This window comes from Nicotiana sylvestris, chromosome 10, assembly GCF_000393655.2.
Source record: "Nicotiana sylvestris chromosome 10, ASM39365v2, whole genome shotgun sequence".
Lineage (NCBI taxonomy): Eukaryota > Viridiplantae > Streptophyta > Magnoliopsida > Solanales > Solanaceae > Nicotiana > Nicotiana sylvestris.
This window is the reverse complement of record NC_091066.1, coordinates 90,065,360-90,136,807: the sequence shown is the minus strand read 5'-3', so window position 1 is coordinate 90,136,807 and position 71,448 is coordinate 90,065,360. Positions and strand designations below refer to the sequence as shown.

Here is a 71,448-nt window from a genome sequence, read left to right as displayed (position 1 = left end):
ATCTCACTCTCTTTCATTGGGGGATCTACCCTTGCTGCTTGCTCCCTCCACCGGAAACCATATTCTCTAAAGCTTTCACTGTGCTTCTTATCTTGTTTAGTCAAAGATAGTCGGTCTGGAATGATCTCAAGATTATACTGAAAGTGACAAGCGAATGCTTGTGCCAGATCATCCCATGTGTACCATCTTCCGTGATCTTGGCGGGTGTACCACTCCAATGCTGATCCTCTCAAACTCTGACTAAAGTAAGCCATTAGCAATTCATCCTTTCCTCCGGCTCCCCTCATCTTACTGCAAAACCCTCTCAAACGAGCCACTGAATTACCGTGTCCGTTGTACAAGTCGAATTTGGGCATTTTGAACCCTGCCGGTAGTTGTACATTTGGGAATAAACACAGGTCTTTGTAAGCCACACTTACCTGACCTCCTAGCCCTCTCATATCCCTGAAGGATTGTTCTATGCTTTTCATTATTCTAAACATCTCTTCATGTTCGGGATTTTTGGCTGGTCTTTTGGCTTCTCTTGGGAGATCAGAACGTGGATCATAGGGGTAGGTTTCGGGAGCTTTGAAAGTGGGCTCCGGGGTATAATACTGGTTGTCCTGAGCTTGGAACACAGGTTCACTCGGGGATTTATGGAGTGCAGCTGGTGGAGATGCCACAAAGACAGGGGTGATTGGCGGAGGAGGGTATGGAATTGATTTTGGTGGTGGAGCTTGTGGCGTATGAGAAGTAGTGCCATGGTAGTGTTGATAAATGGGAAAACCTGGATCGGTGGTGGGATGATCCTGAGACTGAGCTAATGGTGGGGTAAAAGCCGGGTTGGCTGGGTAAGGCGGCGGTGATTGCCCTTTGGACCAGGCTTGGTACATTTCGACCATCTATTGCTTAAGTTTGAGCATCTCCTCCTTCATTTTATTGATGTCCAACTCTTCCACCTCAACACTAGTATCGACATCTGGGATAGACATGATTTCTGGTATTGGTCCCTTTGATCTGGTTTGGTAATGATAATGTGTCAGTATCCTCTAAATAAACTAACTGCTTGAATTCTCTGAAAAACAACAAACTTGTTAGTTTTTTTAGAGTTTAACACATATGCAATCACACGTATGGATGCAATGCTCCTAGGCAATTAATCATTTTCTATCATGCATTTGCTTCGGTTGCGTGCGTCATTCCGGCCTCTCATAATTATGCCCCTTATTTTAAGCTTCTTTTATTCTATCCTTCTTTATTTACCCTTTTCCTTTTTAGTGGTAGTCGAATCCTATAGATATTGCCTATGTATCATGTCCCCGCATGAATCAGACTGTGCGTAGTTCTATCAGATAAGTGTGAAAGTAAATAAAACATTTTTGGGATTTTCAGCTTTTATAAAAACAGATGCTTCGATCACAAAGACTCAATATTAACAAATTTGAAAAGACTAACAGACTCTGATGCAAAAGACAAAAATACAGACTCCGAAATTAAGCTATCATACTTTAAAGAAATACAGACTAACAGAAACAAAATATAAACCCAACATGACTTACGGACTCCGACAGAAAAGAAAATACAAACTCAAATGGAAAATCATGAGTACATCAATGCTCCTGGTGCCCGCGGGACATCATTCGGTCTCGTCGCGGGCCTATGTGCAAGATCCCTTTGAAGTCGGTCCAAGTTGTTCATTATTTGTTTAACAAAGGTCATCACCGCTACAAAGAACGTAGTGCAAGTCATATCCTCACAAATGTGGCACTTCATAACGATGTAGTCTGCGATGTTTCTAATTCTCTCTCTTATGACGCCCTTTTCTTGTAAAAAAACGCCCAATCTGCTGGGCCCTGGCCTCCAAAGTTTGCTTGGCTGCATAATTTTGTTCCTGAAGTTGTTGCAAGTCTATTTATAACTGCGCCAATGTCGTATAACAACGTTCCCTTTCTACCTTGAAGTCTTTTGCCTGCTTGATCATTTTGTTCTCCGTGGCGATGACCCTTTTCTTCAACCCCGCGACCTCATCGTCGTACCTTTCTCTTAACTGCTTAACCAGGCATACCCGTTCATCTGCATTTTTAGCCAATTGTTTTTGAGCCCTGGCCAGTTCACTTTCTGCTTTGTTCAAATAGAAACTATAGTTACTCACTTTCTGCCTTAGGTTAGCTACGAGCTTTTTATCTCTGTTACTTCGGACTGGATTTTCTGCCGCTACTTTCAATTTCTGAATTTGAACTCGAAGGGCCTCATTTTCTTTGGCTAACTTTTTCTTTTCTCCTTCATCTACCGTCATTTGCAAGCTATTCTCGAATTGAAGTTCTCTGACTTGCTTTTCCAAATTGCTTATGTTAGCCCTGTACTCATTTTCTTTGGTCAGCCAGTCCCATTGCACTTGAGCTCCGTCGGTGAATTGCTGGACATGGGGTCTCTTTGCGGGTCTGTCGGGCTCATGTTGAACTCAGGATCTTTTAGCATACCAGGAAGTGTAACTGGGCTCCACCTCGCCTTTGGATAGGTCTCGTACTTGAGTGTTAGGCCCTAAGAATCTGCACTGATGCCAAACCCGACGCACTTTCTCCTCTGGGAAGGCAACTTTTGGCATTAACTCAATGACCTGCCGACTCAAATATTCATTGTGTAGGATGGTCTGGTATCGGCATAACTAACGTAAGACTCTGTGCGGAGCATAAGGCTAAATACTCCGAAGACCCATCAACAGTAAAAAAAAACACTTCAGCTAACATATAGACTACTTCGTCGACTGAAAGCCATCCAAATGTCCATTCGATCATATTTGCAGTCAAAGATCTCAAATGAGCGTGCCATGCTTTCGTACCATCTAGAAATTCATAACCCACTACTCACTTTTCATGTTTTTTGATGCACTCGAGGCCAGTCAAACCACAATTCAAGTATCCGGGATGGTGGCAAATGTGTTCCTCCATCCATATTTGTAACAGTACATTGCACCCTTCAAAGAACTTCGCTCCTTCTCGACAACTAGTGAGAGCTCGGTAAATTTCTGCCAATATAAGTGGCACTATAGTCCCATTTTCCTTTTTCATCACAAAGTCAGCTATCCCTACTAGCCCCAACTCTATGTTCCCATCTTTTCTCGGGCAAACCAAAATACCCAGGAACGCCACTATGAAAGCTAATCCTCTCTGAGCTTCCCACTTGTCTTGATTTCCAGCGTGAGTAAGACCAGTGTCTGGCATTTCGAAGCGACGGTGATTCCCGTAACGTCGATACAGAAAGTAGAAGGTACAAAATCCTTTGGCCAAAATTCCATCTCGGATGTCCCGACTGATGCTTAATAGGTCCAAACATTTGTGAGGGGTCACTGTTCTTGGTGCTACCGGGTATTGGCTTCTGAGATTCCCTTCGAACCTGGCATAGCCTGCTATCTCCTCCAACGTAGGAGTTAACTCGAAATCCACAAAGTGGAACACATTATGTGTCGGGTCCCAAAATGGTATCAAGGCCTCAATCACATCTTTTCTGGGTTTATCCTTTAAGAGCCCAATAAGACCGCCTAATGCTTTTGTCACAACTTTCCTGTTGTCGTCCCCCAAATCATGCCACCACATATGTAGCTCCAAAGGGATCTCTTCACGGACTGAGAAAGGTTCATTTTGATTTGTGCTCATCCTGCACATTTATTAAGGTGATTCTAATTAAAAGAAAACTATGACCCATCTTGACTTAAGAGAAAAGACCATTTTCAAAATTTTCCACAAAACATCCGGCCTTGCCAACATGGCCTTTCAGCACTTTGAAAACGAAGATTTTAAGGTTGTGTCGGCTAACTAGTCAAAACCTTAAAAAGTGAACAAAAGTGGCTATCCTTGCAAAAATAGCCTTCCGGCGCCCTTTTTAAGGACATTCTGCTATTTCTGACAAGAACGACATCACCCTAATTATTTTTCAAATTAAAGTAAAATTGTTTTTTTTTGGAGTTTCGGATTATTTTTGCAAAAAGGAAGTTGGACCCGATTGGGGTTGCCTACGTATCTCACACCCTGTGAAAATCAAACTGGCGTAGTTCGGGCAGCTAAAACAAAACTTTTTTTTTTAAAAACAAGCCTCCTTTTTTTCATTTTCTCAAAATTTCGGCAGAGTTTAGGCACTATTTGTACATTTTTTTTAGATCAGGCGATTAACTCTCTTTATCCCTCATACTGCTATTTCTTTTTCCTCAACTTTTCCCAATATTCATAAGTCGGTCAGCATGCAGGTACGAAGCAAATAAATGCACCAATAGCAGTAGGGTGCATCAGGATGGTCTTTTTGTTTCGGGTGCACCTGTCTAGACAGACCCAACCCCTGTGTTGAGTCTCCAAAGTCAAAATGCACATGATGCAATCAAACGTTCCTACTAGGGATCCGGCATGAGGCATTGTTATACTAGGTTTAAACCTGGGTTTATTGTTCTAGCTTACCCGAGCGGACAGCTCAAGCCGAGGGGGGGGGGTAGCGTACCGAGAATACAGAAGCTTCACCGGCTTTGCAACTTGCCTGAACCTCGTTCTAAATTTGGGATATGACTCTAATAGAAAATAAGTCACACGAAGTGCACACTTCCCAGATGATTTAGAAGACTCAGAGAGAGGATGGTTTCGTAACAATTTATATACAGTCCAACCAAATATCAAAGCGGTAAAAGCAGCATTTAGCACATTAGGTCCAACCATGTAAATAAAATCAGACAATAAATAAAGCCAAATATAACAATTATTCTAAGCTCGGATTCTTGAACCCTGAACCTGTTACACCCCACAATATTACATCAATATTACGTCCCACGGTATTATTTTACGTCAATATTATGCTCTGGAGTAATATATTACGATTGATGTTACGTTCTGCAGTATTAAGTTACAATAGTGTTGTACCCAACAGTATTACAATACGGTGGTGTTACGCTTCGCAGTAATAAGTTACGACGATGTTGCACCCTGCAGTATTTTACGTTGAATTTGTCGTAAGGAATTGACATCAGTCCAAGGAAAATATTATTTAGGGATTATAAGGATTATGCTATTTCACAAGTCATTAGTAAATTCATGAAGGTGAAAGGGGGAGCAAGTCAAAGAAAACGAATTTTGTCGAAGTTTGGCATTTTGGAATAAAATGCGGCCCAAGCTAAAATACTCGATATTTATGGACTAATACCATACAAGGTCCCACATGACCACAATATAAAGGTGTATAAGGTATGTGAAAAGTGAGTAATATTTTAAGTAAGTGGGAATAATTCTCAAGTTTTCGGGTAATTGGTTAATTACCGGGTAACGGAACATTACCCGATTACCTAAAAAGTAGATAAGATTAAATCCCTTCCCCCAATAAAACGTGGCAGAATGCCACTATTTGAGAAAGTGACTCTTACTAATTTTAGGATTAGGTGGCAAAACCATGTTAGTTACATAATACTTCACTTTGAATATATCCAATACAAATCAAAGGCAACAATCCCATTTTTTTAAGTTAAGGTTGATGGGTTAAGAGAAGTTCTGGCAAGATTGTTCATTTGGTTGCCCCTCTCGGTCACTCTTCGCAGCCAACGCTCAATAATTGTTTACAAATTTCAATTATTCTTTAGCTAAGTTCACTACGGCAGTGACGATTTTCATCCTTCAACCAAAAATCCAACAAGATTTCTTAGCACACTACCAACGTGAGATTTTGCGGTTCTAAAGGAGTATGGTACAACTTTTTCCCAGAATATCACACGAATTTTTCCCTGCTCCAGGTATATTAAGGCGATCCCTTCTTTCTTTTGGCATGATCCATACGATATGAATGAAACGTGCAAATGTACAAATTCCATAAGTGACTCTATTCATAGAAGTATTAGAAATATCTATGTTCTTGAATTTTCATGTGTCATAATATTTTATCATCTGTTCATGGGTCTCAGAAAAATATGAAAGTTGAAAAGATGTTACTTTATGATATTGCTCAAGAGGCAAAGTGGTCGTATGACCTTCGAATGATTTTATTGACGTACTTTTCATGCATTGCATTCATGTGCATTGACCCATGACCAGATGGCATTATATACGCGTATATATGTAAATATATGTATATGGGATATGGGAAAAGGTTATGGCATTATATATGCACCACCACCTGATCAGCTGGTATATGATGATGATGTTGCCCATAGTGGCTGAAATACGATTCAAACGGCGTTATATATGCATATATGGGTATGTATTCAAATGGCGTTATATACGCATATATATGTATGTATTCAAACGGTGTTATATGCGCGTATATATGTATGTATATATATATATGTATGTATATATATATATATATATATATATATATATATATATGTATGTATGTATATGGAATATGGGAAAGGTTATGGCGTTATATACGCGTCACCACCTGATCAGTTGGTATACGATGATGATTTTGCCCACAGTGACCGATATGATATAATGGGATGCCCTCAGAGGCTGATGATGTTATGAAACATGTACCTAAAAGTATATGCATGACGCTAAAAGTAATTTATGATTTACAAAGTTATTCAGACTTGCAGGATGAGTCATATACTCTATATTTCTTACATGTCTCTTATGTACTTATTTATATGCCTTACATACTCGATACATTATTCGTACTGACGTCCTTTTTGCTTGGGGACGCTGTGTTTCATGCCCACAGGTCCGATAGACAGGTCGAGAGCCCTCCAAGTAGGCTATCAGCTCAGCAGAAGATGTTGGTGCGCTCTATTTGCTTTGGAGTTGCTTGTTTGGTTAGGATGATTTGGATGTGTATTGTTTGGTATGGCGGGACTCTATCCCGACCTTTATGATATTTATGTATTCTTAGAGGCTTGTAGACATATGTCGTATACGTGAAAGATTGTACGGCCTTGTCGGCCTATGTTTGAGTTATAAATAATTATGTTGGCCTATTAGGTCTGTATATCACGTGTATATAATGATGTAATACGAAAGATACGTTACGTTGGTACTCGGTCGAGTAAGGTACGGGGTTGCCTGTCGCGGCCCATCGGTTTGGGTCGTGACAAAAGTGGTATCATAGCAGTTCTGTCCTAGGGAGTCTACAAGCCGTGTCTAGTAGGGTCTTGTTTATGGGTGTGTCGTGCACCACACTTATAAGCAGGAGGCTACATGGCATTTAAGATTGTCACTCTTTCTTCTTACTTTAGATCGTGTGGTAGAGCTCACTTATAAGAATTCAAGTCCCGAGCTTCTATTTTTATTTGTAATAAGACAATGCCTATGTTCAGAAAGATGATTGATAAGAGATATAGCTGTGGAAGTGTTGAATTAGAGAAACTCGACTTCGTATCATGCTTATGATAAGTAAATATGAGGTCTTCAGCAGATCATGTACGTACTAAAAGGGTGTAAGCCTCTTGATAAGGAGCCTTAAAGCAAGAATGCCTATCCACCTTTATGGTGAAAGACAATGAGAGATTAAAAAGATAAATACAAGTTACAACAAGCAAAATAAGCAATATGAAGAAGGGTACGAGGCGCCCAGTTAATGAAGGTTAACAACGTTTATAATTGAGGCAACTCTAGCGCGATTACCAAGAGGAAAAGTTAGACCCCAGAATAATAAAACCAGTATGGACTGGTAAACAAGATAAACTAAACATGAATTAGGGACTGAGTGATTCTATAACGGTCGGCGTCATGAGAATTTCAGATCGCGTTTCGACGATAATAGAATGGATAATAAAAGAAGATTCATGGGAAATTCAGAGAATGGTCATTTAGGAAGACGTTTCTCTAGCAAGCAAGGGGAACAAAGTTCAGCTTAAGGGAATATATGTGCCAGTTACACTAAGTATCACCATTGTGAGTAAGGAAATTTGTATCCTTGGTACATAAGGATTACCGCAAGGCGAGTAAGGGCCATCAATGATGTAAAAGAACGACAAAGATGAAAAGGTGAAACATCTATAGCCAGGTCGTCGTAGCTCCAACTCTTAGTACTCCCCTAAAGGGGGGAATATGAAATAATAAAAGGAAGAATGCGATAAAAAATAAGAAAGGGATGATATTGCACTTATCCAAATGCTACAGATATGCTATAACTCCAAAACATTATGTAAACGCAATGTCAAGGAGAAGAAGTAAGGGTTCTTGCCCGAGATGTTGTTGATAATTAAGGAGCCAATGCGAGACGTAAGTTAAGACCAAGGAAATAACCCAAGAAAGATTTCGCGGAATATTGACATGAGAATGGGACAACGAATAGTTAGTAGTTGATTCAGAAAGAGCCTAGTCATGGCTAGTCAAGAGAATACAATACAAGACAGCAGGTTGTGCAAGATAAAGATAGTAAAACCCAATATAGTAAATTTAGCCCCACAATTATGACATTGTAATACTTAAGAAATATTCAAATAGGAGTTAGAGTAGTTAAAGGTACCGTATGAGTGTTACGGAAATAAAAGATAGTTCCACTGGGAAGATAGTCAAAACTTCAGTTCAGAAGAAGCTGTACGAGCAGATGAGTATGGAAGTAAGTAACTAAGGATAATTACAAGTGAGCACGAACATCAAAAATTCAATCGGGAATATAGGATAATAAGCTCGCATCTTTACAAGAGTCAGAGGGTCTTCCCTAAGTACTACGACGAAAGACTAGCTGAGGAAATAAGGAAGAAGGCTTCAACCTCAGTACAACGATATAAAGAGGAAATGGTCATGTGACAACAGTCTCAAAACAACATTGTAAGCACTCCAAAGGAAAGTGGCCCCTACCGTGGATAACGAACGGGAAGAAAAAGTAAAAGTAATATTTGAAGGTCATATGAGTTGCACGAAAACTCTAGCATGCGTGGGAACTAAGATAAGCTAAGTATGCATGCAACAAGGGGGCGAAAAGACCAGGAAAGATAATAGCTTACATTGAAGAAAGCTAAGAAGGAACAAAAGAAATTATTTAATCAATGATCCCGAGTTGGTGACGTTATGAACGCACTTAAGAGTTTGGAGTTTTATACCTGCATCATATACAACCGTAGAAGATTCTGGTATATGTTAAAAGAAAGAATTGAGCCCAGGTCATAGATGAAGGATTAAATTGTTAAAGGATTTTATCATAAATATCCCTCAACGCCTATGAAAGGTTAAAGTAATAAGTAATACTAGGAGCCACAGGTCTACATAGAGGCTTATCAGAAAAAAGAGGAGACTAAAAAATTACATCGACTAAGCAAAACAGGAGGGACCAAGAGAATTATAGACCTCAGGATCACTCTTAAGTAGCAGAGGTTTAAGAATGATAGAACAGTAACCATATTTTATAATAGCTCTATGATGAAGCCAACTAAAGAGTACTAGCCTCATAAAAAGTCAGTACGAAGCTCCCACCGGATTGTGTATGCACCAGAGGTGTAAGAATTATAATAGAGCTTCAAGTTATGGACGTGAATTATACCTATGTGGAAGGGAGGTCATGAAAAAGATAGAAGATACGATGCGAGATTTTAAGGTAAGTAAGGTAAAGGTGAACGGCGTACGAGATACTCAAAGGCAGAATATGTGAATAGTCCATACTTCGGATAGAAGGTTAGAAGTCCTGGGATTCAATATCCAGGAATGATAGTGGCATACTCAGTAGCATATCTCATAGCCTATGGTTTCTAGGTATAGAGGAGGATAATTAAGACAGTAAAGAAGCGTTAGAGACGATGTGATGTCTCGCTTGATGTCCCATAATGACATAAGGAAATCTATAATGCAAGCAAGTTGAAAGGTTGCAAGTAATATAAATAGAGTTGTGTAGGTATCAAGCCATTGTATGGTGAAGAGATAAGGTTCTAGAAGACAAGAGTAAGGATAAGAAGGGGCGAGTGAGAAGGTAATGAAAATGGATAAGTCCTCAGGATTAAGCCTATGAAAATAAGAAGAGCAGATGGTTTCTCTAAATTATACAAAGCTCACTATAGCCTAAATGAACTCAAAGGAGTCTAAAGCTAATAGCATTTAGAATGACACCCTGGTAATAAATAAAAGATGACGTTTGGGCCTTCGATTGAATAATGATTCAACTAAGAAAAGAAATGGATCTTATGAATTGGACAGGATTAAAGTACCCACGCAAGGTGAATCGCATTGGGATGCTGTGAGGTACGGTTATGAAAGTAGGGTATCGCCCCAGGTGGATCAATCTAATCATTTCAGACGTTCCCCAGTGAAACGTGAATCCTAACAGCAATATTACATAAAAGGTTAAGTTATCAGTGGTATATTGTAGATCAATATTGAGGTGAATCAACAATGGATGGACAAAAGTTACAAGGTATGAGATAAGATTAGGCTGTCATTCTAAAGACGAACAGTAATGAGGAATCATTAAAGGACTTAAATTTATACATATGGAATAAGCAATGAGAGCAAGCTGAGATTTGGTAGCAGACCTCAGCAACGATAAATTAAAGTAAAAGTTATGGCAGTAAATTCATACGGATGGTTAAACGGACCTATGCAATGAGATATAACAATATTCGTGAATTCAAACAGGTACCGAGCGATGAACTTTAGTATACTCATAAATGCCCAAAGGGACATCTTATCAAGCTCTACATGTGAAGCCTAAAGATTGGGCATACTTACAAGATCAAAACTATACAGGCTGCATGATGAAAGGTGGCAACAGTTACGAGATTGGAAGGATTCCGACTACAAGTTGTGGTGTGAGAAGGAGGCCTAAGGGGGGATGCCCTAGACTTTGGACTTATTCATAGAACAGTCGCCTAGATGGCAAAGAAAGTTCTAAAGTATTCGGAAGATATAAGTTAAGAAAATGATAAGAGCATTAGTCAACATTCGAGGACGAATTTTCCAAAGGGGGAATGATGTTACACCCCACAATATTACGTCAATATTACGTCCCACAGTATTATTTTACGTCGATATTATGCTCTGGAGTAATATATTACGATTGATGTTACGTTCTGCAGTATTAAGTTACAACAGCGTTGTACCCAACAGTATTACAGTACAGTGGTGTTACGCTTCGCAATAATAAGTTACAACGATGTTGCACCCTGCAGTATTTTATGTTGAATTTGTCGTAAGGTAATTGACATCAGTCCAAGGAAAAGACTATTTAGGGATTATAAGGATTATGCTATTTCACAAGTCATTAGTAAATTCATGAAGGTGAAAGGGGGAGCAAGTCAAAGAAAACGAATTTTGTCGAAGTTTGGCATTTTGGAATAAAATGCGGCCCAAGCTAAAATACTCGATATTTATGGACTAATACCATACAAGGTACCACATGACCACGATATAAAGGTGTATAAGGTATGTGAAAAGTGAGTAATATTTTAAGTAAGTGGGAATAATTCTCAAGTTTTCGGGTAATTGGTTAATTACCGGGTAACGGAACATTACCCGATTACCTAAAAAGTAGATAAGATTAAATCCCTTCCCCCAATAAAACGTGGCAGAATGCCACTATTTGAAAAAGTGACTCTTACTAATTTTAGGATTAGGTGGCAAAACCATGTTAGTTACATAATACTTCACTTTGAATATATCCAATACAAACCAAAGGCAACAATCCCATTTTTTTAAGTTAAGGTTGATGGGTCAAGAGAAGTTTTGGAAAGATTGTTCATTTGGTTGCCCCTCTCGGTCACTCTTAGCAGTCAACGCTCAATAATTGTTTACCAATTTCAATTATTCTTTAGCTAAGTTCACTACGGCAGTGACGATTTTCATCCTTCAACCAAAAATCCAACAAGATTTCTTAGCACACTACCAACGTGAGATTTTGCGGTTCTAAAGGAGTATGGTACAACTTTTTCCACGAATATCACACGAATTTTTCTCTGCTCCAGGTATGTTAAGGTGATCCCTTCTTTTTTTTGGCATGATCCATACGCTATGAACGAAACGTGCAAATGCACAAATTCTATAAGTGACTCTATTCATAGAAGTATTAGAAATATCTATGTTCTTGAATTTTCATGTGTCATAATATTTTATCATTTGTTCATGGGTCTCAGAAAAATACGAAAGTTGAAAAGATGTTACTTTATGATATTGCTCAAGAGGCAAAGTGGTCGTATGACCTTCGAATGATTTTATTGACGTACTTTTCATGCATTGCATCCATGTGCATTGACCTATGACCAGATGGCATTATATATGCGTATATATGTAAATATATGTATATGCGATATGGAAAAAGGTTATGGCGTTATATACGCACCACCACCTGATCAGCTGGTATATGATGATGATGTTGCCCACAATGGCTGAAATACGATTCAAACGGCGTTATATACGCATATATGGGTATGTATTCAAATGGCGCTATATACGCATATATATGTATGTATTCAAATGGTGATATATACGCGTATATATGTATGTATATATATATATATATATGGAATATGGGAAAGGTTATGGCGTTATATACGCATCACTACCTGATCAGCTGGTATACGATGATGATTTTGCCCACAGTGGCCGATATGATATGATGGGATGCCCTCAGAGGCTGATGATGTTATGAAACATGTACCTATGCACGACATGACATTCATACGCATATGCATGACGCTAAAAGTAATTTATGATTTACAAAGTTATTCAGACTTGCAGGATGAGTCATGTACTCTATATTTCTTCCATGTCTCTTATGTACTTATTTATATGCCTTACATACTCGGTACATTATTCGTATTGACGTCCCTTTTGCCTGGGGACACTGCGTTTCATGCCCGCAGGTCCGATAGACAGGTCGAGAGCCCTCCAAGTAGGCTATTAGCTCAGCGGAAGATGTTGGTACGCTCCATTTGCTTTGGAGTTGCTTGTTTGGTTAGTATGATTTGGATGTGTATTGTTTGGTATGGCGGGACTCTATCCCTACCTTTATGATATTTATGTACTCTTAGAGGCTTGTAGACATATGTCGTATACGTGAAAGATTGTACGGCATTGTCGGCCTATGTTTGAGTTATAAATAATTATGTTGGCCTATTAGGTCTGTATGTCACGTGTATATAATGATGTAATACGAAATATACGTTATGTTGGTACTCGGTCGAGTAAGGTACCGAATTGCCCGTCACGGCCCATCGGTTTGGGTCGTGACAGAACCAGAGATTCTGGGTTCGATCCCCAGTAGAGTCGCCAGAGCTATCACACCTCTTATTTACCTATACCCCCGAAAAGGGTGTATAAGGGAGTTTTTCCACTTGAAGTGACAATCGAAACGGGATTATTTTATTAAAATTCAGAGTCGCCACTTGGGATAATTTATGGTATCCCAAGTCACCGGTTTAGAATCCCGAATCGAGGAAAAGATTGACTCTGTATTACAGTTCGCGAACTAGAAATCCGAGTAAGGAATTCTGTTAACCCGGGAGAAGGTGTTAGGCATTCCCGAGTTCCGTGGTTCTAGCACGGTCGCTCAACTGTTATAATTGGCTTATTATCTGATTTTAGTACATGTTCTAGCCTATGGTGCGATTTCAACTTTATAACCGATTTTATTTAATTATTTTTCAGAGAGATTCAACGCCATCTAAAACATATCTTGAACCACGTCACATAAATGCACCCGCGGTCCACGATATATTTTATTTAACGTTGTTGAGATTTGGATTTGGGTCACATAAATGCGCACCCGAGTTTATGAAGATAAATTATTAAGTAGCGCACCTAAAGCAACTACGTGTTTGCAACTTTGCAAGGGCCATGAAATTTACTAGACGGCGCTCCTCAAGTTCTAGGGTAAATAAGATTAACTAAAGCGAGGACCATGTAATTTGAGATTATTATCCGGCACGGTGCACCTCATTTCTAATTTTAAAAGGGAGCTTAAACTAAATTTTGAAGGCCATGATTGTATTTTTGCTTAATACGGCATTCCTCAAATAATTGAAGGGATCTAATTACTTGAACATTAAAAGGACTGAATTCCGTTTTATATGGCACCCAAACTAATTAATAGGGAAATTTTCTAAAGAGAGACAATGCCGATTATTTAGGAAAAAAGAACACGTTTTGGGTCATCAACCCCATTTGCCTAAAGCCTTTCATCCGGGGTCCAAGATGAGGCCCATTTTGGACTCAGAACGTACCATGGATTCGAGGAAGGATATTCCTTTGCTGGGCCCATTTTAAGCCCAGATTTTAGAGCCCAATCGTTGGTACAAGCTCATTCAAAAATGCAAATTCAAACAAAACTAATGAAACATGCCATTGAGCTAACATGATACTTCTGCATTTTTCTACAAATTGAATCCTAAATAAACTATCTGAGCATTCTGAAATTCGGATACCAGTTTTAACTAAAAACATGCTCATATGCCAATCAAAGTAAATCACTGCAGGCTCTTAAAAAAATTCTCAACCATTTTCTCTTTCTCCTCACATGCGCTTTATACTAACTACTGCTTAAGAAAAACCTGAACTTCGATTAAACTATCCTCAATGCCATCAGAACCCCCAAAAAATCAACATATAAAGTACTTGGACTTCAAGATCACACTCAGATTCTCAACCACGCAGACTTGTTCTTTAGTAAGTGAGTACAGAAAGACGAAATAGAATCAGCAAATACCAAACAAGGGTCCAATTATAAATTTTCAAGGCAAGCCTCAAAGTTCACAGCATGGCCTTGTTTTAAACATGTTATAACAGGAAAATTAGACCAACATATCATGTGGAATAAAGCAAATGAACAAAGAAACAGCTAATAAGAAGGGAGGCCTTCATTTCAAGATCACATCAACCACATTTACATGCCTAGAGTCAAAGATATGTACCTGGAATTCGAAAACAACACAGAGGATGAGGAGACAGCAGCAGAACAGTAACAAGAATAGTGGTCAGCAACAGTTTTCAATCAGTTTCCAACCCGGAAAAGTGAAATACCAGCCCAGGAAAACAGTTTCAATCCAAACAAATGAGCAAAAAGACCTTAACCTGACTTGACTTCAACTTATTTCAACTATCAGCTAACCAGAAATTGTTTCAGCCTTAAGGAAACTTTAGAAATCACCAATCACTCAATGGAACAGTGTTACTCCTTAGAGTTCTCAGAATGTTCTCCTTTCAATCTCCTAAGCTCTTAGGTCTGTCTCATGTATCTCAATGCCCGTGTCCATTTTTAAAGACTAGGATCAACTCCCTTTCATTCACATCTTTTCCCTTTCCAGCTTGTGTATCCCTTACTATGTGTACCCCTTTAACTTTTTATCATTACCCCCCATGTTATCTACTTTCCAACTCCTAAAAGCATTTAACTATTAAGAAAATATTTCCTCCCATCACCCCCTCTGATTTTCCCACTCAAAAAAACCAAGACAAAAGTGTCAGTTACCCCATTACATCCCAATTTCATTATTTTATTCCCCTAGTTATGGGCAGCATGATTTTCTAAATTAAAAAGTGCCCTGACAACCCATGTTGTCATGTTACCCTCAATTCAACTTTTCAAATTAAAGCCCCCTTGAATCTCTACCTTAAGTTTCGATTGATTGTAACTCAATTCAAAAACGAATATGAATTAAAAAACCTACTGATTCAGGTAGAAAAACTCAAAACTAACAATGAACCCCTGAAGCTGAGAATATACGGATCAGAAAATAAAACAACCAATGTCAAATAACTTGAAGAGAACAACTAACTACAAACATGAATTAGCTACAAGAAAACGGACTAATGGACGAAACTATTTAATTGATTCAACAGTTTATAACATATGCTAATCAACAAAGCAAACTGGACCAAGAAAAGGGTCCGAAAGAGGAGGAAGAAAATAATTGACAAAAGACGAATTACAACGAAAATTAATCAGAAGACAACAAACGAAAAAGAATAAATGAAAAGAAATACCTCGGAATTTCAGACCATTCGAATCTATCCTACTCAAAGCTTCAACTTGATTTTGAAGCCGAAATAGACCTTAATCGAGTGTTCTCGACTAAGAACACACGACTAAGGTCGATTACGACCTTAGTTTTTTACTGCGTATCGATCCCCTGGCTTGGTTATTTTAGGGTTCGTCCAATCGATTTCAAATTCGAAGGAATCCAACTTGATTCGAAGGAAAATGGTGTTGGATTAGGGACGAAGGAGGTCTAGTGGTGGTATGGTGTTAATTTGGGACTGATTGGATAGGTTTAAGGTTTGAGGTCTTGTCTTCGATCTAAGATTCGAAGCAGTCGGCCATGATTCGAGGGTGATGGTTAGAGGGGTTAGGTTGGGGAGGTCGAGGGGAAGCTGGGGTGTGAATTTGGTGGCCATTGGAGTACCGGCTGCCGGGTTTTGGGCGGTGGAGCAGGCCGGCGGCGGCTAGGGTTTTGGGGGAGGGATTTCCGGTCTTTGAAGAGATGATTGGAATGGGGGGCGGGATTTGGGAATGGAGACGGGTTTAAGGGTATGGGGGTGTGACATATTAAAATCAAAGACTTAATCTGGACCGTTGGATGGATGGAAACCAACGGTCCCGATTGAGTCGCTTAACAAAACGGGGCCGTTTGGTTTAGGGCTGGGGACTGGGTCGGGTTGGACCGGGTACAGGGGTGTTTGAATTGGGCTGTAAGGATTTGGGCCTTGAGGATTTAATTAATTTGGCCCAATTCCGATTTCCTTTTCTTTTATTAATTATTTTCTTCCTAAATTGTCTAAAAAAATTAAAACCAAAATCCCAACTCAAATTGTAAAACCAAAATTGACTTAAAATACTAATCCACTTCAAATAATATTTATCACAAGTAATTAAATACTAAAAATAAAACAATCACACAATTTGACATTAAACACTTTAAAAATGTAAAGTACGTTATTTTTTGTGCATTTTTCATTTTTGTAAAAATAACATTTTACTAAATTAACCAAAAATGTAAAATCAAATCCTAAGTGCAGATATTATATTTTGGTATTTTTAATTTAAAATTAAATATGCAAACAATCAAGAAAATTGCACAGTAATTCCTAGAATAACACATAATTAAAGAAAAGGCCTAATTTGAGAATTCTTTTGGAGTAATTCATGTGAGGCAAAAATCACGTGCTCATAGTAACTGTGTTAAGGTTCTGTCTTAGTATGCTCTGTGGTTGCAGCTTAGTCTGATCTTCCACACCAGAAAGGAAATAATCTTGATTTGTGTCGTCATCTATTAAATAATATTCGTGTCAAAATGGGAGACAATAAACAAGAAGAATCTACATCAAGTGTCAATAATACGTCATCGTTGGCATCTTCGCTTATGACAAGAATTGTGTCAAATGTAAAATTTGCGATAGAAATTTTTGACGGATCAGGACATTTTGGGATGTGGCAAGGTGAGGTTCTAGATGTCCTTTTTCAACAAGGGCTAGATCTTGCCATTGAATAAAAAAGACCAGACTTATTGGAGAAGAAGATTGGAGAATTATCAACTGTGTTGCTTGCGGTACCATTCGATCCTACCTTGCTAGAGAGCAGAAATATCCATACACAAAGGAAACTTCTGCAAGTAAATTATGGAAAGCACTGGAGGATAAATTTTTGAAGAAAAACAGTCAAAATAAATTGTACATGAAGAAGAGACTGTTTCACTTCACCTATGTTCCTGGTACCACGATGAATGAACATATCACCAGTTTCAATAAGTTGGTCACAGATTTGCAAAATATGGATACAACTTATGATGATGGTGACTTGGCCTTAATGTTGTTGGCGTCACTTCCTGATGAGTACGAGCACCTTGAAACTACTCTACTCCATGGAAATGACGAAATTTCTCTCAGAGAAGTTTGTTCGGCTTTGTACAGCTATGAACAAAGAAAGCGAGAAAAACAGAAGGGCGGAGAAGGAGAAGCACTGTTTGTGAGGGGTCGTCCTCAAAATCAAACGAGGACAAAGAAGGGAAGATCCAAGTCAAGATCCAGACCCAGCAAAGATGAATGTGCCTTTTGTCGAGAAAAAGGGCACTGGAAGAAAGACTGTCCGAAGTTGAAGAATAAGGCCAAACATAACAATGGAAAGGCCATTATGGATTCAAATGTAGCTGATTGTGATGATTCAGACTTCTCATTAGTTACAACAGAGTCATCAACATCATCAGACATATGGTTGATGGACTCGGCTTGTAGCTATCATATGTGTCCCAACAGGGACTGGTTCGTGGAATTTCAAGAAGGAGAATATGGAGTCATCCACACAGCGGATAACAGCCCTCTTACCTCATATGGCATTGGTTCAATACGATTAAGGAACCATGATGGAATGATCAGAACATTGATAGATGTTCGATATGTACCGGATTTGAAGAAGAATCTCATCTCTGTGGGAGCCCTAGAATCAAAAGGGTTCAAAATCATTGCAGAAAATGGAGTGATGAGAGTATGCTCCGGTGCACTAGTGGTAATGAAGGCTAATCGGAAGAATAATAATATGTACCGCTATCGTGGCAGTACAGTTATTGGGACAGCGACAGTGACATCCAGTGACGACAAAGAGGCAGAAGCAACCAAGCTATGGCACATGCGCTTGGGACATGCTGGAGGAAAATCCTTGAAAACTCTATCAGATCAAGGATTGTTAAAAGGAGTAAAGGCTTGCAACTTGGAGTTTTGTGAGCATTGTGTCAAAGGGAAACAGACAAGGGTTAAATTTGGTACAGCGATCCATAATACTAAAGGCATTTTGGATTATGTACACTCTGATGTTTGGGGTCCTTCCAAAACACCTTCATTGGGTGGGAAGCACTATTTTGTAACCTTTGTTGATGATTTTTCTCGAAGAGTGTGGGTGTATACAATGAAAAACAAAGATGAAGTGCTGGGAATTTTTCTCAAATGGAAGACGATGGTGGAGAATCAAACAGGCAGGAGGATCAAGTGTATTCGCACAGACAATGGAGGTGAATACAAAAATGATCATTTCAATAAGGTCTGTGAAAATGATGGCATCGTCCGACACTTCACTGTTAGACATACACCACAACAGAATGGAGTGGCAGAACGTATGAACCGGACCTTGCTGGAGAAGGTACGGTGTATGTTGTCCAATGCTGGCTTGGGCAAAGAATTTTGGGCTGAGGCAATTACATATGCATGTCACCTCATTAATCGTCTACCATCTGCTGCTATTGATGGCAAAACACCATTTGAAAAATGGTACGGAAAACCTGCTGTAGATTATAACTCTTTGCACGTGTTTGGCTCAACTGCATATTATCATGTGACGGAGTCAAAATTGGATCCAAGGGCAAAGAAGGCTATTTTTATGGGAATTACTTCTGGAGTCAAAGGATATCGCTTATGGTGTCCTATGACAAAGAAAGTAATATTCAGCAGAGATGTTACCTTTGATGAATTTGCTATGGTAAATAAGGTAACAGAAGATACCAAACAAAATGAAGGTGCTTCTAAGCAGGTGGAGTTTGAGGGAAAATTTATTTTTCCTACACAAGAAGCAGAGGAGGAAACAAATGAAGATTACCCTCTGGAAGGAGAGCCAGTAGAGGAGATTCCAACTCAGGAATCTCAACAACAACTTGAATCAATAGCAACCAGCAGGCCAAAAAGAACAATAACGAAACCTGTTCGTCTCATAGAGACGGTTGCTTGTGCAACCTCAATTGTAGCTGATGATGTTCCTACTACTTATAAAGACGCTGTCCAAAGTTCAGAAGAAGATAAGTGGAGGATTGCCATGAATGATGAAATACAGTCCCTTCATCAGAATCATACATGGAGATTGGCCAATCTCCCGAAGGGAAAGAAAGCAATTGGGTGCAAATGGGTATTTGCAAAGAAAGAAGGATTTCCTAACCAAGAAGATGTTCGCTACAAAGCAAGATTGGTGGCCAAAGGATATGCTCAAAAGGAGGGAATTGATTACAATGAAGTGTTTTCTCCAGTTGTAAAACATTCCTCCATTAGAATTATGTTGGCTTTGGTAGCACAGTTGGATTTGGAACTAGTTCAGATGGATGTAAAAACTGCGTTTTTACATGGAAACTTGGAGGAGGAAATCTACATGACTCAGCCAGAAGGATTCAAAGTTGCTGGAAAAGAAAATATGGTGTGCAAACTTGAAAAATCGTTGTACGGATTGAAACAATCTTCTAGACAATGGTACAAGCGATTTGACGAGTTTATGTTGCGGCAAGGGTACAAGAGAAGCAAATACGATCATTGTGTGTATTTGCGCAAGCTTAAAGATGGTTCCTTTGTATATCTTCTCCTATATGTTGATGATATGTTGATAGCTTCCAAGAATTCGGAAGAAATTGATAAGTTGAAGATTCAACTGAAGAAGGAGTTCGAGATGAAGGATCTGGGTGAGGCAAAGAAAATTCTTGGCATGGAGATAATAAGAGATAAACGTTCAAAGAAACTCTGTTTATCTCAGAAAGAATATTGAAAAGAGTACTACAACGTTTTGGCATAGATGAAAATACTAAGCGAGTTATTACTCCACTTGCTCCCCATTTTAAGCTAAGTACTACTATGTCGCCAATGGATGAAGCTGAACGAGAGTATATGTCAAAGGTACCATACGCAAATGTTGTTGGTAGCTTGATGTATGCAATGGTTTGCACAAGGCCTGACATTTCACAAGCTGTTGGAGTTATTAGCAGATATATGCACAATCCAGGGAAGGAGCATTGGCAAGCTGTGAAGTGGATTCTACGGTATATTCATAATACTGTAGATGTCGGGTTAGTTTTTGAGCAGGAAGACAATCAGTCTGTAGTTGGATATTGTGACTCAGATTTTGCGGGTGATCTGGACAAACGAAGATCAACTACTGGTTATGTGTTTACTTTTGCAAAGGCACCAGTTAGTTGGAAGTCTACTTTGCAGTCAACAGTTGCTTTGTCTACAACAGAGGCAGAGTACATGGCGATTACGGAGGCTGTGAAGGAGGTAATTTGGCTTCAAGGGTTGCTAAAGGAGCTTGGTGTTGAACAAAAAAGTATCACAATTTTTTGTGATAGTCAAAGTGTTATTCAATTAGCAAAGAACCAAGTTTATCATGCAAGGAAGAAGCACATTGATATTCGATATCATTTCGTACGAGAAATCATTGAATAAGGTGGAGTCACGGTGAAGAAAATTCATACTACAAAGAATCTTGTTGATATGTTGACAAAAGTGATGATTGCGATCAAGTTTCAACATTGTTTGAATTTGATCAACATTGTTGAACACTGAAGATTGAAGATGAAGACACAACCAAAATTTGTTACTGAGAGAAAATTGAAGATGTGGAATTTTGCAAGGTGGAGATTTGTTGATTGCCAAAGTCCCACATCGGTTGTGGGCAAAATGTTTATGAAAATTTCACCTATAAAAGGAGGTCTAATGTTTAGGATTGAAACACACCTCTCATTTGTTTTTTTATCTTCTTAAGGCATTTGTATCTTCTCTCTTTTAGTATTATTTCACTTGTATTTTTGGAGTGGAATAAAATATTGGTTGTGTTCGAAGAAGTAGGCAAAATTGGCCGAACCTCGTAAATTCTAGTGTTCTTTTTATTGTTGCTTTATTGTCTTATTTATTATTTGGTGGCTGCCATAATTTTTGGTATAGTAGTTGTGACTCATTCACACTATATACATTTGGCTTCCGCAATAGTTTTCATATGCTAGTATTATGTGATGTGTTCTTATTATTTTTCCACCCCCGTTTCCTAGTACCTTGTCGTTGTTACTAATAAATAATATTACTTTTTTCATTTATTTTTTCTGATTCTATCGTTATGGCTTCTCTTGTTGTCACTGTTCTATTGTCTTTTTCATCTTCTTGTGCGGACTGTGGAGGGTCTATCGAAAATAACATCTCTACCCCCACAGGATAGGGGTAAGGTCTGCATACACACTAACCTCCCCAGACTCCATTTGTGAGATTATACTGGGTTGTTGTTGTTATTGTTGTGGTTCATAAGCCTCCTCAACAGAGCCAAGTTCAATCCATTATATTTACTATGCCTAAGTAGTGCTTCACAGTTGACTCTATATGATAGCTGGTAACCATTCTAAGAAATGCTTCCTTTTCTTCTTTCACCAACTATCCAGGGCTACAGGCATACCAAGCTTCCAAAGAAAGTGCAATCATTTGGCAAAAGAAGCTTCCCCATTTGACAATCTTGAGAAAAGTGCTAATGCTTGTTGCTGCACCTGCATTATGAACATCATTTTCCTGCATTATCTTGAAGGGTTGAATGCTTTCTCTAGTTTGTTTGCCTACAAATCCTCTAGCCTTTGTATTGCAGGGAAACCAATCTGGGGCTTTAATTTTCTGCAAAAGAAATAGCACAATCCATTGAACTGTGCTCTAAAACAGCCAAAACAAGATGTGCTAGGTATAAAGCCTGCCTGGAGAAGTCACCCTCGAACATGTATGTTAGTAACCAAAAGGAGAATATATGAGAAAGAGGAACTAAAAATCTAAGTTCCTCAAATGTGCCATGTGGATTGAACATGCTCAGTCCAGTACAAAAGACTCAAGATGTACATGACTAACTATGTTAGCTATGATGTTGATGTTGAGAATATTCTCATATACATTTTTAGATGTATCACTTAAGCTTTCAAAATATGTACACATCATTTCTAGCGAGAAGGCTCTAGTTCTTCTGAAAAGAAGGAGATGAGAATTATCGGAGAAATATTTTTGGTGGTGTTAATTTGATAAAGGTAGGATATGGTTATTCAGATTTTGAAGGTGTTGTTTATTGTGGAGCTTTAGATCTGAGGGAACAAGACCTTCAAATCGGAATAACCATATCCTATCTTCACCCAATTAACACCACCGAAAAAAATTCTTCGGCTTCATCTCCTTCAAGTCAGAAGAACCTGTGGGAATCGTGATAGTAAAATTAGCAGGAATTCATGAGTTTTGTCATGTGAAATTGGTGACGAAAATGGAGAAGGCATCAGCAATGGAGGAATTCGGATATGGGAGAAAGAAAAAGGAAAAAAAAAAAGAAGAAAGAAAAAAGAAAAAAGAAGAGAGAAAGGTAAAAAAAAAAAGTACTAATAAAAAGGAAATAGTGCTTGTAATATATTTTAGTACAATTAACAAAAGAGCTAATTAATTTGCTTGGATTCCGTGACGGTAAGAGCATATATGGACCAACTATGTGACGGTAAGGGCATAAATGGGCTAAAGTATTAACGAAAGGCAAATGTGCTCAATTTCGTATAGTATAAGGGCATATTGGACCTTTTCCATATTTTGTTAAATTAAAAAATTTGCTAACATTATGTGGATACACATTTAATTATTATTATATTATAACATTCAATTATTATATTATCATAACAATTTTAGTCATTATATTACATTTGACATCAGTAATGATACTAATGCCCATCTCGCAGCAACTGCATGCAGCAACAAAGCACAGGAACAAGAGTCTATTGATGTTTCCAAACACCCTGTCTGATTTTATTGTACATATTCTGCTTAATCAGTCTATATACGATTTTTTGTCCAATGAAATCTTTTCGCCTCTCGAATTCACTTGCTCTAAAACATTTGAAAGGATTAAAATACCCAAAAGAATAACTTACCGCAAGTAAAAGATTCGACAATGCTATTCAAAAGATTCTCAACTGGACTCATGTTTAATTTGTGGTACACAACTAGCTAGAAATGTATACTAGTTTGCTAGAGTACGCCACAAAGTATGTTAAGACGTTGGTGTTTAAGATGTATACACATGAAACTAAATAAATAAATAAATAAAAGAAGAAGAAGAAGAAGAAGATCAGTCAATCTACTTTATCCTTAATTTAATTTGATCGAGGCTTAATTCAGAAGATTCGCAGGCCATATGTGCTTGTACTTTTGTTTTGTTTAGGCAATGAAAGATTGCGTGGAAAACAAAGCAACCCTAACTTATTAGTTACAGTATTCCAATATGATTCAAGGGTCCTCTTCCGCCATTAATTCCTTAAACATAGATAACTTTCCCCAAACTGGTCTACATCAAGCGTAATTAGGGCAAATATATTACGTGCCCAGACAGGGAAACATTGTTTAGAAGTCGACAAGTACAAGAAACTTGACAAATGGCCTCTATAGGCTAAAAATAGGGGGGAAAATCAGAAATAACCTGAAGTCCAACTGCTAATTGAAAAATAGTCACAATTTTAAAATTAATTAAAATTTAGCCATTTTTTCAAGTAAAGATAAAATTTCAACAAAAATACCCTTTAAAATCAGGAAATATTCGAGTATAATTATTGGAGTTCGAATTTTCAACATATGAGATTCCAGCATAATGTGTTGGAATTTCATAATGTGTTAGACTTCCAACATAATATGCTGAAAGTTTACACGCATAAACTCCAAATCCAGCATATTATGTTAGAACTTTCTGTGTTTCAACTATCTCCACATAAAATAGTAGCTATATTTCTTTGCAAATGCTGGCTATTTTTTTTTTTGGAAGTGCTGGCTATTTTTTACTACCAGTCCGAAAACTAGCTAGCCCATGCTATTTTCACCTAAAAATATGGAAATCATAGATAGACAGATATAGAGAATGGATCCCTGATTGGGTTTAAGTACACTAACATTGTAAAAAAAACAATACTATTAGTTTTAATTTAACTGTTATAGCACCTTAATATTTTTTATAAGTTACCAATAAATGCTTATTACGTTGAATTATCTGCATTTACATTTTAGATCATCTAGTTACATAAACATTTTTAAAATATCACTATCATTATATAGAACTTACAACTAAGATTGGAGTTTATACAAAACGTTGGTATGACAACTTATTTTAATATACATATATATATATATATATATATATATATATTAAAATAAGTACACGGGTACCCCTAAATTCGCCCCAAGAGAGACATGTAACCATCGAAATCGCAAAAGAAGGTAGAAGCAAAAAGCCATTCCAAAAAAAAAAAAAACATTTGATCACTATCCCTTTCATGCTGGTACTTAATTCCTGGGCTACCATATATTTTTTATATCCGAGCTTTAAAAATATTAGGTAATTTTTTCTCACTTGTTCGAGCTTAGTGGATAGAGTTACGCGGTATTTGTGCTTGAGGTAATAGCTTCCCGTGGTTACTACAGCTATTAAAAAAACACAAAAAAATTAAAGGTGACAACATCCAGATCCTGCTGGGGTTTGGACCGGCTTTTTCGATAAACTTGTGACATCTTAATCCAAAAAATCAGGTTCTGGTTCTTTTCTCATATAACCTGTTTTAGGGTGGGTTTCTGTTGAATTGGTCAATCATAAGAGATAAGCAAGAAAAATTAATTAGTATTCCGCACTGATCGGGAATGGTGCCAACTAGGGATGTACAAAGGAAACCGACAAACCGTACCAACCCGATAATTCGAGTCAAACTGAGAAAAAAAACCCGATTATGATTTGATTTGGTGTTGGAAAAAAAAACCGATCATGATTGATTTGGTTTTAACTAAAGAAAGTCAAACTGAAACCAAACCAACTCGAAATTACATATATAGAAATTTTATATATATTTAATATATAAATATACTTATTGTGATGTAATTTATAATATTCCTTAATTTTATCTTTTAAGGTATTATTTCAAGGTTGAACTTAGAACTTTTGAATGTTCTAATAAGTTTTATAGCCATTAATATTAGTAAATTACATAATGCTAACAAAAGCCCAAACCAAAATCAAATCAATATTAATGCTAACAAAAGACATTCAATTCAATATTACGAAAGAGAATATATTGAATATCTATTTTTTGTTTTGCAATAATTTAGATAATGCATAATCTATTTTTATTTTTTCTTTAGCGTTTAGTCATGTAAATAATACCCTTATTAGTCTACTTATTTTAGCATGACTTAGTACTTTTAGATTATGTTTATTTTTATTATGCCTTTTAATTAGCAATATTTATATTACATAATTTATTGTCTTTATTGTTGAATATTTTAGGATAATGCCATGGACACATATCATATTTTGTACTATTTTCTAGAAAAATACTTTATATAGTTGTATCTTACTAGGATTAAAGAAATATTTTGAGCACAAGTTATATATTTTGTTCTACAAAGATTTTACCGGGAAAAACCCCGAGAAAAATCGAAAAACCCGAAAATCCGAGAAAACCCGAGAAAAACCGAGATTGAAAAACCCGAGTTTTATTGGTTTGGTTTGGTCTTTAAATTTAATAACTCTACACAATTGATTTGGTTTGATAATTGTAAAATCCGAACCAACCCGACCTATGTACACCTTTAGTGCCAACACATGGAACCAACCCTAATATTCAACGAGAATGACAACCATTGTCTTGTGGTCTTTTGTTTCTTCAAAAAATAAGATATGCTCCTACTATTCTGGGAAACAAATGTCAGATGTTATTCTAGTTATTAACGGTAATAAATGAATTGCACAAAAAGAAAATTAAAGAAAGCACAAACACCTCTGACTATCAGAGCTATGATACACTTTTGTTAATTTTTTGGGAGATATGAAAGGCCAGGTGTTCAGTAAGATATGGCGATGCTAGAGGTTACTGGAAGAGAATACATTACCAGATTTTGTTCCACTTGAAATAGGTGATATCAAAGGCTAAGCGTAATAGGCAATGGGCGAGGAGTTGGGTAAATATCTGTCAACAGGTGTTATTACTCATTCCCAATTGATTACGTAGTTGTTAAATGGCATAAACCTTATGAATATTGGCTTAAGATTAATATCGATGGAAGCAAAGATGCAGAAGGAAATTCGGATATTACTGGCATATGGAGAGATCATATGGGTAAGCTAACTATGGCGTTTGCTTCTTCAATTGGCAGAACAAGTAGCAACATGGCTGAAGCTAGTGCAGCCTTAGCGGGGGTGGAATGGTGTAGTCGCAATGGTTGCAACAACATTATACTAGAGTGTGATTCCCAGCTTGTGGTTGATTTGATCAATGGTAAATCAAAACCTCCTTTGCAAATGCAGGGCATTATCAGACGGATTCAAGACATTCCCGGTCAACTCAATTGTACTATTCGCCATTGTTATAGAAAAGCTAATCAAGTTGCAGATGCATTAGCAAAATGGAGCATTGACAATGAAGAACTTCTTATTTTTTCCCATCATGATCTTCCTATTTCTGCGGTTGGACCTTACAGATTGGATTACATCCAGATGGTATCACTAAGGCATAAACATAGGAAGAATACTTTTTTGTGAAGAGTTTTTGTTGATTGGTAGATTATTGTATATGCAATGGTATATATGCCAAACTGCACAGTGCACTTTTGTTTTTGTATGTAATGCATAAGGGCAGTAAATAGTTAGTAAATAGGGGTATTGTGCGAGGTAACAATATAGGTCCCCTTCATATTTTTGTACTCTTTGTTGGTTGAATGATAGGGCCATGCCACCATACAGCGTAATTGATTTAAAAAAAAACACCTCTGACTATCACTAAGCTGTTGGGAGGATTAATCGTGGATTCACACTTTAAATTCTATATATGGTTTGACAATCTATTGTATTTTTAAAGTCATGAGAGTTCTTTTTTTTCAGTTTGTTATATTAAATTTCGAATACAAACACAGAGCCAACGCAGCGGAACTAAATATAGAACGTACCTTCAGCCATAGTTGTTCAAGTGTTGTAGAATCACCTTGTAAAACTTTGACAGAAAACCTATGAGTCTTCTAGCATGTGTCTATCGTTGGATGCCAAACTGATGGAGTCACAGACGTATTTATAGGTAGACTAGGGACTCTTAGGCAAATACCTTAGCCCTAGGGACTTCTCCATAAATTATAATTACCCTAGGGACTACTAATATATGGTAATTTCTTTCCATCAAAGAAACTACCATATATGCATAACTACAAAATATTATCTGATATATTATTTCTTTTGGAAGACAAGGTAAATAATTTATTACCTTATATGTGGGTTACACTAGAAGTCGACGGTAATTTCTAACATTCTCCCACTTGGCCCACATATTAAAATCAAATAATCCTTTATGAGAGATAAACATATAATATGGCCATAAACTTTATCACTCAACTAAAAGTTATGCGACAATCACTTTAACTAGAATATATTATTACACGAATCATGGCGGTCATGCTTTTAAAAAAATACTTCCTTCCATGTATTACAATGCACAATATATTCTAATAAAATGTCTAACAACTTTATGAATGAACTTAATATAAGTCATTCAGAGTCCAACTTTATTGATCCAATTATCACAAATAATACATGAAAACCAAAAGTGTGCACTGTCATGTATATCAAAATAAATATAATGTCTAGACAATTTGTTAGAGAGCAAAGCAAGACTAAATTGAGCTATTAAGCCCCATATGGGTTACATGATCCTTGAAAATATTAGCCTGCAGACTTTTAGTCATAGGATTAACAATCATCAAAGTAGTACTAACATACTCAAAATTCACATCTTGCTTCTTCTCATAGTCTCTAACCATCAAGTACTTTATGTCGATGTACTTGCTTCGGCTGCCACTTTTATTACTCTTAGAAAAGAAAACTGCAGCTGAATTGTCACAAAAAATTTTCAATGGCCTTGAAATGCAATTGACAATCCTAAGGCCAGAAATAAAGCTTTTCAACCATTACGCCTATGATGTAGCTTCATAGCATGCTATAAATTCATCTTCCATTGTGGATGTTGCAACAACGGTCTGTTTGACACTTCTCCAAGATACATCACCTCCAGCAAGAAGGAAAATGTATCCTGAAGTAGATTTACCAGTGTCTTTGCATCCACCCAGATCAGAGTCTGAATATCCAATCACCTCCAATGAGTCAAAGCATTTGTATGTGAGCTTAAAATCCTTGGTTCCTTACAAATATCTCAAGACCCTTTTACCAGCTTTCCAATGGTCAAGACCAGGGTTACTCTGATATCTGCCAAGCATTCCTACCGCAAAAGCAATATCAGGTCTAGTACAGACCTGTGCATACATAAGGCTCCCAACAAGCGAAGCATAGGGAATGTCTTTCATTTGCTCCTTTTCCAATGCATTTTGTGGACATTGATTCAATGAGAATTTGTCACCTTTAATTACAGGCGCTGCTATAGGTGAACAGTTCTTCATCCCGAATCTTTCCAGAATTCTTTCAATGGAGGCCTTTTGAGACAGTCCAAGTAATCTTTGGGATCTGTCTCTGTAAATCTCTGTGCCAATGACATAAGAGGCTTCACCCATATCCTTCATCTCAAAATTCTAGATAAGAAACTGTTTAGTCTCGTGCAACAATCTCAAGTCACTATTTTCAAGCAAAATATCATCCACATATAGGACTAGAAAAATATATTTTCTCCCACTTATCTTAAGGTATATACACTGATCAATAATTTTCTCCGTAAATCCAAATGAAGAAACAACACTATGAAATTTAATATACCATTGGCGGGAAACCTGCTTTAGCCCATAAATGGATTTATTCAACTTGCAAACAAGGTGACTTTTGTCCTTATCACAAAATCCTCCAGGATGATGCATGTACACCTCCTCTTCAAGATCTCCATTCAGAAAAGTTATTTTCACATCCATTTGATGTAACTCTAAATCAAAATGAGCTACTATTGCCATGATTATTCTCAATGAATCCTTCTTTGATACTGTAGAGAAGGTTTCATGGTAATCAATAGGTTTCATGGTAATCAATGCCTTCCCTTTGAGTAAAACCCTTGGCTACAAGTCTGGCTTTATATCGTTCGATATTACCCGATGAGTCTCTTTTAGTTTTAAAGACCCACTTGGAACCTATGGTAGAGGATCCCTTTGGTAATTCAACGAGATCCCAGACTTTGTTTTTAGCCATAGACTCGAACTCTTCTTTCATGGCATCATACCAAAGTGTGGAGTTTTCTCCACTCATGGCTTGTGAAAACGAGCATGGATCATCTTTTAGTCCAATATCATAATCAGACTCTTGAAGATATACAACATCGTCGCTAGAAATTGCTGATTTTCAAATTCTTGAGGATTTTCTCACTCCCACTGGTTCAGACACTTCTTCAGTGGGTTCAGGTAAAGCGGTTGATCTTCATGTGGCTCCTCAATGGTGGTGGCTCTTGAACTTGTTGTTGTTCAGATAATTCATGAGAATTTTTCTGATCAACATTCAAGTTCCCAATATATAAAGGTACCACAAGTGGTTCCCTTATTTCTTCCAATTCCACTCTTTGATTCAAACGACTCCCACTCTCTTCATGCTCTTTAAGAAATTTAGCGTTTCTAGCTTCGACAATTTTAGGAGAATGAGAAGGACAATAAAACTTAAATCCCTTAGAGTTAACTGCATAGCCTATAAAATAACCGCTTATTGTTCTTTCATCTAACTTCTTTAGTTGTGGGTTATAAACCCTTACTTCAATTGGACATCCCCAAGCATGTAAATGATTTAATCTAGGTTTCCATCCTTTCCATAACTCAAAAGGTGTCTTGGGGGCAGCCTTGGATGAAACCCTATTTAAAATATACACAGCGGTTTTTAAGGCTTCACTCCATAAGGATAAAGGTAAACTTGATCTGTTAATCATGCTTCTTACCATGTCCATTAATGTCCGGTTCATTCTTTCTGCCATACCATGTTGTTGTGGTGTTCCTGGAATGGTATATTGAGTAATTATACCTTCACTTTCAAGGAACTCAGCAAATGGACCCTTAACTTGTTCCTTATTTGTGTACCTACTATAATATTCGCCCCCTATCAGATCTAACAATTTTGATCTGAGCACCAGTTTGTTTCTCTACTTATGTTTTGTAAACTTTAAAAGCATCAAGTGATTCTAATTTGTTAAACAGAAAATAGAGATACATATATCTTGAATAGTCATCAATGAACGAGATAAATATCTCTCACCATTCAAGAAAGGGGTAGGAAAAGGTCCACATATGTATGTATGTATGATCTCAAGTAATTGAGAACTCCTTTTGGAACCTTTAGTTGATTTGTTGGTCTGCTTACCCTTTATGCAATCCACACAAGTCCCAAAGTCAGAAAAATCAAGAGCTTTTAGAACTCCATCATTAACCAACCTTTTGACTCTATCAATAGAGATGTGTCCCAATCTCTTATGCCAAAGACTAGATGAGTTCTCATTGATAATACAACGCTTAGTGCCAATTTCTTTATCATGCAAAGTTAAAACATTGCATTCAAATGTGGGGTCTAGCTCAAGTTTATATAAATTTCCATTCAAATTTTCAAAACCAATAACTTTATTATCTTTCAAAAGTTTCACGGAAGGATAATGAAAATTCAAATCATATCCACTAATCGATAGTCGTGAAAGAGAAATTAAATTTCTAGAATATTCTGGAACATAAAAAGTATTTTCTAAATCTAAGTGAAAATCATCCTTTAAAATGAGCCTATAAATCCCCACGCCTTCCACACGTGAACGCGTCCTATTGCCAGAATAGACGTATTGTTCACTTCCTATCGGTTTCCTCTAAGTTAGAAAGCCCTGCATGATTTTGGCAATGTGAATTGTAGCACCAGAATCAATCCACCATGTATTATCAGAAACTTCAGTAAAATTAGATTCATAACATACAAAGGTAAAATTACCTTTCTTCTCAAGCCATTTCTTGTATTTCAGGCAATCCTTCTTTCAGTGTCCCTTCTTCTTACAAAAACGACAAGCATGTTTGTCAAAGATGTTTTTCTTCTTCATGGGAACACTTTTGCCCTTCTTTGCATTTCTCTTACCATGAGTTACCATATTAACACTTTCAGGTATCTCATGCTTCAACCTCTCTTCTTCTTGAACACACATGGTCAAAAGTTCATTGATTGACCATTTATCCTTATGTGTGTTGTAAGAAATCTTGAACGGACCATATTCCACAGGAAGGGAGTTGAGAATGAAATGCACAACAAATGATTCAGACATATCCACCTCAAGGGACTTGAGTTTAACAGCAATGTCTCTCATCTCCATAATGTGCTCACGCACTGTACGACTTCTGTCGAAAGTTATATTTGAGAGCCTCTTCATAAGGGTGCTGGCCAATGCCTTGTCAGAGCTTACGAATTGTTCATCAATTGCCTTCATGTAAGCTTTGACCTTATCGCTATTAGGGATAGGACCCCTAATGCTTTGGCTTATGTGAGCTTTTATGAGCATTAAACTTAAGCGATTAGATCGCTCCCACCGCTCATAATTAGCCTTAGCAGCTAGCGTACTTGATTCTGTGGGGATATGTGGTTCATCCTCATGGAGTGCCAGGTCCAGATCCGATCACCCTAAAGTGAGAAAGACTTTCTCCTTCCATTCAGCATAATTGTCACCAGAAAGCATTGGATTTGAGCATTCTCATTAAAAATAGCGGTAGGAAAAGCGGTAAAGACTGCAAAACAAGGACAAACATACATAAGCTATGAAGTACAATCCATCAAAGGTGAATTGCGTAAAATACCGATTCATAGTAAATTCTAGACCTTCCTGTGGGTAGAGGTTGCAACCCATGCATAGAATTTACTAACTTTATTAGACTAGTAAACTAAAATACATAAAAATTTATCCGTACCTGTGGGCATAAGATAATTTTAACTTAAAGGTTTACTATCTCATTCCAATTAATCTCACCAAAATGGTTACCTCCCTGTAGGGCCAGGTTACCATTTTAATAAGATAATCGGACTAAATAGATGTCATTACATCACTAAACTTTATGTGATTGAACAACTTAATTTCTTTTATATGAAGTACTCAAGATGTCGTGGCCACTCCTAAATACATGACATAAAAGAACACTCAAAATGACATCTCAATGAATGTTAATTAATTTCAAGATAGGTATAAGACGATAAGCATAGCGTTTCAACTAAAGTTGAAACCCACGAGTTGAAATCACAACTGATTAAAAAAGAAACTTTATTGAATCACCCTTCTTTAACACAAGTAAATATGCTATACCAAAGTTCTTGTCAAAATCAAAAGCGAAATCTTAAATCAAGAGCCAAACTTCACACAGACTGCCATAGCTTAATATAAATATAAGTAACGGCTCGTTGCATTATAAATCTTACTAATAGCAAGCACTGTGATGGGAGATATCAAGTTAAACAATTATAGTTTAACTATTCTGTTATACCAAGACAGATCTTCAATTAGTTATGATATAAACTTTAAAACCTCATATCATGGTAAGTATTCATAAAAATAGGTGTTTTTACATGTTATGAATTGGCGTTACATAGGAATTATGATCTATCAAAATAAAGAGTACCAATGCAATTTAGAGTAATTAAATTCGTCTGCCTAAGCAATCCGTTAGTGAAAGCAACTAAATTTCATGTCTTTGAAGACAAAGTTGACTTTTATGGCTCAAGTAACAAAACAAAAGACGATATTTCCAAACAAGGAAATATGCGTATCGCTTCAATACAACAGCGGTACTCCTTTAGCCATAAAGATTCATTCAAATTAAATAAAACAAACAACAACGGTAAGCAACCAAAATCAGAAAACACCTTTCACATTATTTTCAAGCAGAATATAGTACTGACCAACATGACTAAAGGAAGGCTCTGATACCACATGTTAAAATTCGAATACAAACACAGAGCCAACGCAGTGGAATTAAATATAGAACGTACCTTCAGCCATAGTTGTTCAAGTGTTGTAGAATCACCTTGTAAAACTTTGATAGAAAACCTAGGAGTCTTCTAGCCTGTGCCTATCGTTGGATGCCAGACTGATGGAGTCACATGAGTATTTATAGGTAGGCTAGGGACTCTTAGGCAAATACTTTAGCCCTAGGAACTTCTCCATAAATTATAATTACCCTAGGGACTACTAATATATGATAATTTCTTTCCATCAAAGAAACTACCATATATGCATAACTACAAAATATTATCTGATATATTATTTCCTTTGGAAGACAAGGTAAATAATTTATAACCTTATATGTGGGTCATACTAGAAGTCTCTAGAAGAGACGGTAATTTCTAACATGTTATAGCTCAAACATTATTCTCCAGGGCTTTGTAATAAATTAGTACCACACGGACAGACCTAAATTAGTACCTTGAAATCCACATCTGTATAGCTTACATGCCGATATTTGAAGAGGAATAGCTTAAAAGAAAGAAAAAAATTGATTAAACTAAAGAATAAGCTAGAAATATTTAGAAACACAAGATTTGAATAATCCTAAACGATGTTAGCATTTAGGTCAAACTCTATAAAAACTTTCTAGCACGAGAAGCTGGCAATTCTGCATCCATAGATAAAAGAAAAATGTAATTAATACACTAGCGATTCCTAGAAAGCCACGTCCTTAAGAATTAGCATCTAATATATATATAAATTGATTCGTAATAAACTTTGGACCTCAACATGATCCCAATGAGCTGACACAAAGAAGATGCAGACGATCATCATATTAATTATATATAGTTAGGCAACGGATATAATAGTCAATTATCATCTTCGTGCATATTTCCGATAAGTACTTTCAAAGATTTGGAGAAGTCTTAAAGCAAATAAAAAGAATTCCATTAAGCTGTCCGTTGCCTAACTTATTCTTCGTTCATATTTCAGATAAGTACTCTCTAAATTATAATATATAGTACTACTATTCAACATTTATTCGCTTATTATCTACTTTGAAGCCAATCAGGTCAGGCTGAAGTGTACCAGTTTCATTTCATGGTGTGTGTTGGAACAAAAGAAACATGGACCCATATAGCAATACCATCCAAACCCTAATCCCAAGGTTTAGTTTTTTCTTTTTATTCTAATCGCAGAGTTTAGTTGTGTCAACTCTTCGGTTAATAACTAAACCAAAGTTTGGTTAAATTTGTTGCTTAATAGAGGGCAGCCAAGTGTATGGTTTGGCAAGGATTTGATTTGCTGTGGTGGCACTAAAGATTTGGCTATTACGAAAGTTGACTGTTTAAGCCAATGGAATGGTCAGTTTTTGAAAGAATAATTGTTGAGCTATTTCCTAAAAAGGAAAGGTTTTTTTTACATATCTATTGACTTTTATATTTTTGTCGAAAAGGGAAATGACACTATGTCGGTCTTTTCTCCCTTTTTCTGTTTTTCTTTTCCCTAAGCAATAAGTAGGCTTTTCTACGAAAGCGAGAATAGTTAAATTTTGGAGGTCTTTTGTTGAAAGCAATTTCTCCGCCCTCATGGTCAAGACTCAGTAGTGTCAAGAATGTATGTTAAAATCTTTGAGTAAATATTGTGGGAGTGTTCAAAATTGAATCATAACCGTTAACCGAACTGTAAAAATAATTTGTTGGCTTATTGGTATTGAATTATTGGGGTAATGGTTAGTGAATGAATTGAAATTCTATAATTAACGGCTTAACGATTTGGGGTGGATTGTTCAATTTCCTTATCGGATAAACTGTTAACCAATTAAGAATTTTTATATTTATACTTTTATCCCAATATGTATATAAAATAATATTTATTGGTCAGTCTAAGGTGTATGGAACCTGTCATGATCTGGTAACAGATGCAGACCTTGATGTAGAATTGAATTTAAGTTAGTTTGGGCAGAGTAGTACTGCTAGTCTGCTACTTCCATATATACAAGTATATGATTTAAGCTAAAGGTGATTGATAATCTCGTTGCCTAAATACTACACCCACTCCGGCTTTGAATGAATTTGATCTGCAAAGCAAAATCAAGAAATTTTTACCTTACTCAGCTAGTTAAGCTTTGAAGAGTGCCTTTATTGGGGTTCAATTTCTATTTTCTAGTCTTACTCGGATAGTTCAGTTTTCAACACATAAGGCTTCATTTACTTCATCGAGAATCATTGCAAAGACAAAGCAGATGTGATGCTTTAATCCAAATATTTCCTTAATCGCTAATCCGATAAACCGCTCGATAATCGCTAATCCAACACAAGTTCGCCCGATGTCTTATTGGTTGGCTAGCAGATTACTATATTTCAACCAGTTAACCGATAAGCGAAGCCGTTAGCGTAAATATCTGCCTAAATTGCCCGATAAGAACCCCTAAAATATTGTATATGTGCTGAAATATAATACTATCACAACCAGGGGTGACTCAATGATATTGATGACCTTAAGCCAAATCTTAAGAGTAGACCTTAAATTTCATAAATAAAATTTATATGTTTTTATTTGATTGATTTGTTTTATTTTTGCAAAGATGGTGTATAGACCCTATACGTATCTTTACTATGTACTCTGTATCTTGCTAGCTCCCACCGCTGAAGGTGTCTGAACACTACTCACTAAAGTTTTGGCAATATTAATATCCATGGTTAAGATAATATTTTTATAAGTTCTCATCATCTAATGATCTCAATCTTGCAAAGTATATGTTAAAATATAATCATATATTTGGAATAGTTCAAGTCTATTTTGAATTTAAAAAGCGACTTGATCTACCCTTTATAAAAAATATCAACTCTAAAGGATAGTACAAGAGACTTTACTTTTACTTTTTATTTTATTTTCAATAATGTCATTAAATTGTTCTTTTTTACATATTGCTTATTTTTTTATGAATTTAAGTATTTCTCTAAATAATATGAGCTCTATCACGTTTTGGGAAGAAGAAAAACATAAATCTAGTATTTGTGAGAAAGCACGGGAGAAAAATATATTTTAAATATTCTGTTTAAGTATAATAAAATGAGCCCTATTTATACAATACATATCCTACTCCTATTCTATGTGGGACTAGGACTAATTCATATTATTTACATAACTTTTTGCCACTCTCCCTCAAGCCGATGCATACAAATCATATGTACCGAGCTTGTTACATATGTGAATAATAAGAGGACTAGTAAGGGACTTGGTGAAAATATCTGCAAGCTGATCATTCGACTTCACAAACTTTGTAATAATATCTCTTGAGAATATCTTTCCTCTGACGAAGTGATAGTCAACCTGTTTATTCTCTTATGGAACACCGGATTTGATGCAATATGAAGGGCAGCTTGATTATCTCATACAAGTTCCATCTGCTGATCTCACTAAATTTCAACTCCTTGAGCAACTATTTGATCCAAACTAGCACACATGTCGCCATAGCCATTACTCGATATTCTGCTTCTGCACTAGACCGAGCAACCACATTCTATTTCTTGCTCTTCCAAAGATACCGAATTACCTCCTAATAAAACACAATATCTAGACGCATAACATCTATCAGAAGGTGATCTTGCCCAAGCAACATCTAAGTACCTAACTATCTGCTCATGGCTTCGATCCTCAAACAATGATCCTTTGTCTAGAGCTGATTTTATATACCAAAGAATGTGGACAACTGCATTCCTATGAGTATCACAAGGAGAATCCATAAACTGACTCACAATAGTCACAGGAAAGGAAATTTCAAGTCTAGTCAGTATGGGGTAATTTAATTTACCAATCAGTCGCCTATATCTTGCAGGATCACTAAGAGACTCTTTCTGTCCTGACAGAAGTTTAGAATTCGGATCCGTAGGAGTATTAACAGGTCTACAACCATGTCTCCTCAAGAATGTCCAACACATACTTCCTTTGTGAGATCACAATACCTGAGCTAGATTGAGCGACCTCAATACCTAGAAAATACTTTAATCTGCCCAGATCCTTAGTCTAAAAGTGGTGAAAGAGATGGTTATTCAACCTAATAATAACATCCTGACCACCGCCGTTAATAACAATATTGTCAACATAAACCACCAGATAAATACAGAGATTAGAAGTAGAATGCCGATAAAACACAGAGTGATCAACTTCACTACTAGTCATGCCAAACTCCTGAATAACCGTGTTGAACTTACCAAAATAGGCTCGAGGAGACTGCTTTAGACCATAGAGGGATCGACACAACTGACATACACAACCACTAGACTCTCTTTGAGTAACAAATCAGGTGGTTGCTCCATACAAACCTCATTCTCAAGGTCACCATGAAGAAAAACATTCTTAATGTCCAACTGATAGAAAGGCCAATGGCGAACAACAGCCATAGATAAAAAAGAAGAAGGACTGGTGCTATTTTAGCCACGGGAGAGAAAGTATCACTATAATGGAGCTCAAATATCTGAGTATACCATTTGGCAATATGGACCAACTTTAACTACATACACCCAACGAAAACCAACAGTAGATTTACCTGAAGGAAGAGGAATAAGGTCTCAAGTACCACTCGTATGTAAAGCAGACATCTCGTCAAACATAGCTTGTCGCCATCCTAGATAAGACAATGCTTCACTTATAGACTTAGAGATGAAAATAGAGGACAAATATGATACAAACGCGTAGTGGGATGATGATAGATGATGATAACTTAAGATGACATAATGGGCATTACGATTAAGTATGGACTGTATACCTTTTTGAAGTGTAATCGATTGACTAAGATGAGGCAAGTCCGCAGTAAGAGCAGGGCCAGGTACAGGGCGTGAATCAACTGGGCCTAATGCTGGGCGCGGATGACAATGATAAGTCATGAACGGTGGAGCTGTAGATGGTGGAGCTGGAATGGAGCTGTAGGTGCTGGAGCTAGAACTGGAGCTGTATGTGGTGGAGCTAGAACTAGAGCTGTAGGTGGTGGAGATAGAACTGGAGCTGTGGAGGAACATGAATGGGAAATAATGACTGAGTCTCCAAAAGATAGAACTAGTAGTACCTCAGAAATATTTAATTAATCACCTGGACCTGTGAAGTATGACTGGGTTTCAAAGATGGTAACATCAGCAGACATAACATACTTCTGGAGGTTAGATTAATAGCATGTATATCCCTTTTTCATTCTCGAGTAACCTAGAAATACGCACTTAAGAGCACGAGGAGCTAACTTATCTTTTCCTGAAGTAATTTAGGAACCAAATACGTGGTCCTAAAGATACATGGTGGAAAAGAGAACAAAATGTGAATGGGAAAACAAAATAGAGAATGGAACTTGATTATGGATAACTGAGGGTGTCATACAATTAATAAAATAATAAGATGTGAGAATTGCATCCCACCAAAAATGCAACAGATGATGAGATTGTATAGTAGGGTACGAGCAGTTCCATTTGTTGAGATGTGTACGGAAAAGATGTTTGATGAATGATCCCATAAGAGTTCATAAAATGCTGAAATAGGGAAGACAAATACTCTAGGGCATTATCACTACGAAATGTGCGGATGGAAATACAAATTAATTTTGAATTTCAGTGTAGAAGGTCTGAAAAATAGAAAATAACTCGGATTGATTTTTCATCAAAAATATCCAAGTGAACCTAAAATAATCATCATTAAAACTAACAAAGTAGCAAAATTCCACGGTAGAACTGACCCGACTAGGACCCCAAACATTTGAATGGACTTAAGTGAAAGGTGAGTCTGCACGATTATTAGGACACCGAGGAAAATGGGAGAGTATGCTTACTAAGCTGACATGAATCACACTCTAGAGTGGACAAGTGAGATAATTCATGTACCATTTTCTGAAGTTTTGACAAACTGGGATGTCTCAATAGTTTATGTAATAAATCTGGTGAATTAGTAACAGGACAAGTTGTTGAAGAAAGACACAATATGAGTCCAAGTAATTTTTCTAGGATAATATAATAAAGTCCATTTGATTCACGTCCGGTACTAATGATCCGTCCCATACTGCGTTCTTGTATAAAAATAAGGTCATCAAGAAATAAAATAGAGCATTTAAGTGATTTGGCTAAGCGAGTAATGGCTATGAGATTAAAAGGGCTACCGGGAATATAAAGAACTGACTCTAAAGGTAAGGAAGGAAGTGGACTTGCTTGACCTATTTCAGTTGCCATGGTTTGAGACTCGTTGGTCATTGTGACTGTTGGAAGAGATTGAGAATATGACATAATATTGAAAAGAGATTTGTTACCAGAAATATGATCAGATATACCTAAATTAATGACCCAAGAATTGGAGGATGAAGATTGGGAGACACAAATCACACTATTATCTTTTTGAACAACAGAAGCTATTTCTGAAGATGTTTGTTCATGCTTTGTGCTGAAGGAACTCAATATAATTCGATAGAGAAATCATCCAACTATTCATAGTATTGGATCCCATTTCGCTACAATTAATTTCTCAAGTTCTTAACTAAAACTGAATAAATATAAGAAAAACACTATTCACAATAAGGGAAAGTATTGTTCACATCGGAATCACTATTCACGCCGGAAAAAGTGCATTGTTCATGCCGGAAAAAATAAAATTTGTTAGAATTTGATATAACTTATATGTGTAGGCTCGGAATTGCAGGGGCAACATACTGTCCAAAAGAAGTTTTGTCAAAATCTGGCTGAAAATATCCTTACGCGCCGGTGCGTGAACGTCAGAACTTCGCCGAAAAATTCTTCTGAATGCGCGTGAGGGCGCGTGGATGATCTTTTGCCGGAGATTTTTTGAAGGGTCGGTCGCCGGGGGCTGATCCACTTCATAGTGGTGGTGGTTTTTGTGCAACACTGATGGATACTATTCTTCTTGTTTTGTCGGAAAAAGCACTTCCGGTTGATGATTTCTCTTCCCGGAGTCGCTGAAATTTATGCACAACGATAAATTTCTCACGGTAGCTCTGATAACATGTGAGAAAGCACATGAGAAAATATATTATTAATATTCTGTTCAAGTATAATACAATGAGCCCTATTTATACAATATATATCTTATTCATATTCTATGTGGGACTAAGACTAATTCATATTATTTACACAACTATATAACAATATCTTTTTAATAATAATAATATTACAGTATATGTTTAATACTAAATAAAAATAAATATAGGGCCTTCAATTTGGGGTGGGCGAGGGGGGGAGAGGGGAATAAAACAAGTGAAAATGGCGTGTAGTAGCCACTAAATAAGGGTGTATTTAATTTTTATCCACTATTTAAAATGCTTATCAAAAATAGCCACTACTAAGGGGGAAAAGACACAATTACCCTTTCTCTATTTCTTGTATAATCCCAAAATCGACGAAAACCCTTATTTCATTCGTTCAGAGTTCTGCGTTTCTTCATCTTCCTCGTATGCAAACTGCAATCTCAGTTAAACTTCTGCTCCTTCATCTTCTCCGTCATCTTCATCTTCATCTTCTCCGTCATCTTCTATCCTTCATCTTCGTTTTTCTTTATTTGTAAGTTGGTTCAATGCCGTGTGAAGTATGTGTGAAATTTCAAAACTTAGCATTATATGTTGATTCAGTGTAGTATATTTTGTGTGATTCTGTTTTTGATAAATTTTTAGTGTGTGAAATTTGAAATGTGTTTGTGGTTGATTCAATATATTTGATTATGTAGGTATATTTCATAAAAATAGTCGTAGAAATTCATAAGCTTACTGATTATGAATTTTCAGTTAACTGTGTTCATTAAATGTAAAGAAGAAACGACATTAAATTTTGTAGTTGGAATTCAAAGTTAAGGACTGATTGTCCTTAACTTTTGCACATGAAACTTGAAGTTAAGGACAAAGTGTCCTTAACTTTGGATGTTGAAAGTATATGTTAAGGACTGTATTTCCTTAACCTATGCACTTACAATTTAAAGTTAAGGACTGATTGTCCTTAACTTTTGCACATGAAACTTGAAGTTAAGGACTAAGTGTCCTTAACTTTGGATGTTGAAAGTATAAGTTAAGGACTGTATTTCCTTAACCTTTGCATTTACAATTTAAAGTTAAGGACTTATTGTCCTTAACTTTTGCACATGAAACTTGAAGTTAAGGACTAAGTGTCCTTAACTTTGGAAGTTGAAAGTATAAGTTAAGGACTGTATTTCTTTAACGTTTGCACTTAAAATTTAAAGTTAAGGATTGTATTTGCTTAACTTTTAAACTTGAAATTTTAAGTTAAGTCCTAATCTTTGTTTGTTTTTCCTTCTTTTCTAGTGTTATAATGGAAGACGATCATTTTTTTGATTTTGACGATTGGCGTAATTTTCTGGTATATTGGAAAGGAGATTTTCAATATAAGGAAACAATTAAAAGTTTTCTGTCGAATAGCCAATGGAAGAAATTGAGGGAAAATATTTTTGGCAACTTCTTTAGATTACAAAGTGTGAAGTTCTCGGGTAAACTTATGCACTGTGTATTGCTTTCTAAAATTGTTAGTAATGAACCTGATTCGATGACCTTCAAGGTATTTGACCGCGATATTAAGTTTACTCGTGATGCATTCCATATTATTACTGGTTTGAAGTCTTATTCGTCGCTTGACATGAAAGGTTTAAATGAGAAAGAGAATAGGCTTTTAAGAGTCTATTTCCCTGGAAAGGACAAAATTGAGTTGGCTGATTTGTATAGTTTTATTTCTAGTCGCCCACATGGTACAACTTCATCATTTGCTGGCAGTGATGATGATGCTTTGAAGTTGGCAACACTCTATTTTGTTGAGTCGGTTTTGATGGGCAAGAGGAAAAATAGGAATGTGTCGGAGCAAATAATGAAAATTGTTGACGATGATGCACTTTGCGCTTCCTTCAACTGGGGCTCTCTTGCTTATGAAACGCTATTAAAATCATTGAAGAGTTGCTTGAAATCAAATGAGAATGATGTGAAGAAGGAGAAAGAGAAAGAAAAAGATATTGATAGCTACACTTTAGTTGGCTTTCCTTTTGCGTTTTGTGTCTGGATTATGGAAGTACTTCCTATTTTCCAAGAGAAACAATTTGTGAACTTCAAAGAAGTTGGTTATCCTCGAATGTTATGTTATTCTGAAATGAAGTCTCCACAATTTGATGCTCTTTGTAGAAAATATTTCCATAATAAAAAAGTAAGTTAATGTAATTACTATCTCTTTTTTTGTTTATTTGTTTTAGTTATGTATACTTATGTTTAGTTTTTCTTATATAATAGGTGTTTAAGTTGATTGAGGTGTCACCCTTTATTCCCGTGGAAGAAGAAGATACACAGCCTCTTTGTGTGGAGGAGCCAGTTTCACAAGATCAAGGCTCAAGGTCTTCTTCCACACAATTTGACGAAGGCGTACTTAAGGAAATTGTTAGAGTATGTGTTTCTGCCTTTGAATAGTATTAGTTTTTTATTTGATTATTTCTTGCTTACGAACACCTTTTTTTATATTATGTTTTTTGATTCAGAGATTATCAGAAAGTTTTAAGAAGGATTTGCAAGCAGAAGTTACCAGAGTTAATCAAAAAATTGTTGTATCAGAAAAAAGATTGAGAACGAAATCAAGGTAATTTCAGTTAGTCCAACTTTAGGATTTTGTGTCCTTAAATTTTGAACTTGGAATTGAAAGATAAGGACTTCTTGTCCTTAACTTTTGAACTTTGAAATGAAACTTAAGGACATCATGTCCTTAAGTTTTGAACTTGGAATTCAAAGTTAAGGACTTCTTGTCCTTAACTTTTGAACTTGGAGTTCAAACTTAAGGATTGCATTTCCTTAAGTTTTGAACTTTAAGTTCAAACTTAAGGACTGCCTGTCCTTCTCTTTGTAACTTAGTTGCTTTCTCAAGATTTAAAGAAAACTCTAGGATCAAGGCTTGATACTTTGATGAACATGTTTGGGAAAGCTGATCAGATGAACACAGATAGAGAATCTAGTGTTCCAATTAGAAAATATGGAGTTGATGATCATTGTCGTGCTACTGAGCGTACTGGCATATTCAACCAAGATGCAGGTGGTGTTGAACGTGATTATATGGATGTGCATGCAGAGGGTCAGTATGAAAGAGAATTTAGAGATGCACATCTAGATGATGAAACTGAAAATGTTACTGATATTGGGAAAGGTTAGTTATAGATTTTGATTTTTATTTTCGTTGAAATGTATATTCAATAGATTAATACATATAAACTATGCATGTGCATGTAGAAGTTTGTAGAGTGCCGGAGAAAATTTGTAGAGTTTGTAGATTGCAATCATAGGAGGATTTAACAAGTCCACTGGGGACAAGTGTCAGCGAGATTGTATGCAAATGCTTAGAAGGAACGTATGATCTCTCTACACCGCTGTCATACAAAGAAAAATTTGGAGTTCAAACTTGTGTCAGTCAAGGTTAGATATAATTTTTATTATATATTGTATCTTTATTTCATTATATATTGTATCTTTTGAAGCAGCAAGCGAAGAAGCTGGAGTGCAGTATCAAGAGAAAACTGGACTACAATCTCAAGACATAGGCAGAAGTGAGATTGGTTCCAAATCTATAGATGCAACATGTGATGATGATGATGTAGCTGGAATGATCTTGGATATTGCAAATGGTTAGGCAGTGCTTTTTTAATTTTATATATGTTTGTTTTAATTAAAGATTATTAACATGTTAGCTGTTGTAAATATTTTTGCAGAATCTTGTCAACAAGCATCTAAAGATCATGGTGAACAACTGCAAGATAAAGAAAATGTGGAATTGCAAGAAAAAGAAAATGTTGCACGCAATATTTTAGCTGAGTTGTCTCTTGAAAAAACACAAGAAGGTACTGCGGAGAAGACAAGTACTGATTGTGCCCTAATTATTATATGTACAATTGAAATTTTGTCTCTTCATTTGACCTGTTGCAGAAAACTAATATGAATATGTATATATATATATATATATAGTGTCGCCAGCAGAGGAAAACAAAGAGGACACCAATGATGACAATCTTAACCAATATACAAGGAAAAGAAAGAGAGACAGTATTGGTTATGATGGTTCGTCATTTTCTCTTCTTACTCCTACTCCTCCAAGTATACAAATGGAAATTGATGCGACTTTGACTATGGAGGGTGAAGGAAATGTTGAAGAAGAACTTGTTCGAGGTAAAAGGAACAAGAAGTTAAGCTGGCAGTTGAAATCTCCTTTTGATAAGGAAGGAAAAGCAGTAAGTTCCAAGGCAGACAATCAAAATACTCTGAAGAGTTCAGGTTGGATAAAATCAACCTATACTCGTAGGTGTATTTTTCATTATGCCAAAGAAGATGAAAAATTAGTGAAGAAATTCATTGTGTGGTTGGGCAAGGAGAAAAGGAGAGGTCGCAAAAAAGAGTAAGTCTCTTAATGTGTTTCACTACATCCTTAACTTCTGTGATTGTAAGACTAATTTTAGGACTAACTGTCCTTAACTTATAGATTCAAGTTTAAAACTTAAGGACTTCTTGTCCTTAAGTTTGAATTCAAAATTCATAAGCTAAGGACATGCAGTCCTTAAGTTTGAGTATCAAATTCAAAAGCTAAGGACACTTGGTCCTTAAGTTATAGATTAAAGTTTTCAAAATTCTAACTTGACATTTTCAAAATTTTCAGGGGACAAATTGATTTATATACTGATGATAATAGTTTGAGGAAAAAATCATACAAATTGTATCATCAAAAAATCAGTAGCAAAATATTTTTCCTTGAGCTTTCAGATAGCAAATTTGTTCTTGATGATAAGGTTAGATAATTCACAAGGCATTTGTTTTTTCTATTATTAATTTATCATTTTTTTCATCATTTTATGACTGATTTGTTATTGATTTGTTTTATTTTTTGCCTTTTTATGAAGCATATTGACATTGCTCTCTATTATCTGAGAAAGAAGGAATGCTACCACCCTCGTGATTATCCTTTTTGATGCACAACTACTGATGTTCTTTTTGATAATTATATGGCACTTGTGTATAAAGATTTCAGTGAAGATGCTAGTGATGAGTTTTGGTGTGCTGGTGATAATCAGTTATTTCTGACACCATATGTGTGGGGGGACAGCCGTAGATGTGGAATTGCATGGACTGAGGTTTACAAAATCTTTTTTCCATGTCGGCTTCCTTCAGAAGATGATGAAGCTGTGACACACTTTTTGTTGGGAGTATTGGACTTGAATCAAAAAAAGATTGATGTATATGATTCCATATACAGTGAGCCATATGAAGCAGGAATGAACTACATGCAAATGTATGCACGCATGATCCCCCATTTGCTAAAGTTCTCACAGTTTGACAAAAATCACAAGTCTTTTGGGAATGTCTTCAACAAATTTGATATACAGTGGCAAAGATCACCACACCAAACTGGATCGTACGTGTTATTATTTGTTATATTATTTATATGTACTTAAGATTTATTGTTTAATTCACTGCATATCTTACATTTCTCTTAGGACTGATTGTGGTGCATTCCTGATCAAATTTGTCGAGTTGCTGATGATTGGAAAGGACGTGCAGCAATTCCAACCCGAAGACATAAAAGACTTTCGAAAAGAACTTGCTGCAAATCTTTGGGCACATGGTGAATGGAAAAGAAATTCTGGTTATGATACTCCACCAGAAAATGTTGGTGATGATTATGAGAGTGAAAATGAAACATTCTGTCCAAAGGAGTTGTAAAGAAATTGTGGTGTTATTTTTGTATAAAATTGCTGTAAAGGTGACATCTGAATTATGCCAGTTTAGGATAGTTCTGAAATATTCTGTAAATTTGTGAAAAGGCACTTATATTTTGTTTTGTTGGCATAGCGTAATTTTTTGTAACAGCTATGCAAAATTACAATTTCAAAAGTTATGTCAAGGCATTTTGTTATTTATTTCGTTGTTTCTCTCAACTGTTGATTTGTCCATTGAGTTTGTTAGTATTTGTTCATGACTAAGTGTAAGTGAACTTCAAATTCAAAGTTAATGACCAAATGTCCTTAACTTTTGAACTTGAAATTCAAAGTTAAGGACTGACAGTCCTTAAGTTTTGAACATGGGACTATAACTTAAGGACCTCATGTCCTTAACTTTTGAACTTGTATTTCAAACTTAAGGACTCCTGTAGTTAATGACAAACAGTCCTCAAGTTTTTAACATGGGACTATAACTTAAGGACCTATGTCCTTAACGTTTGAACTTAAAATTCAAAGTTAAGGACAGACAGTCCTCAAGTTTTTAACATGGGACTATAACTTAAGGACCTCATGTCCTTAACGTTTGAACTTAAAATTCAAAGTTAAGGACAGACAGTCCTCAAGTTTTTAACATGGGACTATAACTTAAGGACCTCATGTCCTTAACGTTTGAACTTAAAATTTAAAGTTAAGGACAGACAGTCCTTAACATTTGAACTTAAAATTCAAAGTTAAGGACAGACAGTCCTTAAGTATTTAACTTGTATTTCAAACTTAAGGACTCCTGTAGTTAATGACAAATAGTCCTCAAGTTTTTAACATGAGACTATAACTTAAGGACCTCATATCCTTAACTTTTGAACTTGAAATTCAAAGTTAAGGATAGACAGTCCTTAAGTTTTTAACATGGGACTATAACTTAAGGACCTCATGTCCTTAACTTTTGAACTTGAAATTCAAAGTTAAGGACAGACAGTCATTACGTTTTTAATATGGGACTATAACTTAAGGACCTCATGTCCTTAACGTTTGAACTTAAAATTCAAAGTTAAGGACAGACAGTCCTTAAGTTTTTAACATAAGACTATAACTTAAGGACCTCATGTCCTTAACTTTTGAAATTGAAATTCAAAGTTAAGGACAGACAGTCATTACGTTTTCAAAATTGCAAGTTGAACTTACTGACTCCTGTTAATAACTTTTAATTGTTGAACTCAAAAGAAATTAAAAGAACGTAACAAGATATAAATATTGAAAATCTAGGCATCCGCTCAAATTAGAATAATAATGAATACAATCTATAGCAAAAACTTAAAAGAGTCGATAAACATAAGTGTATATTTCTACTCTTCTCTATGCTTTCTTGAAAATGGATGGAGTGCCGGAGAATATATACAAGCTGTTCTATTATGACCAATTCTTCTGCAACGACCACATTTGAATGTTATTTTTGATGGCTCGGTAGCAGGAATATGCCTTTTCTTTTGCCTTCTACCTGGTGGCACTTTGAAATCTGGAGGTTTAACAATTTGTGACTTAACACTCTCTGGTACAATCCATGAATCAGTATGTCCTACAGGATGTATTTGTCTTTCATATGTTTTCAGCCAAGATTCCTTTAAGTACCAGTGCGAACAAAAGTCAGACTTCTTGATGTTTCTCTTCTCGATAGCTGCAATTGCATGTATGCATGGTAATTCATCAAGTTGAAATTGAAAACAATCACATGTTCTTTTGTTTAAGTCCACCAAGAAAGTTATTCCTTCTTCTTCAACTCTAGAACGCCATGAATCAACAGGGAAGACCTTCAATGTTGAAAAATTATAAGTGAGTACATTATGTTAAAAAATGTCAAAATCATAATATAAACATAAAACATAATACTTACGTTCAAAGTAAATGCTAAATCTATTCTGTTCTTCAATTCCTCCTCTACCCAACAAGAAACATCATAAAATGTTCCTTCTGCTTTATTTCTTCTTTCATAAAACCAATGTTGTAGCTTCACTTGAATGAAATCCATCATTCTTAGTATAGGCAGCTCCCTTGCTTCTAATAGCACTGAATTCATCGACTCAACTATATTTGTTGTGAGCATGTCATATCTTCGTTGTGGACTACAAGAACGTGCCCATCTTTCCGGTGGTTCTTCCATCAAGTAGTCATAAGTTTTCTTATCTACATTTGCAATATCTGACATGTATATGTCAAATTCTTTACGCTTGTATACTCTTGCAGCACTTTGGAAAAGTTTTATGACCTCACTTTTCACCTTTCTTCGCTTTAGGTTCTGCTCCAAATGATAGATGCAAATCCCATGATGGCTTTCAGGATATACCTTTACAATGCCATTTGCAATAGCTTGATGCCTGTCTGATAAAAAAATCAAATTCTCACGGCTCCCAATTGCATTGCGAAGCTGACTAAAGTACCACTCATAGGAATTGTTGTTTTCAGATTCTGCTATTCCAAAGGCTAATGGGAAAATTTGGTTATTTGCATCTTTTGAAACTGAAATCATTAAAACACCACGATATTTTGACTTCAAAAAAGTCGCATCAATAGCAATCACTGGTCTACAATGATTCCAACCAGCTATCGATGATCCATATGCGTAAAACATATAAAGAAACCTGAAAATACAATATAAAACAAGGTTAAAATACCCGAAGTTTAGGACAGTCAGTCCTTAACTTACATTTACAAGTTATAAAGTTAAGGACATGTTGTCCTTAACTTTTATTTCAAAGTTCTAAACTTAAGGACTGGAAGTCCTTAACTTTTAATTACAAGTTCAAAACTTAAGGATAGGCAGTCCTCAACTTCTGGTTATAACTCAAAAGTTAACAAGGCTAAAGACAGCATGTCCTAAATTGTTTACCTGTTGTTGTCGTCTATCTTTATGTTAGTATAAGTTCCCGGGTTTTTACTTGTCATCATATACAAGTATGAACACAATAATTCATAATTTTCTTCGGGACTTCCTCTTATTAAAGCGGAAGCATGTTGAATAGCACGCCACGCCTTGTGATATCCAATGTCTAGTCCATGCAATTTTTGCATCTCTGCCATGACAAAAGCTGGTGTAACTTCAAATCTTGGGTCCCGAAGATTATCGATAATGTAACCACTAATCAACTTTGAAGTAGCATGCCTTTGATCTGCTTTCCTAGTGTTAACAGAGCAGTCATGCTTTTTCTCAAGCTTTACTATCTTAAATGATGTTGAGTCTTTAATTCTGAAAGCACGCACACACCAACACACCTATTATCATTGCATGTCAACGAATATCTTGTTGAGCTTGATCTAACAACTTTGAATTCAAAATGTCCTTTGATTTCTACATTAGAAAAATAATTAATTATGCTCTTCTTCTTGTCAAATACTGATCCGACTTTTATTTGATCCAAAGAAGCATTTTCTCTTAATATCGTAGTTGGGGATTCTTTTTGTTTCAAATTTGATCTTCATTTAGTTATTTGAGTGCAGGTTTTGTCAGCAACTACTTCGATTACCGGTGCACTCTCTAAGACTTGAATACCCAAAGCTTGTTCGTTGTCAATCTCTATAATGCTTTGTCCTTCTACTTGAATAGAATCAAATGTTTGATGCACCTCTTCATTTAATGGTTGAGCTTCAACCATATCTACTTCAACTATCTGTTGGCATCGCTCTTGATTGTCATGTTGAGTTTTTGTGTTGGCATGTTCATTGCTTGTTGATGCAAAAACTCTTTCCGAAATATCAACTATGAAACGACAGCTCTTGAAGAGTGAATGAGTTTTTAGCAACTCTATACATGTGTGAAGATCTAAATCTTTGAATACAAGCATTCCTTTGCTTGTTCCAAGGTTGATATCAAACCATATCACTATTTCAAACTTTTCACTATCCAATTCAATAAGCTCAAAAATCTGTTTAACGAAATCTTCAAACTGAATTGACTCAGGTGCTAGGAAAAGCTTTGTTTGATGATCAAGATATTTATAGTCTTCAGTCCATCTACCATTAAAAGCAACTATTATGCATATTGTTTCCATCCTACAAGTCAAGAGAATGGGAAACAAATGACATACGTTATAAAGCAATCCTTGTAGAATTAAGAACAGGTGTACTGTAAGTGCAAGACAAAGATAAGGACTGTCTGTCCTTAACATTTAAACATGTAATTAAAGTTAAGGACTGCCAGTCCTTAACATTTAAACATGTAATTAAAGTTAAGAACTGTCAGTCCTTTAACATTTAAACATGTAATTAAAGTTAAGAACTGTCAGTCCTTAACATTTAAACATGGAATTAAATGTTAAGGACTGTCAGTCCTTAAGTTTTAAACATGGAATTAAAAGTTAAGGACTGTCGGTCCTTAAGTTTTAAACATGGAATTAAAAGTTAAGGACTGTCAGTCCTTAACTTTTGAACAAGAAATTAAAAGCTAAGGACTGTCAGTCCTTAACATTTAAACATGGAATTAAAAGTTAAGGACTGTCAGTCCTTAAGTTTTAAACATGGAATTAAAAGTTAAGGACTGTCAGTCCTTAACTTTTGAACCAGAAATTAAAAGCTAAGGACTGTCTGTCCTTTAACATTTAAACATGGAATTAAAAGTTAAGGACTGTCAGTCCTTAACATTTAAACATGGAATTAAAACTTAAGGATTGCTAGTCCTTAACTTTTGAACCAGAAATTAAAAGCTAAGGACTGTCTGTCCTTTAATATTTAAACATGGAATTAAAATTAAAAGTTAAGGACAGACAGTCCTTAAGTTTTAAACATGGAATTAAAAGTTAAGGACTACCGGTCCTTAACTTTTGAACCAGAAATTAAAAGCTAAGGACTGCCTGTCCTTTAACATTTAAACATGGAATTAAAAGTTAAGGACTGCTAGTCCTTAACATTTAAACATGTATTTAAGAGTTAAGGACTGTCAGTCCTTAACATTTGAACCAGAAATTAAAACATACAATTTGAAACTCAAGCTACAGGACTTTGTATACAGAAGAACAACAACAAAGTGAAGGACATTTTGTCCTTAAGTTTTTTTATTCAATTTGCAAAATGAGGCCAGTAGAATCAAAGTTAAGGACATAGTGTTCTTATTTTTTTGAATTCAATTTCCAAAATGAAGACACTATGTCCGGAATACAGAATTATCATAGGAGGCGGTGTCTATAAATTTATCAATCCAGAAATTCAAAAAAAATCAAATTCTTATCTAATATATAATCAAATCAATACAGATCTAAAAAAGTATAACTATAGCGAAATAAAAATTGATAGAAACACATGAAATTACAACTTACTGTTTATCTATGTTGTTTTTTTGGATTAGGTTGCTGAATTTTTGAAATCGGGAAAAGAAATGGCGGTTCGTCCTCAGTTGATCGCCGCTGCTGCTGTTGCTCGCTTCTTCTCTTTGTGTAACTGCTGCTTGTGTTGATAGCGTAGGTATAAGTTATACCAGAAGGGTATTTTCGTCCAGTCAGGTATAAGTTTTTTAAAAGGAGTGGCTAAAGTCTAAATACATTGAAAACAATGGCTTTAAAATAAAAGTCACAGCTTTTAGTGGCTATTTGTGCCGTTCGCCCATAAAACAATTACTTTAGTGGCCTCTCCTAGAGCCGGCAGTGATCACAATTAAAGTTAGATACTGACAACTATATTAGAAAAGTTTCAGCACATAAGCCAATAGCTACGAGTAACTATTTTATTTCTAGCCATTAAAAATTAAATGGCTGAAAATTTGCTCCTTGGACTTGAATTGATATGAGAGAGTTCAGCAAATTACTAGCTTATTCGTGAATAAATAGAGGGTAGATATTAATATGCTTCCAATAAGATCCTCAGAAGAAATATCTTCTAATAGCCCTAAAGTAGTAAGGGCAGAATCCATCATTCAAGAAGAGCATCTCTGATCTATTAAAATTTTCCACCATAATAACAAGGAAATTAGAAAGACGTGGAGTGCTGTAGTAATGTATGTACATACAACCAGTTCAAGATGAGTCCATAAGATTATATCTTTAATTAGATGAATCCTTGAACAGAATTCCAACCACTATGAATCATGTTAGTAACTTTATGACTTCTGGACGTATCTTTTCATGATCTCTCTTAAATGTTGGTTGTCTAGCTTCTCCAAAGTTAAAAATATTTTTGTTTTCAAAGTTGAAGTGTTTGGTCAAATTTTAGAAGAAAAATAAAGTGCTTTGAGTAGAAACAGAATCAGTTTTGAACAAGTAGAAAAAAATAGCTTTTCCTCGAAAACACTTTTTTGAAAAATACTTTTAAGAAAAAAAATACACTTAACTTTTTAAAAGTTTGGTTAAATGGTAAGTACTTGATTGTGTATATGGGGTTAGAATGGTCATTTCCACTTGGATAAATGGGATAAGCTAATTTCACGCAGAGGCGGATGCACGCTTTAACAAGAGGGGTCACTGTCACCCTGTAACTTCCGCAAAAACTTTATATATGCTTGCAAATGTCTTCAAAAATAGTCAAATATTAGCATAGACCCCGTATCACTATTTATGAGCAGTAATAAATTTCTATTGAATATCATGGTGCCCTGCGATCACTAAATTTTGGGTTCGCCTCTGATTTCAGGTAGGTGATGTAAAGCTTATGTAATCTTCTTTGGCCGTATGTTACATAAAGACAGCTGTTTTCACAAGCTCAGGAATTTTTTTAAATAAAGAGGGCTAATTTGGGAATAATATATTAGATACACATATAAAGCAGCCTTAATCTTTTTAACAACTTATTATACTATTAAGTTATATGTTGGATGGTTCTGGTATACAGTTGAAACAACCTTGAAAGCAACAGTTGAAACCTTCAACTGTTTCTCACAGCAGAAATTCCAAATTTCAATAAATTATATAAGAGAAATCTGACTTTAGTTAAAAGCCTTATATTAATGACAAAAGAAATTGACAAATTTCATGTGCATGATTTTAGGGATGAAGCGTATTTGGTCAAATATAAAAGGAGAATGGATTTATAGCAGGAGCCAAGAAATGTTCAGAGTAGGCCATAAACCAACCTCTCCAGTTCCTTAGAGACCACGTTTCTATCTCTTAAAAATCTTTATTTATAAGCTTCTGTTCTTCATACTGCTTTTTTTCAATCTTTAATTAGAATTCTCAAAGTAGGAACTGTTTGGCACAAACCCATTCAGAGTAGAGTTTTAGGTATTGATGGAGAATTTTCTTGGACCTGGTGTTAAGGAGGAGGATCAGCAGCTACAGTTGCCTCCAGGATTCAGATTCCATCCTACAGATGAAGAGCTGATAACTCATTATTTGTCTAAGAAAGTTGTGGATAACAACTTTTTTGCTATTGCTATTGGAGAAGTTGACATGAACAAGGTTGAACCTTGGGACCTACCATGTAAGCTTCTCCTTTTTTCTTTTTTTATCAATCGGACCAACAAAGGCTGAATTTCAGCGGATCGTGTTCTTACGTGTTTTTCTATTTTTATCTCAGTTGATTGTTTTTCGTTTTTAAATATAGGGAAGGCAAAAATGGGAGAAAAGGAATGGTATTTTTTTTGTGTGAGAGACAAGAAGTACCCAACAGGGCTGAGGACAAATAGGGCTACTGCTGCAGGTTACTGGAAAGCCACTGGAAAAGACAAGGAGATATTCAGAGGAAAATCTTTGGTTGGCATGAAAAAAACTCTGGTTTTCTATAGAGGGAGAGCACCCAAAGGAGAGAGGACAAATTGGGTCATTCATGAATATAGACTAGAGGGAATATTGTCTCTTCAAAACCTGCCCAAGACAACAAAGGTACTGAATTTTCACTCTTTCCCCTGTTTTTCCTCTGTTTCATTCAAGAATCCTAAGACATGTTTCTCTATTGTTTTTTTAACTATGTAGCAGAATGACTGGGTCATTAGCAGAGTATTTTATAAGAGCACTGGTGGAAACAAAGTCCATATTTCAGGACTTATGAGATTGAATTCAACTGAAACTGAAATGGGAAATTCTGTTTTGCCAACATTGTCAGATTCTGAATCCAGTCACGTGCACTGCTTCTCCAATTTAGTTACTGCTCAAAAGAGCCAAAAAGAAATGACCAATTATTTCAACAATTCTTCTATCCCTTCTCTTCCAAAAAAATTTGCCTTGAACCAAACTTTACCACCTCAAGCTACCTTACTAAATCCTGGTTCATTTCCCATGCAAGATCCTCCAAGCCTTAGGAGTTTATACCAGAATTATGGTCAGAATATGGTGCAGAATTTGAAGAAGGAGAAAGAGATAGTAAGTGTATCACAAGAAACAGGAGTGAGCACTGATATGAATAATGAATTCTCCTCATCAGCTGCTGTTGTTGGACCACAGTATCTTGACTATCTTTGGAATTACTGAAATACTTGATAGAGAAAGACCAAATAAAGCAAAAAACAGAAAAGCAGCAGAAGAAATAAAACTAAGTAGGTATACATTGTGGAACTATTTGTGTGTGCATGGATTTTTCTAATTCTCTAAGGAGCATTTAAGATGTTAATAATTATCTCCCCTGCATATCACATAATACTATGTTGGTTTAAAGTTTTTCCCTTCTCTTCACTTTTACTTGTGTATACGATCAAAATCGAGCTCGCCTGTGACATGGTAGGCCAGGCTCGAAACATGGCAATAAAGGACTAAAGAGAGACATCAACTCCCACCGGGCTAGAACCGGAGGGTGGAATGCCTGCCTTCGAAGCAGAGGCGGCTCAATAGTCTTAGAGGCCTAAAGCCAAGACGTAATAAGAGGCCTTAAACTTGTTTAATAATTTTAGATATTTTTATTGAAGTTTATTCTTTTTACTTTTCGAGATGCAATTTCATTTTGGCGATGTAACCAACAATTTCATCTTGACAATGTAACCAACCCCTTTAATCTTTGTTGAAAGTTTACTAACATTTGATAAGATTTTATTAAGTTTAATTTTTAATTTTTTCTTTTTACATGATCGCCAACGTAACTCACTATATAGCATTGCCTCCCAAAGTAATAATCGTGTAGAAATTTGTATTTACAACGATGATAAATATTTTACGATCTAATTAGCTTGAAGCATGTCTATAGAGATCTTGAAAGAAAATATCTTACAAAGTTAGAACTGTAAATAAATTTATTCAAGTTGGAGTAAGAAGAACTAGAAAGTAACTACAGATTTAATTGTCTTTCACTTTCATTTGAATTTTCTCAACCAACTCCGAAAAAAGACTACATAAAATAAATATAAAACTATGTTATTAACGATTGGTGACAAAGTAGCAAAAGATGGTTGAAAAAATTTCTTATCACTATTTAATAATAAATACAATAAATATTCAAATTACATATAAAAAGAGTATCTTTTGGGGCCTCTAATTTTGTGAGGCCTAAAGCGGCCGCTTTAGTGGCTTGGGGGTTAAGTCGCCTCTGCTTCGAAGAATATCGAGGCCGTGATCCCGGAATCGATCCTAGCCTCGAACGAGCTCGAAAAAACATTGTTAGCATAGTTAATAGAAGACCGAAATATCCGTGACCGGTCGGATATTACGTCGGTAATCTCGGCACGTATCAATAAGGAACTGACAATCACTAAATCAAGAGATTTTTTTACCCTTTTATAGAATTGTACCTAAGGGCATCTCCTACCTTTACCCCATTTTTGGTCCCCAAAATAGGGATTTCCCCATTTTGGGGACAACTTACTCCAACCATTCCCCAATTTTTTTCCCCAAACTTTTTTATATTCTTCTTATTCTTCTATATTATATTATTATCTTTCATTTCAATTTTATTTTTTAATTTCCATTAAACAAATTCCATCTTTTATTTTTATTAATTTGTAATTTCCATAATTAAAACAATTCCATAAAATTTTAAATAATATAATTTGTAAGCAATTATTATAGATTAACTAATAATTCAAATAAAAGTGAAATCATTGCGATACAAGATTAATTAAATACATATTACATAACGACAAAAATCATTCGAAATACTAGATAAATATTCAACTTTAACCTCCAGTATTCTCCTATAAATGATCTATTAATGCATTACGAAGTGCAAAATGTTCATCTTTGTTCTTAATTCTTCTATGTCAAAATAAAAATTCTTGAAATCGTTGATTTTCATATACTGCCATTTCTACATAAAAATAATAAATGCACGAAAATTAATTTATCAAAATTATACACCAAAATTAAGATATAATATTAATATTGTAAAGACATTACATAAACATAATTAGGTATATATAAAGAGATAAATTAAAAGATTAAATAATAAAATAATAATAAAAAAGTAATGAATAGTAATGGAGGAGATGAATAGTATACCCCATATTTGAGGGAACACTATTCATCCCCCATTTTGGGGACAAAAATGGGGGAGGGTTGGAGCTAAATTCCCCCAAATATTTCCCCCATTACGGGGGATGGGGGCAAGGTTCGAGATGGCCTAAAGTAGGACTCCTCTACTATATAAAGAGGGTCTGATAATTCATAAAACACATGGTAACACGCATTCCAAGGCAATACATTATTATTTCTCTCTTTAAGCTCTTATTCTTCTATATCTTGATACCGATCGAAGTGCATCCAGCTCGAGTGTGACTGACCTTCCAAGACTGTAACTGTTTAATTCGTGTAGTTTGAATTTACTTTATCATTATTTATTTCAATTGCAACTTAATTTATCGCTTTGTGTCAAGTTAATCCGCATATCCTTAAAACCACTTACAAATTTAATTGTTATCCGATTTTGAGGGTAAACAACTTATTTCTCTATAGCCACTTATATGGTCAAGTTGTAAATTTTTGTACTCCCTCCTCAGCAAAATTGGTCATATTAATCATTCACTTTTACTTGTTTCTCTATAGCCACTTATATAGAGAAGTTGTAAATTTTGGTACTCCCTCCTCAGCAAAATTGGTCATATTAATCATTAATTAATCAATAAATGAGAAGTGTTAAGCAAATTGAGCTGAGGGTGTAATATCGATTACTCCTAGCATGTGACAGTGTGAGATTAGGTTGGTACACACTGAGTTTTCTTGTGCTTCTCTCTGAAACTACATCCCAAAAAAGATTTTCCATCAACTATAATTATCCTTCAATCGAAGAATTTTATTTTAATTTAATCATAAATTTATCTTGTGCGACATCTAAGAATGAAAACCTAGAACAACATTGATCAAAAATTCAAAATAAAGAGAATTAGGTTTTCTGTAAATACAATTCAGCGGGTGTTTATTCTATGTTTTGTCTGTCAGGATGAGGTAAGGAATTAGGTCTTTCTAATAGTTGACACGTAAGCAATTGGGACCCACACGCTCAACTTTTGGTTGTAAATACACTGCCAATTGCCACATAGGATACGGGGTTTAGGTTTCTTCTTAATAACGTCCGTCTTCTAGCTGGCTAACGAACTAAGACTTTCTGGCCACCAGACCGTGGCGACGCAAGCGTACATAGAATTTTTTATAAATAGTGTAACGATTTTAAACAGTAAACAAATAATAATTTACTATAACAATATCATATTAAAAAATATAGAATCAAAACTAATCTCGGTAGAGTAGTAATGAGTGATAGTCAAGACAACTACTGGACTAGATAACCTGGACGAGTATAAGTAGAGAACTAACAGAGTATGACAAAACTACGCATAATGACAATAATGATACAGTGCTTACCATAGGAAATAGAAACTACCATTAGCAGCGGAGCACCACAAGTAATAACACAGTAGAATAATCTGAACACAGTTTAAATACGATGAGCACAGATGAAGGAAAGGCAAGTAGCAACTCAATAAGAACGAGCGCTTTCACACTAGGTTTTAGCAATATATTAATAAAGCACAACTCTAAAATAATACTAAATACTCTTTTTTAAAAATATAAAACACCTGACAATTACATAAAAACTCATCATTCATTATATTTTACAAATCGTTCTTAATCAATTCAATTTTTAGAAAGAAGATGATAGGGGGAAGAGAAAAATACATGAGAAACTTACAATAAATGTCAAATAATTTATTGTTGCATAAAATACAGATATGAATTTTGATTTATTATTTTTGTATTAGGTAACCCCGACACTCTCTATGTGTAGATGAGACTCAAAAAAAGTTTAAGACAAATAATAAAACTACCCGGCTTCGAACTAGTGACTTCTCCTGGAGAAACTGAAGCTTAGGACCATATGAGCTACCCCGCAGATCATATGAAGTTGTGTCACTTTATTAGACTTTAGCGTTAGTTTTCTTTTGGATTTTAATTATATATACATATTCAATAAAATTTTCCGACCAAACAGTATCACGTGACACCGCTTAGGCTAAGGTGGATCTTCCCCTAGACGCAATAACTTGCACGAGTTACTTATAATGTCATATAGTACTCCTACTGAGTATTATTGATACCTAAAGAATGAATTATGTTTAAAAGGCTTGGGCGTAAGGCGAAGTTTTATACCTGTCATGAGGCGAGGCGTAAGCACCGAGGAATTGGGCGTCAGTTCCATGGAACTTTTAATTATTAATTGTCACACCTCCTTTTTTCACTACACCCCCGGAAAGTGGCATATGAGAGTTTTTCCAATTTAAAGTGACAATCGAAACGAGATTATTTTATTAAAAATTCAGAGTCGCCACTTGGGATAATTTTATGGTGTCCCAAGTAACCGGTTCAAATCCCGAATCGAGGAAAGGATTGACTCTATATTACAGTCCGCGAACCAGAAATTCGGGTAAGAAATTCTGTTAACCCGGGAGAAGGTGTTAGGCATTCCCGAGTTTCGTGGTTCTAGCACGGTCGCTCAACTGCTATATTCGGCTTAATTACTTGATTTTAGTACATGTTAAACCTATGTGCAAATTTTAACTTAAACGCTCTATTTAATTTTTAAGAATATTGCAACACTGTTAAAACACGTCTTGAACCACGTCACATAAATGCACCCGCGGTCTTCGACATATTTTGACATTGTTGGAATTTGGATTTGGATCACATAAATGCGCACTCAAGTTTAGGAAGGTAATTTAAATTACGCGCCTAAATCAACTACGATATTCATATGAAAATATTGTTTTAATGTATATCGAGGTTCTAGTGTATGGAATATGATTGATGAAATGCTAATTCGGAGATCCATTCATGGAATTTGTTTGTTAACAATATAAGAACAATTGAACCCACTTGAATCACATGCCACAGATTAATCTCCACACCTAAACCTTATATTTTAATAAGCTACTCTGAGATAAATAACATTATTTCCTTACAAACTGCAGAACCTCCAATTTACTAAAGATCACTAACTTACGGGCAACTACAGTACTCTACGCAAGGCAAATAAGAAAGAAGAAGATACATTCTATAAAGGAGAAATTAAGCAACACAGTAAGAAGAGAAAAATCAAATCTTTGTATTGACGGATCTGAGCTCAAAATTACAGCAACTGAACAATTTCTTGACATAACATTCGACGAACAGCTGACGGGAAACCTCAAATATCGTCCGGAAAACTCAAACTCGGACACCTTAACCTCCGTCAAACTCTATCCATTTTAACAAAGTTCGAAAAACTGAATTGGAAGATCAGAACAGTTTCTTTTTTTTGTATTTATCAAAAGGAAGATCGATGATTTTTTCCCGTACTAATTCCTGTCTTGTTTCTATCCGTTTAACCTCAGATTTGGTGGTGGTCGAATTCAGTAATGAGAGAGCGTCAAGCGAAACCAAACTTGGACAGAGCTTCACAGCGAATTGGACGAATGAAGGCGTCGTCGACGCCGAACTGAGAATGTGAATCGAGGAAGCCGATGAGTCCTAATCCGAATACTGTTGTAGAACTGAAATCCTTCCTTTCGAGAGCTACTTCTGCTCCAAATAGCATTGAGTGGAGCTTCTTGAGATTCATGTCAATAAAGAAGAAGAAGCTTTGGCTTCATAGAAAATGGTTGTTGCTCTCTAAAAAAAACGGCAGATGATTGTGTGTTCTTAGGTGAGGGATCATGAAGAAGAAGAGGCTCAGGGTCGTTCGGGGGTGGGGTGGTTCGAAGGAGATGAACTTGAGGGGGTGGGTCATTTTTAGAAGACGACGCGCGGGAGGGGGGGTCTCTGTATATTGCTGCGCAGCTTTTTCAGCCTTTTGTTCTCCTCCTCAAACTTTTTTTAAGCATTACTTTATAGGTAGAGTCTAGGTTTAGGTGTATTTTTGTGTATTTTGCCAATTAGTCCCTAGGTCTTTTGTGTATTAGCTCCTTAGGCTCTTTTTGTTTGTTTTTATTCCAAAAAAGAGTCTAGAAGGGTCCCTAGACTTAATGGACTAATCCGAATTGGGCCAAGAACTGAGTTCGAAAACTCTTAAAATTGTGCTCCAAAATCACATGTTTACAGTTGCCTCTCTTTGACTGGAAATACGAAGTATTTTCAGACAAAGAACGGCTAGACAGGTTTTTTGACCCGACCCTTATTTAGAGAGACCAAAACTAAGAGAGAGAGGAATGTGACCGAGCCCTGGTATCTGAGCTGCCTACATATCCTTGGCTATAAAGGAATCATGCCACGTATAGTTCAGAGGTGAGTGAGATGATAGAGTGTGCCGAAGTGGAGAGCTGGTCAGGTGCTGTTCCGCCGAGGTTCCGGTCCGCAGTCCTGATGTTACATAAAAAATCAAAAGATGAAATGACTAGCTAAGCCTGTCAACTACGAGTTACAAGATTCCTATCTATAAGTCTTCTGAAGCTTGATCTTGAGTCTTGAATGGTTCTTCATGCAGACTTTGGATTTGAACCTTGATGCTTGCTAGTTGCAGGTGTTGGCTCGTTCTTCTTCAGATTTTTGGATCAAGACCGGACATGTAGTGCTTGTGACCTCAACCATGTCTTGAGAAGCTCACATCTTCCATAAACTTCTGCATTTGGATTAACTTCTTGCCCTTCTCCTTTTTCTTTATTGTGACTAACTTCTGTTGATCACCTCGGATTGTTGACTCGCATTTTTGCTGCGACCTTCTTTTGTTGCTGACTTGAATTGCATTCTAAAGTGAATTCCCTTGCTTTCTAGGTAGGCTCCTGATTACTGAACACTTGCACTGCTTTTCCCTGAAACTGCTTTCCCTTGAAACTTGAACTGTCTTCCCTTGTTCTCCAGGTGGGCGCCTGATTGCTGAAACTTGAATGTATTCCCTTGTTCTCCAGGTGGGCTCCTGATTGCTGAAGCTTGAATGTATTCCTTTGTTTTCCAGGTGGGCGCCTGATTGCTGAACTTGAAATGTATTCCCTTGTTCTCCAGGTGGGCGCCTGATTGCTGAACTTGAAAAATGTATTCCCTTGTTTTCCAGGTGGGCGCCTGATTGCTGAACTTGAAATGTATTCCTTTGTTCTCCAGGTGGGCGCCTGATTGCTGAACTTGAAAAATGTATTCCCTTATTCTTCAAGTGGGCGCCTGATTACTGAACTTGAAATGTATTCCCTTGTTCTCCAGGTGGGCGCCTGATTGCTAAACTTGAAAAATGTATTTCCTTGTTTTCCAGGTGGGCGCCTGATTGCTGAACTTGAAATGTATTCCCTTGTTCTCCAGGTGGGTGCCTGATTGCTGAAGTTGAAAAATGTATTCCCTTGTTCTCCAGGTGGGCGCCTGATTTCCACAAAATAAACAAAACAAAGAAAACGTCTGCCACGGTTTGGTGTTGGGAGCATCTGTGAGTGTTAATTGAATAATGTTACCAAATATCTCTATAAATTTGAAAGCTAAATCCCATTATCCAGGAGGGTCCTGAAAACTCCTAGTTATATGACAATTTTAAAGCTAAGTTATATTTCCTAAAGGTAAGACTTCCGCTAAATCTTGTTATATATGAAGACCTTAAAACTAAATCCCATTATCTAGGAGGGTCCTAAGATTTTAAAATTAAATCTCATTATCCAGGAGGGTCATGAAAATTTCAAATTGAATCTTATCCTAAGCATGAAAACTTCAAAGCCAAACTTATATTTCCTCAAGGTAGAGCCTAGCTAGATCTTGTTACTCATGAATGCTTTGAATTTTAACTAAGTCTCATTGTCCAGGAGGGTCCTAAGAATTTTTAAGATTAAATCTCATTATCCAAGAGGGCCCTGAAGTTTTAAAATTAAATCCCATTATTCAGGAGGGTCCTAAAATTTTAAAATTAAATCCCATTATCCAGGAAGGTCCTGAAAATTTAAAAACTAGATCTCATTATCCAGGAGGGTCCTGAAAACTTAAAAAACTAAATCCCATTATCCAGGAGAGTCCTAAAAATTTTAAAATTAAATCCCATTATCCAGGAGGATCCTGAAAACTTAAAAATTAAATTCCATTATCCAGGAGGGTCCTCATAATTTTAAAATTAAATCTCATTATCCAAGAGGGTCCTGAAAATTTTAAAACTAAATCTCTCTATCTAGGAGGGTCCTGAAAACTTAAAAAACTAAATCCCATTATCCAGGAGGGTCCTGAGAATTTTAAAATTAAATCCCATTATCCAGGAGGGTCCTGAACACTTAAAGTTAAATCCCATTATCTAGGAAGGTCCTGAAAATTTTAAAATTAAATCCCATTATCCAGGAGGGTCCTGGAAACTTAAAAAACTAAATCCCATTATCCAGGAGGTTCCTGAGAATTTTAAAATTAAATCCCATTATCCAGGAGGGTCCTGAATACTTAAAACTAAATCCCATTATCCAGGAGGGTCCTGAAAATTTTAAATTAAATTCCATTATCCAGGAGGGTCCTGAAAATTTAAAAACTAGATCCCATTATCCAGGAGGGTCCTGAGAATTTTAAAATTAAATCACATTATCCAGGAGGGTCCTGAAAATTTAAAAATTAAATCCCATTATCTAGGAGGGTCCTGAAAACTTCAAATAAAATTCCATTATCCAGGAGGGTCCTAAGAGTTTACGGTCAAACCTGTCTGGTGCTTGCCTTTCCTTGCGGTGGGTTTCTCCGAAACAAACGAAATTTCCTGCCCCTGTTTCAAATCAAAGAAAAATCTTGTCAGTTTAAAATATGGTGGTTTGTTTGTGGCCTTGACTTTGAGGGTGATTGCTCCTTCACTTCTCATGATAACCGATTTCCACTCGAAGACTTTGCTTGTTCCTTGACTAATCACTTTCTCTGTCATCCTTATCACAAAAAATACCTCTTCTCCGTTCAGACCCAATACCCTCTATCTATTGCATTACTCATGAACTGACATTTACTACCTTTGTGTCTCCCAAGAATCCCAAAAACGTCAATTACCGTCCACTCAATGTGCATGTTGTTCTTTCTTGACTTAACCCATTGGCATTAGCCTTGAGGTCTATTGCTCCTTCACTTGCCATGATAACTTTGATTTCCACTTGGAAGACCTTGCTTGTTATTGGTTAACCACTTTCTCTGTCAATCTTATCACAGAAAATACCCTTAATCTATTCACCTAACACCCTCCATCTGTTGCATTGTCCATGAATTGATATGTACCAAACCATTGTGTTTCACTGAAAATACCTTTGATTCGTTCACCTAACACCCTCCATCTTGTTGCATTGTTCATGAATTGGTATGTACCAAGCCTTTGTATTTTACAAGGATCCCAAAGAATGTTGATTATTACCAGCTCAGTGCGCTTGTTGTTCTTTTCTGACTTATAATATTTTGATGTGTTAGCCAGACCCCGTTTTGTGCAATTGGACAGCTGGTGGCAAATTTTGAAGTCATTTCTCACTTGTTCTAACCGCATAGACTAAGGAAGAGGAAGTGAACAAGACAAAAAGAATAGAGTGAAGGACAATGGAAAAAGATGATTCCTAACGAGAAAACTACAAAGTAGAAACCTATCAGTTGTGGATACCAACTCTAATGACCATGACATGCACCTGTGGCCTATTCTGTCAAGTAAGCCTGATGTTCGACTCTTGTTGTACCTTTAAACTGTGAAACTGGGCTTCAATGCTCCGATTATCCAATTTGATTCATAACCCTTATTCGACTTGTAGTGCCCGGAGAGTTTTCACCATCAAGCCTCTCTCATTTGTTCTTTATCTCAACTTACCGTCGCCTCAAGGTGCCCGCGAAGGTTTTCACCAATTAGACTCTCTTATTTTTTATTTCTCTCAGCTTTCGTCGCCTTATGGTGCCCGTGAGGGTTTTCACCAATAAGACTCTCTCATTTTCAATATTTTCTGCTTGGACCAGAGTGTTGCCCTTGATATGAATCACCTCCACTTGCTTGACTTGGCATATCTCGAAGACTGATCGGAAAGTCTTTCTTTGGACCATAACGTGGGCTTTTGGATAGGGTTAGAAAGAAAGGATATCAAAGGCTCAAAACAATTCGAATGGGTTCAAAATTACGACTTTCGGAATCAGATTTCTGACAACAACCACAACTTCTGCCCCAGTTTCTTATTTGGGGACTTTTGGATTTTTATTTCGATGAGATCGAATCGTGAGGCTGCCTACGTATCCTTAAAAGGAATCAGGTCGAATGTAGTTCATGTTATAAGAATTACTTTGTTTGTTGTGATTTTCTTTTCCTTTTCTTTTCTCTTCTTTCCTTCTTTTTCTTTTTGTTGTTGTTTTTCTTTTTCTTTTTTTTCTTTTCTTTTCTTTTTTCCTTTTCTCTTTCTTCTTCTTTTCCTTCTCTCTCTTTTCATTCTTTTTCTTTTCTCTTTTTCCTTTACTCATCTTTCACGCTTGCGTTTCTGATCTTTGCTACTGATTCCAAAAGAGGGGTATGAAGGAAAATAGATAAGGCTCAAAGGGGTAACGAAGGATAAAGTGTTTAGATAGCAGAACAAAATGCCTTCGTCATTCCAATCTCCAAAACATGCCAAGCGCAAACTTCACAATTAAACAAACCAAGGAAAACCTTTGTAACATCTTTTGATTGCACTATACTTGATAATCATTTCCACGTATTCGCCTTCTATATCTGTTAGTTACCAAGCCCCATTGGACAACACCCTCACTCTCATTACCACGAATGACTCCCTACAAATTTGGGGCAAACTTGCCATTATCTTCACCTGATGCAGCATGATGCATTTTAATAGTGTATTTTTATGTTCTACCTGCCCCAGTTTCACACAATTCGGGCTTGAAATAAACTCAAAATGCCTTTACTTATTTCCCTCAAATGTCCTTACATCTTCAACATTATTTCATTGCTTCATGATTAAACTGACTTTTAAAACTAGGTTGAGAGTTACGCGTGCATGTCATGTCACTAGAGTCAACAGGAAAAGAACTATAAAAAGAAAAGAGAACTAAACGAAAATGATTAGAAATCACAGAAAACAGAAAATTGCATTAGACAGATGGTGAAAGGGTTTGGACAACAAAACAAACAAACCAAACTGGGGTTACAAACCTAGAACAAACCTAGACAACACTAAATGGGCTATTATGACTAAACAAACTAAGCAAAATAAAAGGATAGAAGGGGTTGAGTCACAAGACAATATCCGGATTACAACCCTGAAATAACCCGGATAACAGAAATGACAACAAAATAAACCACCAAAACGCCTCCCTGGCAAACCAAGAAAAGAGCGTCTTTCCAATCATCAAACTCAACATATTAGCCACTGACTTCTGCATCAACAATGCTAAGACCTTCACAAGCCTCCATCACATTGTTCTGAACCGATTGTCTTTGGGTTCCCTTTGCCTGGTCATTCTTAGGATCAACCTATGATAGCGCTGAAAGCTTCGTAGCACATGGACCTCCAAGGATCCTAGAAGAATTCTCACATTCCTTTTCAAAATAAATCATACCCACCATATGCATCTCATTATGCACAGGTGACAGACTTTGGCTAGTGTCTACTGCATCTGGATTTTGCACGACAATGTCGCCTGCATCAATAAGCTTCTAAATTGCGTTCTTTATATTCCAACACTTCTCTATGTCATGCCCCGGGGCATTCGAGCAATATGCACACCTTTGAGAAAAATCAAACTTCTTTGGAAGAGGGTCTGGCATTTTTATCTGGGTCGGCTTCAATATGTCCAATATCCTTAGCCTCTGGAACAGACTGGCATATGACTCTCCCAATGGAGTGAATGTCTTCTTCTTCCGTAACCTCTCGTTCTTAAAGGCTTGATTGGGACTGAAACCTGATCCAGGGGGTTTTCGGTAGGCTCGTGGGGGTAGATAGGCATTTTGTGGAACTGGGTACTGGGAGAGTGATGTACGACTTTGGGAGTTGTGTGGAGAGAAGTGGCATTGGGGAGGATCATCTGGTGCATAAGGATATCCACGGGGACGATGTCGAGGCTGGAAGTATTGATTGGGAAAGCTCATTGGATCATCTTCTCTGTTTCTCTTTCTTCCACCCAAGCTTACTAGGATGTTCTGAATGTTTTTCGAACAACTCATGATTTTTCCTGACTTGATTCCCTCTTCTATTAGCTCCCCCATTCTTAACACATCATTGAAAGGCTTCCCAAGGGCCGGGATCAAATGACTAAAGTAGGTGGGCCCCTGGGCTTGTAGGAAAATCTCAACCATTTCTTCTTCACCAATCGGGGTATTGACTCGAGCAGCCTGCTCCCTCCATCTGAGCCCAAACTCTCTAAAGTTTTCCTCCGGCTTCTTTCCCATCCTAGATGTGGAGGAGCGGTCTGGGGTAATGCCTGATTTGTATTGAAAGTATTGAACAAAAGTTTGAGCCATGTCACCTAATGTAGGCCACTTACCAACATCTTGACGAGCATGCCAGTCCAAATCTGCCCCAGTCAGGCTCTCACTGAAATACGCCATCATCAAGTCATCTTTCTCTCCAACACCTCTCATTTCACTGTAATAAACCTTCAGGTGGGTTACCGGATCCCCACACCCATTATACAAGTTAAATTTTGGCACTTTAAACCCCGCGGGCAGGCGAACGTCAGGGGACATAGACAGTTCCTTGTAAGCCATGCTTCCCTGGTCTCCCATTCATTGCTTGTTCTTTAAGGACTGTTCTATGCCTTTTAGCCTCTTGGGTGCCCCATCTTTCCCTTTTCTTCCTGTGAACCTTTCATTTTCAACATGAGGCTCATCCCTTGGGCCCTGTTTGTATGAATAGAGAACCTTGTGGGCAACCTCTGAGGGGAATATTGGGCATCATGAGCTTGGAGATAAGCGGGTGGATCTGGAGAGTATGGAGGATCATCTGGCATTGTGTCCAGAGTTTGGGTAAGGGCAACATCCAGGAAGCTAGGTGGTGGCGGGGGTGGCGCCTTCCCAGTCATCCAAGCCTGATACATGTCAGCCATGTGTTGTTTTAACATTTTTACCTCTTCAACCAACCCATTGTCCTGTTCAACCAACTGCTTTCAAGCGCCGGTATCAACCAACTCAGTTCTGTTGTTGTCTGCCAAGCCTTTGACTTTATGTTGTAGAGAAGAGTTACCACTTTAAAACCACAGACCAACCACCCTTCTGCTATGAATATAACAAAATGAAGCCATCACGTTAGTGTTAGAGCATTTAACATAAGATAATCTCACTTTATGTGCAATGCACCTAGCCACAGTTATCGGTTCTAAAATGACTTTGAGGGTACAAAGGTCAGTTGGAATCTTCCCAATTTGTTCATTTCAACCTCTCTTTTCTTTGCTTTTCTAGCATTTGCTGGCTTGCCCATTTTCCTTCATTTCTTTTTTTAATCATCACCCTTTCTTTCTCTCATATCTCACATCCCACAATTCCACCTCTTTTTTTTTTCTTTTTTTCCTTTTAATAAAAAAAATAATTCGATCGAACCCTATGTAGGTTGCTTACGTATCATGATCCCGCATGAATCAGATCTTTGCGTAGTTCTCGCAGATCGGGAATAAAGGAAACAAACTAACATTCTCTTCTTTTTACCTTAATGACTCTGACGAGAAAAGGGAAATAAAAGAAACAAATCTCTTTTTTGTTTTTGAATTTTCTAGACTTAATGTTCTATAACCTATTGCAAACTCAAGCTTAACGAGCATATATTTTTTGCTTTTTTTTTTCTTTTTTTGAAACAAACACTCTATGGAAAATTATTAAGGAAAAACCCTAGAAGAGAAAAAAAAATATTTTTTGATTCTTTTTTTTAGGAAGAAGATCGAAAGAATAAACCACAGAAAAATATTTTGAATTTTCATTTGATATCCTGACACAAGATTTCGAAGCAGGCAATGAAAAAGACAAAACAAAATGTTTTTGGATTTCAATTTTGATTGCCTAAAGGAAAAATTCTAATGATAAACAAAAGATAAAGTATACAATATCCTAAAGTTCTAATGAAAATAAAAAGAATTTGTTTTTCATCTTTCATTAATTTCCCAAAGAAACACCTCACAAGAAAATATTTTTGGATTTTGGAATTAATGTCTTAAATAAACTTTTAAAGAGGTACTAAAAGAAAATTCTCTTTTTTTTTTCTTTTTTTTTTTTTGAATTTTGGTCCTAATATACTAAGGGAAGTATAAAAGCAATTTATTTTTTTAAAAAAAATTTCTAGATACTAACTTCCTAAAATAAAACCACCTCAAACTTTCTTTTTTTTTTCTTCTTGATTTCTAAGAGTAGTATTTCTAAAGAAAATTCTAACGGAAATATAAAAACGCAAAATATCATTTTTTTTGGATTTTGAGTTACACCACACCTTTTCAAATACAAAATAAAAGTACAATAACAAAAACTCGACATTGTTGTACAAAACTAGAAAGTAAAAGACAACGTAAAAAAACATACTCCAAACATAAAAATAAAATAAAAATAACAAATATAAAAAATCTCCTTAAACAACTCTTGAATGCGGTGGTCCTGGGGTATCTGTCATGCTCAAACTCCGGTAAGTGGATCCACACCTGTATGAGAAAACATAAAACAATACTATGTGAGACAATAACATTCCCTACTAGACACATGCAAGACATGATTGAGGCTATTTTTGCAAAATGACTTATTTGGCCAAAAAGTGGTTAGAAGTGCAAAATTTGGCTAAGACCCCGCAAAGCCAAGAACCTAAGATTTACTAGGAAGACCGGACCCTATGTGGGTTGCCTACGTATCACGCCCCGAAAGACGAGAATCAGGTATGCGTAGTTCGGAAAGATTGGATACGGGCGAAAAATAAAAATAACAACTAATTTAGAGAAAATATGTTTTTTTTGTCTTTTCTTTCTCTTTTTTTTTTTGAAAAATGATGAAACATGTAAACTCTTTTTTTTTATTTTCTTTTTCCCTTTTTTTTTGATTTTTGATTTTTGAAAAATGATGAAAAAGTACAAAAATTTTTGAATTTTTCAAGCTCTTTTTTCTTAACAAAATGTAACAGAAAACATAATTAGGCCCCACTCGCTTTATCTTCACACTTCACCCTCTCTTTTTTCTTTTCTTTTTCTTTCTTCTTTCTTTTTTTCATTGTTATTTTTTCATTTCTTCATCTACCCTCAGCTGTCATTGGTCCGCCAAATGACCCTTTTACCTTTGAATAAATGCAACATGTAGCACATAAGATGCATCAGGATGGTTTTTTATTTTTTGGGGTATACCTGTCCTAGATAGATCCAACCCCTATGTTGAGTCCCCTAAGTCAAAATAAACATGATGCAAACAAACGTTCCTACTAGGGATCCGGCATGAGGTATTATTATACTAGGATTTAAAAAACCTGGGTTTATTTGTTCTAGACCTGGGTTACCCGAGCGGACAACTCGAGCCGGAGGGGGGCTGCGTACCGGTAACCAAAAGATCATCCGGCTTTGCAACTTGTCTGAACCTCATTCTATTTGGGATATAACACTAACAGAAAGAAGTCACGACCAGCGTGCACTCCTCGGGAGAGAGAAGAGAGGGGTTTCGTAGCAGTTTATATATACAGTTCAGATAATATCAAAGCGGTAAAAAGCAATATTTAGCACATTAGGCTCAAAAATGTAATAAAATCAGATAACAGATAAAACCAAATGTAAAAATTCATCTAAGCTCGAATTCTTGAACCCTGAACCAGAGATTCTGGGTTCGATCCCCAGCAGAGTCGCCAGAGCTGTCACACCTCCTTTTTTCACTACACCCCCGGAAAGGGGCATATGGGAGTTTTTCCAATTTAAAGTGACAATCGAAACGAGATCATTTTATTAAAAATTCAGAGTCGCCACTTGGGATAATTTTATGGTGTCCCAAGTCACCGGTTCAAATCCCGAATCGAGGAAAGGATTGACTCTGTATTACAGTCCGCGAACCAAAAATTCAGGTAAGAAATTCTGTTAACCCGGAAGAAGGTTTAGGCATTCCCGAGTTCCGTGGTTCTAGCACGGTCGCTCAACTGCTATATTCGGCTTAATTACTTGATTTTAGTACATGTTAAACCTATGTGCAAATTTTAACTTAAACGCTCTATTTAATTTTTAAGAATATTGCAACACTGTTAAAACACGTCTTGAACCACGTCACATAAATGCACCCGCGGTCTTCGACATATTTTGACATTGTTGGGATTTAGATTTGGATCACATAAATGCACACCCGAGTTTAGGAAGGTAATTTAAATTACGCGCCTAAAGCAACTACGATATTCATATGAAAATGTTGTTTTAATGTAAATCGAGGTTCTACTGTATGAAATATGATTGATGAAATGCTAATGCGGAGATCCATTCATAGAATTTGTTTGTTAACAATATAAGAACAATTGAACCCACTTGAATCACATGCCACAGATTAGTCTTCACACCTAAACCTTATATTTTAATAAGCTACTCTGAGATAAATAACATTATTTCCCTACAAACTGTAGAACCTCCAATTTACTAAAGATCACTAACTTACGAGCAACTACAGCTATGCAAGGCAAATAAGAAAGAAGAAGATACATTCTATAAAGGAGAAATTAAGCAACACAGTAAGAAGAGAAAAATCAAACCTTTGTATTGATGGATCTGAGCTCAAAATTACAGCAACTGAACAATTTCTTGACATAACATTCGACGAACAGCTGACGAGAAACCTCAAATATCGCCCGAAAAACTCAAACTCGGACACCTTAACCTCCGTCAAACTCCATCCATTTTAACAAAGTTCGAAAAACTGAATTGGAAGATCAGAACAGTTTCTTTTTTTTTTTGTATTTATCAAAAGGAAGATCGATAATTTTCTCCCGTACTAATTCCTGTCTTGTTTCTATCCATTTAACCTCA

The 71,448-nt window shown here is 36.2% G+C and overlaps 6 protein-coding genes and 1 long non-coding RNA gene across 8 annotated transcripts in view; 4 read left to right on the top strand and 3 right to left on the bottom strand.

Annotated features, from left to right (window-relative positions):
* Positions 1–32,235: 32,235 nt before the first annotated feature.
* LOC138879668 (uncharacterized mitochondrial protein AtMg00240-like) lies at positions 32,236–37,491 on the bottom strand. The gene is made up of 2 exons (XM_070159287.1): positions 37,107–37,491; positions 32,236–32,339 (listed from the first exon to the last, which is right to left on the bottom strand). The coding sequence occupies exons 1-2, from the start codon at positions 37,489–37,491 to the stop codon at positions 32,236–32,238; spliced, it is 489 nt and encodes a 162-aa protein (XP_070015388.1).
* Positions 37,492–38,424: 933 nt separating this feature from the next.
* On the top strand, positions 38,425–43,005 carry LOC138879666 (uncharacterized). The gene is made up of 3 exons (XM_070159286.1): positions 38,425–38,588; positions 41,847–42,729; positions 42,813–43,005. The coding sequence occupies exons 1-3, from the start codon at positions 38,425–38,427 to the stop codon at positions 42,984–42,986; spliced, it is 1,221 nt and encodes a 406-aa protein (XP_070015387.1). The 3' UTR covers positions 42,987–43,005.
* Positions 43,006–43,465: 460 nt separating this feature from the next.
* LOC138879665 (uncharacterized) lies at positions 43,466–45,219 on the top strand. Its single transcript, XM_070159285.1, has 5 exons — positions 43,466–43,710; positions 44,039–44,185; positions 44,270–44,398; positions 44,523–44,785; positions 45,208–45,219. Exons 1-5 carry the CDS (start codon positions 43,473–43,475, stop codon positions 45,217–45,219), a joined length of 789 nt encoding a protein of 262 aa, XP_070015386.1. The 5' UTR covers positions 43,466–43,472.
* A 331-nt stretch (positions 45,220–45,550) lies between these two features.
* Positions 45,551–46,468, top strand: LOC138879664 (uncharacterized). The gene is made up of 2 exons (XM_070159284.1): positions 45,551–45,960; positions 46,043–46,468. The coding sequence occupies exons 1-2, from the start codon at positions 45,551–45,553 to the stop codon at positions 46,266–46,268; spliced, it is 636 nt and encodes a 211-aa protein (XP_070015385.1). The 3' UTR covers positions 46,269–46,468.
* A 1,050-nt stretch (positions 46,469–47,518) lies between these two features.
* On the bottom strand, positions 47,519–48,891 carry LOC138880360 (uncharacterized). The gene is made up of 2 exons (XM_070160340.1): positions 48,156–48,891; positions 47,519–48,072 (listed from the first exon to the last, which is right to left on the bottom strand). Exons 1-2 carry the CDS (start codon positions 48,888–48,890, stop codon positions 47,611–47,613), a joined length of 1,197 nt encoding a protein of 398 aa, XP_070016441.1. The 5' UTR covers position 48,891; the 3' UTR covers positions 47,519–47,610.
* Positions 48,892–53,210: 4,319 nt separating this feature from the next.
* LOC104249143 (NAC domain-containing protein 100-like) lies at positions 53,211–55,166 on the top strand. 2 transcript variants are annotated; one of them, XM_009805517.2, is made up of 3 exons: positions 53,211–53,659; positions 53,783–54,060; positions 54,151–55,166. In XM_009805517.2, the coding sequence occupies exons 1-3, from the start codon at positions 53,467–53,469 to the stop codon at positions 54,643–54,645; spliced, it is 966 nt and encodes a 321-aa protein (XP_009803819.1). In that variant the 5' UTR covers positions 53,211–53,466; the 3' UTR covers positions 54,646–55,166. The 2 variants fall into 2 exon arrangements, with proteins under 2 accessions (XP_009803819.1, XP_009803821.1); XM_009805519.2 differs by having other exon boundaries at positions 53,213–53,659; positions 54,154–55,166.
* Positions 55,167–68,865: 13,699 nt separating this feature from the next.
* The window catches only part of LOC138880426 (uncharacterized), a 2,990-nt gene continuing 407 nt past the window's right edge, over positions 68,866–71,448 (bottom strand). The window contains exons 1-2 of the long non-coding RNA XR_011403067.1: positions 71,175–71,448; positions 68,866–69,117 (exon numbers count right to left, since the gene is read on the bottom strand). The exon at positions 71,175–71,448 is cut by the window's right edge and continues 407 nt beyond it. This is a non-coding gene — a long non-coding RNA (uncharacterized lncRNA). The remainder of the gene's footprint in view (positions 69,118–71,174) is intronic.

Excerpts from the sequence above, each read along its gene's own strand:
- LOC138879664 (XM_070159284.1), top strand. The coding sequence starts at position 45,551 with ATGGCACTTGTGTATAAAGATTTCAGTGAAGATGCTAGTGATGAGTTT. Across the intron at positions 45,961-46,042 it reads TCACCACACCAAACTGGATC|GACTGATTGTGGTGCATTCC; the intron begins GTACGTGTTATT and ends CATTTCTCTTAG.
- LOC138879665 (XM_070159285.1), top strand. The coding sequence starts at position 43,473 with ATGAACATGTTTGGGAAAGCTGATCAGATGAACACAGATAGAGAATCT. Across the intron at positions 43,711-44,038 it reads TGTTACTGATATTGGGAAAG|CAGCAAGCGAAGAAGCTGGA; the intron begins GTTAGTTATAGA and ends TATCTTTTGAAG. Across the intron at positions 44,186-44,269 it reads GATCTTGGATATTGCAAATG|AATCTTGTCAACAAGCATCT; the intron begins GTTAGGCAGTGC and ends ATATTTTTGCAG.
- LOC138879668 (XM_070159287.1), bottom strand. The coding sequence starts at position 37,491 with ATGTGTTGGACATTCTTGAGGAGACATGGTTGTAGACCTGTTAATACT. Across the intron at positions 32,340-37,106 it reads ATATTGTGTTTTATTAGGAG|TCTTTACCGCTTTTCCTACC; the intron begins GTAATTCGGTAT and ends CTTGTTTTGCAG.
- LOC104249143 (XM_009805517.2), top strand. The coding sequence starts at position 53,467 with ATGGAGAATTTTCTTGGACCTGGTGTTAAGGAGGAGGATCAGCAGCTA. Across the intron at positions 53,660-53,782 it reads TGAACCTTGGGACCTACCAT|GGAAGGCAAAAATGGGAGAA; the intron begins GTAAGCTTCTCC and ends TTTTAAATATAG. Across the intron at positions 54,061-54,150 it reads ACCTGCCCAAGACAACAAAG|CAGAATGACTGGGTCATTAG; the intron begins GTACTGAATTTT and ends TTAACTATGTAG.
- LOC138879666 (XM_070159286.1), top strand. The coding sequence starts at position 38,425 with ATGATAAGTCATGAACGGTGGAGCTGTAGATGGTGGAGCTGGAATGGA. Across the intron at positions 38,589-41,846 it reads GAATGGGAAATAATGACTGA|TGTTATAATGGAAGACGATC; the intron begins GTCTCCAAAAGA and ends CTTCTTTTCTAG. Across the intron at positions 42,730-42,812 it reads AATATTTCCATAATAAAAAA|GTGTTTAAGTTGATTGAGGT; the intron begins GTAAGTTAATGT and ends CTTATATAATAG.
- LOC138880360 (XM_070160340.1), bottom strand. The coding sequence starts at position 48,890 with ATGTTTTACGCATATGGATCATCGATAGCTGGTTGGAATCATTGTAGA. Across the intron at positions 48,073-48,155 it reads ATTTAGCATTTACTTTGAAC|GTCTTCCCTGTTGATTCATG; the intron begins GTAAGTATTATG and ends TCAACATTGAAG.